Here is a 72,089-nt window from a genome sequence, read left to right on the forward strand (position 1 = left end):
TCCCTAGGAAAGTTTTAGGGATTTTCATGGTCATCCCAGTTTTCAAAGATAAACCTTTCAGGCCACCAGAAACTCACATGAACACTGCTTTGTACATCTCCTCTCCATATTTTCCACCTCCAAGATTAGATACTTTCTGCTGTGTTGCTCATTGTAGAGGTCAATGCCATCCAACTTCTCACTTAGGTCTCTATTTAGAGGTCTGTGTCGGCCATCTGGCTCTCAGCAGTGACGCAACTTTATCATAATAATGCATTTGAATTTATGGGCATCCATGCCTGAAGGATACTAGGCATCTTAACAAAAACAACTAGAAACTAAATGACAATAAACAAAGGCAAAAGGCCTATAAAAAGAGAGTTTAGAAGCCAAGAGCTTAAAATCCCTGCACAACAAAACAGGAAAGGAAATGAAGAGTAGGAAACCTTGCCTGCAAATGTGTTTTGGCGTATTCAGGAGACGGTGTTCTGAAGGCAAGGGAGGAGACCATCTCTTTTGACTTTACAAGTGGAATGGACAATGACCAACTCCATCAGCCTGAATTGCCAAGAAAAGATGCACAGCTGCTGGAAAGTGGCTTCCTTTTACCTCAGAACAAGGAACTTCATTGGAAAAGACACGCTATTCTTGAAGTTATGTTGTCTCTCTTCACTTCCCTTAAAACACTCACTGAAAAAGTATCTTTCTCTGTGAGTTTCCTTCCCTTTGTTTGAAGAGATGGCATCTGATCTCTTACATGGATGCCATGGCCATACAACATTTGAGCTTAAATGGGCTAATTTTGCAGAATAACAACTGTACTGTATATGCATACATATAACTAACTACACTATGCATATAGAGCTAACTACACTATATCTACTAACTACATCAGAACCCGAAGGATTAGTAGCTTTAAGAAAAATGCAGAAGTCATGTTAACTTAGCTCTGGCTTTGTCTCTTCAACAGCCTTTCTTTATCAATCATCTTATTTCTGTGCCTCAGGTGGCTGATCTGTGAAGTGAGGATACTGATATGGCCTGATGAAAATACCATAGACACGCTAAATCTCCTCGTTTGCTTACTTCTGCTTGCAGCAAATCCTAGTCTCAGCATGGATGTCTGCCTGTGGCACACTAACCACTTCTGATCTGCCAGGGTTCCCTCCAGCACCTCTTGGGGTATATTGTTTTTGCTTGGTCTATTAAAATCTGAACAAAGCCCTGGACTGGAGGTTCTGCCTCTGCTTTGGAGGAGCTAATAGCAATTTAAAAAAAAATCCATTGAAACAACTTTAAAAAATGGGGCTTTTGGTTTTTCAGTCTGTAATTACAGCATCAGTTCCCTTTTATGCTCCTAAATTACAGAGAAGCAAGCTGCCCTGTTTTCTGATGCTTTATTATTTTAAATTACCCAGTGGCTTTGTGGGGACAGAGTAACTGAATATTTTTGGTGGTGCTACATAGGCGACGCCTTCCCCATTAGCTCTTGTGATTCTTTCTCACTCCCTTAAGGTTTGCTTCAGCGGGAATGGAAATTAATTTGCGTCAAGAGAAATGGTAATAAAGAACATCCCTTTTTCATGGTTTAGTCAGCTTGAAACAAACTCTTAAAAATGTGCACATCATTTTTAACAGAGGCTTTGCATTAACCAGGATTAAGCAGGCTCCGTTCTTGCTTCAAAATATAATTTTCCGGGTAGTCTTGCAGCATGGCTGGTGTGGACCTTGGCACAAAAAATGAAATGGGGCCCTCCAGCCAGCCACAAATGTCACCCACACCTACCCCCACCACCTCGTCCCAGCTTGGCACCCACGTGCTCCTGCACATGGGCCTCAGTCCAGCTGCGTCACTCCTGCAGACACTGTGGACTCTGCTGGATCCAGCTGTAGCCTGAAGCAACACGTTGGGATGTTTTTAGAGGTTATAGGGATCACTGATCTGTCTTTCAACAAAGGTCGGCTGCGTTTCAACTTTCCCTGCAGCTCCTGCCTTCTGCTACTATTTTCCCTCCATCTCTGGTCTGAGACTCTGTCTTTCAGGTTTTTACCTTTACACTAAGGATGTGGAATTCAGCTGATTGCCTATAACAGTCAGTCTCACAGTTTGTACCAGACTTCATCCCTTCAAGTCATTGCACCACCACAGAAGTTGAGTCGGCAATGAGACAATGAAAAATATTCACAGTGCTTTTGTGTTTAAATGCTGAATCACTGCATCCAGAAAATGTCCCACCTGGGAATGTGCATGCTGCTGGTAGAGCACATGGCAGATTCCCTGAGCATCCTTCCCACTGGTGCACCCAACTGGGTGGAACAGTCTAGTGTAGCATAGTATAGCATAGAGTAGCATAGCACAGCATAGCATAGAAGAGAACACAACACATCAGAACGGAACAGAACAGGACTATTTCAGCTGGAAGGTACCTACAGTGATCATCTAGTCCAACTACTTGACAAATTCAAGGTTGCCCAAAAGTTAAAGCATGTTATTAAGAGGATTGGCCAAATGCCTCTTAAACACTGACAGGCTTGGGGCATAGACCACCTCTGTAGGAAACCTGTTCCAGTGTTTGACCACCCTCTCAGTAAAGAGATGGTTCCTAATGTCTTGTCTGAACTTCCCCTAGCACAGCTTTGAACTGCTCCTATGCATCCTCACTGGATGCATGGAGAAGAGCTCAGCACCTCCCTCTCTGCTTCCCCTTCTTGAGAAGCTGTAGAGAGCAATGAGGACACTCCTCAGCCTGCTTTTCTCCAAACTAGACAAGCCCAAAGTCCTTAGCTGCTCCCCAGAGAACATTCATTACACCCCTTTCATCACCTTTGTTGCCCTCGTCTCGGTACGTTGAAGGATTTCACATCCTTCTTAAATGGTGGGGCCCAGAACTCAAACAGTACCCAAGGTACCAACAGTGAATACAGTGGGATAATCACTTCTTTTGACCAGCTGGCTATGCTGAGTTTGATGAACCCCAGGATGCAGCTTGCCCTCTTGCCTTCCAGGGCATACTGCTGACCCATATCAAGCCTGTTGTCAATCAGCACCCCCAGATGCCTTCCTGCAGCGCTGCACTCACAGTATCACAGTATCACAGTATCACAGTATGCTAGAGATTGGAAGGGACCTCAAAAGATCACCTAGTCCAATCCCCCTGCCGGAGCAGGAATACCTAGATAAGGTTAGACAGGAATGTGTCCATGTGGGTTTTGAATGTCTCCAGAGAAGGAGACTCCACAACCCCCCTGGGCAGCCTGTTCCAGTGTTCCGTCACCCTCACTGAGAAGAAGTTTCTTCTCAAGTTTAAGTGGAACCTCTTGTGTTCCAGTTTGTACCCATTACCCCTTGTCCTATCATTGTTTGCCACTGAGAAGAGCCTGGCTCCATCCTCGTGACACTCCCCCTTTATATATTTATATACACTAATAAGGTCACCCCTCAGTCTCCTCCAAACTATAGAGACCCAGCTCCCTCAGCCTTTCCTCATAAGGGAGATGCTCCACTCCCTTAATCATCCACTCCTTTCCCACTTTATACTGGTGCCCATCATTACTCTGTCCTAGGTGCAGAGTCCAGCATTTGGGCTTTTAAATTTCATCCCATTAATGATAGCCCAGTGCTCCAGTCTATCTAGGTCCTTCTGCAAGGTATCTTGTCCCTTGGGAGAGTCAACAGCGCCTCACAGTTTGGTACCATCAGCAAATATTTCATAGAACTGGACATTTAACACAGTTCTACACAAAACATGTGCTTATGCTGTCTATCCATCTTACTGAACCACCATTCTCTGCCATACATTTCCCAATTTTTAAAGCCAGTTCTCTACAGGCCTTTGTAACCAACAGGTCGCATATGATGTTGCTCAAATGCAGTCATGGGCGCATAGCCATGAAATTGTGCCTATTAGTGATTTTTTTGCCAGCACGGGAAATGAGCAGCATAGACTTGTCAAGTAAGGAGTTGTCTCAATTTACTGCTTGGTTCAAAGAAAACATGAGGCATTTCAGAGTTTCTAATTTCTCTTCTGTTGTACCTGGAAGATGATCCAGCCAGACCACTGACTTTAATAAGGTCTAGGATTGTCTTTGGATCTCAGACTTGCCAGATGGCAAAAATGAACACTTTCCATCACTTTCAGATTTCGATTTTGTTGGGCTATTACACACATCTGAATTTACAAAACCTCCAAACTTGCTGATTTACCGTCAGGCCTCCTTATTCTGTTAATTTTCTTTTGATTCTAAATTTACTTTTGTGTAGTTTATTGTACTCCGTTTACAACAATAAGTGTAGATATAGAGACACATACTCTTAAGTAAGTCGTGCTTCCTCCTTGAACTTAATATTGTTTTGCTTCAAGCTCATAGAGACAATGCTGGATGAAAACTAATCCAATTGCTGTTACACACAGGTCAGGAAAATCTCATAGGCTGTGGAATTCCATTTTTTCTGGGATTATTAGAGTTGTATTATGAATGATATTGTACTGTGTTGACTCATATATTATTTGTAACGTGCTTTTTATTACTTTTGCATGACTAGATATGTGGTTGGGCTAGTTTCATATATTTTGTTGTTGTGAAGCAGAGCAATAAAATGTGAAAGAAGAAATCATTCTCTATGGAATCTTTAATAAAATTTGATTTTCCCTTTGAGATCCTCAAGGAAATATCACTATTCTCTGTCCATCTGGCTTGCTACGGAAAAAAAATCTAAATCCTGAACATCTTCAGGTCATTATGGTGCATTGTTCAATGGTGGAATGAATCTTGGCCCAAATAGCAATTGTTCAGTCCCTTGTAGAAAACAAGAAACGAGAGATGTTTCACAGCTGTAGGTAGGGGGAACATTTGAATTTTGGCCTACAGAGTCTGTAGAGGTGAGCTCCCTGCCATGGTGACCAAGTACCTCCATAATCACTGCTCTGGAGAAAGGGGTGATTTTGGCTATGCAGTCCAAATGTCCATTTGTGCTGGTCCTGTGTTCACCCTGACCCCATGTTCATGCACAACCCTAAGACGAGCATGGTGGGATGCTGCATGCTGGGGAGAACAGACACAAGCAAGGCCAAACAGCAGCCCTGTTCTGTGCCTTCTCCACCAAGCACGGTGTTCACTGAGCACCTCGGGGCTATTTAGGCTGAATTGAGAAGTGAATGTTGAAAAGGCTGTTTGCTTGGGGGTGTTTGACTACTTATTCTCATGTTGATCCCAGAGGAGGTCACATGGGTGGGCAGGGTATCCAGTGGCTATGCAGAGTGCAGAGTAAGGACCATTGATGGACAACAGAGGCACCTGAGAGATAACAAACGTGGAAAGACAAATTTCTGGGGGAAAACTGGGTTAGTTTATCTCATTTACCACTATTACCACAAACTCAGATTAGTTTATTCAGAACATTGGGCCTGGGGATCTGATTGACAAGTAGTGTGTTGGAAGGGGAAAAAGAAAGGTGAGAGTGGTGAGGTGTGGGGGCTTGAGGTCCAACTGCAAGTAAGTACCTGGCCTAGAGGCCAGGGAGGAAGAAAAAACCGTGTGCAGGTGGGACAGGGTGAATGGGGATGTGAAGGGAAAGGCCAAGGCACCAGCAACACAGAGCACCCTCAGGCTGGGCTTGGACACCCATTATTCTCACTGCTTGTGATGTCTTTAGCTGGGGTTAGCCAGGGCTGGCTGGCACCAGCCCAGCTGAGGCCAGGGCACAGCTTGGAGGCCACCAGTGCCAGAGACCATGCCTGTATGGGGCGTCCACCTTGAGGAAAGATGGGCTGTGGCTGGGCCACTAGCTGTGGCAATAGCAGGAGGGCTGAACCTGGCCCAGAAGGGCAGGCTATGGACTTTGGTGTTCAGGTGTATGTTCTTCATTGTTTTGGATGTTTTCATTGCTTCTGCTTTTCCTCTGGTCTTTTGCTCCTAAATTTGTGTCAAAGGGCCACAGGAGTGAAGGGGAAATGTGGCAGGCACTGGCAGACAAAAAGGCTTCCGAAGAGCAGTGAGGTTTCTTGTGTCTGATGTGGAGCCACATCCGCTTCTACTGCTGCCTGGAAATGTACATTATCTGGCAAAAAATAAGCATCTTTAGTGACCTTTTTTGAACTCACAGAAAAAGGAACTCTTCTGTTTTCTCATGGTGCCCTGGACAATGAATCCTCCTCCATTTAACAGGTGACATCCCCTTCTGTCCACACAACTATTTTAACTGTTTAGCTTTGTTAGACTTCAGTAGTTGCAGTTTTGATGCAGGGACTCTACACAATGGTTCTTCTTCCCTGTACATGGTGCTTCTACAGGGTGGTGACACTTGCATGAGTGTTGGTGGGGATGTGGATACTTGCCATTTTTCCCAGCTGAGTTAGGAACCAGATGATTCAAGTTTGACATCATGGTGGGAAACAGGGCAGAAATTATGAACTTCCTTTAGTTCACATCTCTACGGTTTTAATCTGGCTTGCTCAGGTCCAGGCTTGGCAGTTAGAGGCAGCAGCTGAGGTTTTACCTTTGATCTGGTTTCATAGGTTGAATTACCACCTGGATTATGAGATTCTTCAGGACTCCAGACACAGTTGGGCAGCGATTGCTTGACAAGGGAGGGTATGAAGGCACCACTTCCATAGAAGATAAAAGCTTTCGGATCTGATGAGAAATTGAATGGTATGTGGAAAGGCAAGAAACAGTATCTGAGAGGACATCTGTCTAATGGGAATTAACACAATCTGGTGGGAGCGGGGGGAAAGCCGACTGCTAAAGATGCTGGAGGATGGGAATGTAAAAAACATTGGTAGAAAATGTGTTTATCACCACTCTATTCTCCCAAATTAATTCTGGTTCCTTTCCATCCTCAAAAGCATTCCTTTTAATTACAGGTAGGTGTAGAGCTTGTGAGAGGGGAAGTATAGACTGGCATGGTGTCTGGGGAAAATATCTAATTTTCCCAGGTATCTGGGTGTAGGCTGAGGGTGTTTGTTAATTTTAACAGAAACCCCTTGGTATTTGCACCTGCCCATGGTTATTGGCAACGGACTCAACACATTAAGGTAATAAGAAATGTTCAGTCCCTCCAGTGTCTCTGGTAAAGAAAGGAAGCATGGAGCTGGGAACCATGCTACACTGGCACCTGGAACATGTTAAATGCTGCAACAAGTCTCTGTGCAGGCAGATGGTGCTTTGAGAACAGTCATCAGTACTTTACTGGGAGCTGTGCAATAGTAAAAGCTTGAAAATCTTATTGTACAGTGAAAGCATCATGGCCTCTGGATGGGTTGGTTGTTGGAAGACCTGGAAACATGCAGACACAACCAACTCAGACTGAGACAGGCACAATGAATTAATCCATGCTACATTTCTTGAGGGCATCTCAATAGAAACTAAATGAACATCACTACTAATTGGCAGCTATGCCTTTAAGTTGCATTAAATTTAAATCAGTTTTTTGTGAAACACACGGTTTAAGGACTTCCTACCTAAAAAGGCAATGTTAGTAACATCAAGGCTGACATAAATGTCATCACAAACACATCTAGCTCTTGGCTCTCAGTGTATGATGTTACTGAAATGTTGCCTTCTCAGGCAGGTGTAATCTCAACTGGTCTGTTTTGTTGCTCACTTGAGTTCTATTCTTATACAGAAAAGACATTAAATCGCAAAGTGCATGGTGGCCACTACCAAGGAATATTAGGAAAGGTTATACTGGTAGTGTAGAGGCATGTTAATGCCATAAGTTTGCACCACTGAGACATTATTTTGCATGCTAGTCATGACCATGGAGGTCAGTTAATCCAGAATTATTAGAGATGTTGAAGTTTTTAAAATGTTTTTAACTGAAATGGACTACCATAATTCAACAGCTTGGAGCCTAAGGAATGCACATTAGATGTGGCAGATTTCCGTGACGTCTGTATTTTTATTCAGACTATGGCCTTGAAGCTTGTTCTCCATTGTGAGTTTCTTCATGCCACATTCTTGTCTTTCTTCAGTTAGAAGACTCTTGGTCTGTACTTTCAGAGCTATTTTGCTTTACACCACCAGTGGTATCTTTCTTGGAGCCAAGAACTCAACTCTGGATCTCTCATACCCCAAGTATGTGCCTTGACAAACAGGCTGTTGTGAAGACTGAGCAGGCTGTTTTCAGTGGAAATTCCAGGTAGGCACTGCAAAACTCTTCCTGGGGAAGCTGGCATGTGTGCTCCACTGAAATGGGCTGGTTTTGACAAATACACACTTTCTAACAAAATGGAAAATTCCATGCTGGTTCTGTACTTGCTGAGATGATGTATAAGTGCAGTTTGCTTCAGTAGACAGTGCACTCATGCCCAGCAACTCAAGAAATTGAGAAGAAAAATAGCCCCAACCCCCAAAAAACAAAATGAAAGTGAAATGCAGACACAGCATTCATAACATGCAGAGCCAAGAGCACCGTTGCCAACCAGCAAGACAAGGTGACAAGTCACATTTCTGTCTGAATTTCATGCTCACTTCTGATGAACAAAATCACATACAGTGTTGATCTGTTCCCACCTTTATTTGTCAGGGTAACCAGATCCTTAGATTCTTCTGCTTCAGGCAGTCAGCAGATCTTTCTCCCCTCCCCAATTTTGCAAATCCTGATCCAGTTTTCTTTGCCTTGCTTCTCCACCTCCCTCACTAGAGGCTACCTGCTGCTCAGGTTAGGGGATATGCATGCACTGACACTTGGAAACAAATTTTATGTCAAAAGAACACACAGGGAAAAAAGAGTTTCAAGGGACAGTTGTAACCTTTCTCCTCCATACTCAGCTCTCTCCAGTCCATTTCCATCATCTTTTGTGTGACTCCACCACTTTAATCTTCAAATGATCTTCACGGGCTATGCAAAGCGCTACAGCATAAAAGCAAATAATCAGAGGACTGTTTAATTTGGAAACAAATAAGAACAGACAGTCAGGTAAAGGACACCTTATTTGCTTTCTTTCAAGAACAAGGAGATATTCAATCATTTTTAAAGCAGTGTAGTATAAATCTTACCAAAGGGAAATGATTTTATATTATGCAGAAGCACTAATGCACAACCACAGGATTTAAGTAAAGCCAAGGTCAATAGAAATAATGAGGGGAATTCAACATTTGTATAAGCAGTAAGGCCATAAAATTCTGTCTGATGGGAATTAGTGTTTTGTTAAAGAAACATTAAACCAGCATGTTTTTAAAAAACATCCAGGGGTGTTATTAAATGCAACTCATAAAGAGAGGTGGTGAGAAATGGAGGAAAGACTAACAAAGGGGAAGGGGGAAGTGATCTAATTCTCTTCCAATATCTAAACCTGTGGGCAGGACAGTCCAGAGCTCCAGACTCCCACATCCACCTGGTCTGTGGGTGCCAACCAAAGAGCTGGCACAAGCCAGCTGGCACAAGCCTTATGGTCATTCAGTGCTATTGAGAAGGGCTTCAGTCCAGTCAAAGTCGCACTTGCCGCAGATGGCTAAGTGGGAGAAATCTCTACCGCCAGATTGGGGACCTTGAGATTTGGGGTCATTTTTCCAGACAACAGGATTTGTCACATCTTAATAAACAGAAGTTTCAATGAAAGCTCCATGGCATTGCTTTCTGTAACATCTTACGGAGCTGTTTCACTTGAATTCTTAAACCATTTTAATTCTTATATTTCATTTGTTCTCTGTGTAAACAGATTGGCAAGACTTAGCCGCTTAATGAGGTAGAATCCCTTCATCTTAAATCTCTGGAAGCTTCTACTGTCTGGAAAAAAGGCTTTTGTGAGGAATTATTTAATTCGTAATTCATTTTTATCACTACTTTATCTTAATAAAATAAAAAAAACATGAAAGTAGTTTAAAGATATTTACTTAAGCTTGTCTTATGTAAGTAAATGAGGGATTTTCTTGTAAATCAAACTTACCGAAACTGAAAATTTGAGTATTATTTCATAGCAAAATCAAGACAAACAATAGCACAATTCTGAGTGTACCTAAGAGTATTTCTGAATGTTGAGCTGAACGCATTAGATCTACATTAGAATTGCAGCATTTGAACTGAGGAATTATGGACTGCAAACTTTAGCAATTACTTCAACTGAACTAAAATTTAACTTTAGTATAAAAGTGAAAAGCTTATAATAAAGCCGGGCTGTATTTGTCTGGCTGCTTTAAAGCAACTTTGGTGCATGTGTTAACGAAGTGGACAGTGCTGTCAGAATAACAATCCTTGTGAGTTCTGGGTGTGTAACAGGAAGGAAATACATGTATTTTCTTTTTTGTCCAATGGAGAAAATAGAAGATTTGCCCACCCTGATGCTAAAAATACAGAATAATTATCAGCTGAGGCAGGTGCACCTCTGACCTAAGCATGCATGCACACTGTCTATTTTCAAGTCCGCTTTGTTGTAATAAACAGATGAATTTTTCAAGTACGGACTTTAAAAGTGAATGCAAGTGGCTTTTCTGAGGACAGGAAAACCAGTCCCAGAAAGGCAGAGGAAAAGTGAATCCAGATGCCTTTAATGCCTTGTTATAGTGTTGCTTCCATGGCAGGACAAGAGCCTTCAACCATGTACCACAACCTCTCTGGAGATGGTCCCAGGTGATGTGGGCCTTGGTGACATAGCCCTACACCATTTACTGTCTCTGCTCCTCTGTCCAAGGTCCAACAGGTTTCATAGCATGAACATACCTTGTGGCATTCACAGAATCACAGATTCGCAGGATGGTTGAGGGTGGAAGGGACCTCTGGACATCACATGGTCCAACCCCCTCTACTCAAGCAGGGTCACTTACAGCCAGTTGCCCTGGACGGCATCCAGACATGTTTCATATGTTTCTAAGAACAGACTCTATAACCTCCCTGCGTAACCTGTCCTGGGGCACAGTCACTTTCACAGTAAAGAAAGGTGACTTTCCTGATGTTTGGAGGGAACCTCCTGGGTTTCACTTTGTGCCTGTTGGGACAGTCTGTCTGGTATTTTGCTGTTGTGAAGGCTTTGAGTAATCTCAGATGTTAATGGAAGGTGATTCCTGATTTTTGACACACTGAAGGGCAATAAACAGATTTTCCGACCTCCTAAGTGGATGCTAAACCTTCAGAAAACAGCAGTCATACCACAAATGAGTTAGGTATAAAGTCTGCATATTCATCTTGTGTATTTTTGGTGAAAGAAGGTGAAGTTTTTTGCTTTCTTCCTTCTGCTTGGATTCTGGTTCAGTTTGTCAGTATGTGTCACTTCTGATTTCTTCCAGGTTTTCCTTCTCAGGGTGCAGTTGCAGTCTTCACCCCTAAGCATGGAGGTCACCAACAGCCCCCTTAGGAACAGCTCTTTCACGACCGACATAAAAGAAGACATAGCAATGCAGGGTATTTAATGTGCCTGAGATGTGCCTTGTGAGAGCTACACCAAACCACTTCCTTAATGATGCTATCTTCTATTTTATCCTGCTCACTCCTTCACCATTCCTGTTTCTGAATCCGTTTTTGTGGTCCTACTCTCCCCCACTTACCTCAGACCTCTGTTGCTTCTCAGGCATTTTATTACGGGAGGTTATTTAGTCATGGAGCTGCTGCTCAACATGGGCAATAGCTGAACTACTTGCAGAAGACACATCTCATGGTGCTTCTCCCTATCCATTAATCCAATCAGAATTCACACTAGAAATACGGGTTTTGTTGTTTCCCCATGTTAAAGAGCAGGTGGATGGGAGAGAAAAGGTTTGGTGTATTTGGTCATAGGCAATGAGGTACAGCTGAAAGCCTGGGCCCTAATCACAGTTGTGCCAGAATCAAAAGGTGGCTCAGAGCTAGGATACAGGTCTGGACTCAACTCTCTTTAGTGTGTCAGCTCTCCTGAAGCCTTTCCTCATTGTATCATTCCTCACCATCTATTCCTGTGCCACAGGGAGAAGGACAAGTTACACTCCCCAAGTGTAAAGGCCCTTTTTGATTCAGGGCCATATGAATGCACATGGGCTGCTAAAGCAAGAACTTCAGCAATTACTAAGAAACGAAGAGCCTTCCTTCCAGAAAGGGCTAAATAACTGATTTCCTCCTGACATGCTCTTTCCAGAATTTCTGCAGAAGTCACAATTGTTCAGTTGTTCCATAAAATAAGCTACACTTCTGAGTAATAGACAATCTTATGCAATGTCAAATTAAACCCACTTTCATTGTTTGTTAAATACAAATCAAGTAATTTTTGTCTTAAATAAAGTAATGGATAACCCAGGTAAAAAAAAAAGCTGAATAAGCATGTCTGTCTTTCAGCTATTTTGAAGGTAATCGCTTCAACACCCCCTTGTTGCTCTCACTTGGTAAGAAAAGCTCCTTTTAATGCCTCCTGCCAACTCTCCTAAAAGTTTGGCTTCTCTTCTGAAAAGATGCAGGAGTGCAGGAAAAATCCTTCTTACTTTACATCTTTGGGCCCTATTTGTTTTGGATATGATGATTGGTGGGTTTGATGTACTAATCTGACTTCATTAAGGAGCTGTACACAGCTATCCCACAAAAAAACAGAGAAAGACAGGGACACGCCAGGGCAGAAAGTAGGATAGGGGACCTATAGAAGTTGAATGTACCATAATGTAACAAACTGGGGCCTCTTTAAAAAGGGGATCTAAGCCATGAGGAAACCCAAGATTTGTTTTGTTCCCCACCACCCTCTCAGTCAGGAGCTGGAGGCAGCAGCAGAAGAGATCTGCTCCAGTCAGGAAAGTAGAGAAGTTTTCAGTCCCTGTTTTCTCTAGTCCTTCTTCATAGAAGGCAGATTTAGGCCAGTACTTTTTGTCCTTTTTACACAGAGGAACTAAGTAGTTCTATCCCTGCCCCACAAATTGTTTGTGACAGTCCCTGCTGAAGGAAATGATTTCTGCATCTGATTAAACTCAGAAAAGATATCCATAATATATTTACACAGTTTAGGATAACACTTTAATTTCTGTCCTCTGGTCTTCTAAGCAATCAGATCTAACTATCCATCGTTTAACCATAAATGTGATTTAATTATTTCTGAAGGTTTAAATACTTCTCCCCTTCTCCCCACCCCCCTCTTGTGATTTTACAGGCATATACAGCTTTTGTGTGAACTGGAACCATTCCACTTGCTACAGTCAAGTGGGGTTGACATCCATGTTAGCTCAGCTTAGCTCAGCTCTTTTATGCTTAGAAAATAAAAGCAGGATTATGGAAAGGGTTTGGTTTTTTCTCCTTTGTTTTAATTTAAAATGCTTTAAGTTGAACATATTACATTTGCTTTTGTTTGGTTTGGGGGTGGGGGGAGACAGAATTGCCTGCATGTCTTCAAATAAATGAGTTTCTTCAGTAGGGTAAGCTTATTTTAACCCCTTGCTTTGAATTTGAGAGTGCTTTCAGATTTTCCCATGTGAATGATCTAAACCCTTTGACTTTCACAGCTGGGGTTCCCTCAGCCCTTCCTGACAGAGCAAGGGGAAAATTCACATTGGGTGAAGTGCTTGAACCCCTTTAGGCTCTGCCCGTCCATGGCTGCAGTGGGCTCTGTACGGTAGGTGGCTTTGTGGCTGTGGGATTGGAACAGAGCATCGTGCCAGACAGATGCAGCTGGCAGATAACCAAGCCAAAGCTCACTCTCTTGCCATATTCAAACAAACCTCAGTGAAAAATCTTCCTGAGCACAAAGGCATTGGACTGAGCAGCAAATTGTGAAGTGTTAACAGGAGCTGACAGAGACAATATGAAATACTTCGCTTCTCCACTTGTAGCATGTTGATACTATTTTAATCAAGCATTTGAAAGGAAACCGAACTGTTGACTCTTGGTAAGACTTGTGAAGTGACCCATGGATTTAGATAATTTGGGATTATTTTTTTCCCTGCTCTTGCCATCAGAAAGCAGACATTAACCATTTCCCTTGAGCTTTCTGCTGTTTCCAGTAATAATAATAATAATTATAATAATAATAGGAGTTCCCAGATTGCTGCTCCTAGTGGTAACCCCTGTTTTCTCATCTCCAGGAACTAGATAGCTCATTTGCTAGTATTTCGTATTGTCTGTGGCTCCTTTTCTCTGGTGGAGCAGTAGCAGCATCAAGACAGAGGTTGACCTTGGGTAGGCTGCTGAGCCTAGTCATTCTTTTAAGCTTTCAGTAAATACAACTCCAGATCAGGATGTACAGCTGTGCAACACCACTCCAAGCAAGACCAGAATCAGGCATCCACTGAAAGATTCAGTTTCTTTCTTCACAGAGAGATTCACAAGAAAAGAGGAACCAAAACAGAGTTCACGGAAAATCTACAGAGCCCAGAATGAAACCAGACGTTAGCATAACCCAGAAGGTCTCTGGGCAATCAGGTGCCTGTTTCTGCGGGCTCAAAATTCCCCTCAGGCACAACCAGCAAAAACTTGCTTGGGAGGGAGAAGTGAAAAGCCCAAGGATCTGAAATTTGAGCTTCCACAAGAATTTCTCTGGTTGGTGCTCAGTGTTGCCTTCAGGGCATTAGATGGCTGCAAGACAGGATGTTGGGTGGCTGGGTTGACTCCCAGCTGCTGCGGCTATAACTTGGGTAATCCCGCATGGTATGGCTGAACTAAAACTAAGTTCTATCCATTTCTCCTCAACCCATCTTTCCAGAAGCAAGATTTCCTTACTCTGAATAAACCCCAAATAAGTGTGCTTCCTTATAATTCTTTGTCTGAAGGCTGTAGCTGTCATACTGAAAGCATTTCCTTTCACAGCAGTGACTGACTATGCTGGCAATGACCATCTCTGCTGGCAGTGGTGCAGACTGACTCTATTTTGCTTGTCTGTGGCAATTTATTTTTTCAGTAGCTCTTTTCTTCAAAGCATTTACAAGTCCAAGAGCAACAAGTAAGCCTTGGACATACAAACAATACAAGGCACAAACCTTAAATCACAATTAAAAAGAAATGTGAAAAGTAAGACACATCTCTTCATGCCTGACATGGGAGTGAAGATTGCCTGATACTTCTGGGCATTAAGCTGTCCAACTGAAGTCATAAGTGACACCACACCATAAATCAGATGCACTCCCAAAAAAGGCAGTTCTAAAATGCCCATTTTAAATAAGTGGTTTCTCATCCATTTCAGGTTTTACCCAGAGAAAGGAGGATTAAATGGTTTGCAAACTCTGGTGGAGAGAAAGAAGAGGAAGACTTTCTTCATGGCTTGGGATAAGAATAGAGCTAAGATGCCCCACAATTTAAAATTGAATTTGTATTCCTTAGGCACAGAGAATAAAACAAATTCATGCAGATCAGCTAAACCGATGTATGACAAATGAATCTAAACTCACCCTTCATACAGTACATCTTCAATCATAAGGAAACATAACATTGTCTTTTCCTTCCTCTTACTTTCCCATGTTTATAGCTTTCTTCTTCTTGCTCGCATAATGCAACTGCCTACGTCTTTGCATTAGAGCTCAGTATTGAGCCATCAGTATCAGTGAGTCAGCATCCTTTCTCACAAGATTCAGTACCTGGGATTTTTCAGGGAAACACTGCCAGCTTGTTATGCCTCAATGGGAATTTTTTTGGAAAACACCTTACATTTGGAACATAAAAACCCCACTGCTGAACATTATGCGAATGACGGCCAAGGTCACATTATCTCCCCAAAGGATACCTTTACCAAGAAGGTAGTAAACTGCTCAGGAGGTAGGGAAATTACTCTAAGCCTCCCCCCAGTGCTGGCAAGAGGTTCCTTCCAGGCATCTCTGAATTGAACATTAACTTACTCAGGTGCAACAAGGAATAGTATCTCCAGGGCTGAATTTGAACTCCAGTGTTCTCCTACAAAAGAGGAACACAGGTGGCTATTAAAAAATGTAGAAATCTTTATTCTTATTATTGTAATTATTTTAATTTACTGTTTAATTAGCCAACTCTGGAAGTATACATTTATTTCTACAGTTAAATTGCCCATGGGAATGGTATCTCTGGGCAATGAGTGCAAACCCAGGAAACTTCCTGTGCTGAATGGGCTTGTAGGTATTTTAGCCTCAAGGAAGGCTAACCAGGCAACAGGACTGATGATTTTTTTGTGTGTGTCAGGTTTATTGTTGCTCCAGCAAAACTGAAGCGTGTGTCTTATAATACCTGCACCGTGGGAACAATGATGATTCTTCACTGGACTGTATTTTCCTAGCTTAAGGGTTTTCCTAGTCATTACCCTTCATATAACCCAGGCTTTTTGGTTGTCAGAGTCATTTTATTCTGTATTCTGTGGGTGTCTGAGTTTGTCCTATACCCTTCGGGATTACATTGCGGAATGTTAGTAACCACCCTCTTACCATGGGGTCAGAGGGAACAGGGAGATTTGTGTGGGAATAGGTGCAATTTCTGCACTTCCCAAGCAGTTTGTAAATACAGAGTAGCTCAGAGCAATAGCATGGTGCTTTGCCATCCTATTCACTGCTGATGGAGCCTCTGCAGTGACAAAATACTTTTCATAGGGTAAGTTATTTAAGGTGGGGTGGCTCTGGGGCTAATGCTGCTCCTTGCAGTCTCAGTTTGTGCCTTGCAGGTTTCCAGCATGGCTGGATGGGAGTGGGGTAAAATGCAGTGTAACAGCAGAGCCATTTACCCTGCCAGAGCAAAGGAAGGAATCACATCAGTAAACTATGAACAGCAAGAAAACAGAAACAGAGCTATTGTGTGATCAGAATGGGTTTAAGGGAACAAGGACTATGCGATGTGAACATTCAGACCTCTGTGTGTCTCATCCAATGTTGTTCTTTTCGAAATTCCTCTCTTTGTACGTGTCGAAACACTCTACAATTAGTTCAACTGAAGAGAACCCTAAATTAATGGTAGCTGACTTGGAGTTTGAATTCATAGTGCTCTGGAAAGGGGTTTTGATACTTCCTCCGGCAGAACTGCAATTAAACCTCAGGCCTCATTGCAGGCTCTCCCAGTGCTGCATGCTTAGCCTGTCAAACAACTCTCTGCACGTTGTGCTGTTAGGAGTTTGATGACGGCAGGGAAAGATTTGCTTCTTCTAAGAACTTTCTGGAGTTATTCTGAGGTTATTATGCTTAAAATAAAAGGGTTTCTTTCTTTATCTTTGAAAGAAAAAGGGCAAACTTATGGCCTTAAAATCCTTCAGATTTGTGCAGCTGGGTGAAATATAACATTTGCCTCTCTGCTAACACCTCTAAGTTAGGATATAAGAACTCCTCTGTGTGTTGAGTAACTCTTCACAGGCTCCCTTGAAAAGGATATGCTGTATGTCAGGGGATTATTAATAAAAATTGACTATGTGGGGTAGTTTCAGATTTATTGTTGTATTAGGGTTACAAAATTAGCTGAGATAATTATTGGCTGATAATGAAACCACCCTTCCTTGAGTGAGAGATAACTTCCCTGCCTCTGAAGAACTGTCCAGGCAGTCTGGGATGAGATTTCTGCTTCACATGCTTTTCTTTTCCCATTGACCTCTCTGGAGTCACTCCAGAATTGTGCAGACACAAACCACAGGGACACCAGGCCCACGGCCTCTGGAAGTACTCAGCAGTGAGCAGCGCTGTTCTGGAGATGCAAAGTGCTTTGGGTGAGCACATGTCGCCCCATGCAGCAACCCTGCACAGGCTCATTCTGCACCCACCAGCCCCACGACTTGAGTCCATCCTTGGGCTACAGCGATAGAAAGCTGCATCCCTCACCATGAGGTCATGGCCACAGCCCTTCAGCCCTCTATTTGGAGGCAGAGAGTACAGGCAGTAAATGATGGGTTCTGTAGGGAGGCACATCTCGTATCCTGCAGATGCGGTGGCTGTCCTCAGAGCCTGGGGAAGAAGAAGGAGAGCACTATGGGTCCTGGCCATCACTTTCTGTCTGTGCAGGTATCTTTTTCTATTCCTGTTCAATACAAACACAGCCTCTGCCTGCACTTCCTTCTATGCCTGTTTGATGCAAATGCAGTCCCTGCCAGCCCATTTCCTATGAGTGTTTAATACGTACTTGGCCGCTGGCATGGCCCCATTCCAGGCTGGAGGCTGGTGTGTCCTGTCCTGTCTCCAGGCTGAGCCAGGGCCCCTTCCTGGCAGTGGGTGCAATAGGAGCCCCTGAGGCTGGGGAGGAGGGAGTCTACCCCACTGCCTCCTCCCTGTCTGTGCTGTTGGGCAAGGAGAGGTGGGCACCAGCAGCTCCAGGTGTGCCGGGAAAGTGAAGCAATTGTCTGCACCCAAAGGGATTGTTTGGGTGGATCACACGAGGACAGCCAGGCTAAGAGACCATGTTTCACAGAGTCAGCAATGTGGTGGGGAGGGAGGGACCCAGTTTCAGCACACACAGGCCTTTGCAGCAATTTCCTTGGTGGGGTTGAGTATCCTTGTGCTGAGTTTAATGTGTCCAAGTCCTTGCAGGGTAGAGAGCGAGCCTGGAAGCATCAATGCATCACTACTTCTACAGCTGGGCAATGAATTGTTTTGCTGCTGCCATCACTTGCCTGTGAACATCCTCTGCCGACTCAAAATCACCCAAGTAGGGTCTTTCTCATTAGCTGCCAAAGGGTCTTTGTCATTAGCTGCTGGAGAAACCTCTTATTTTCTGATTACTTGGGTTTTGTGACTGTTTCAAGAGAGAAAGTCTGATTTTGAGGCACCAAGTGTAATTTTCCTATATCGTTCCTCTGGTTTCTTGAGGTTTCAGGATGTCAGTCTTCTTAGACTTCCAAAAACACGTTTCAACAGCAGTAACTACCCATTCCTTGTATGGCTGTGCTGATTCTCAACCCACGCGCCATAAAACCAAGCTCTCTACCTCCAGGAGACGGGAATAGCCCGGCTTCCCGCTGGCTTCACTGGCCTGCCAGCCACTCTCCGCTTATTTTGTTGCAATCCAAAACACACACCCTTCTTCAAGCATTGACACATCTCCTGAGTGTGGACACCCTTCCCGAAAACCTGGGTCTATGTTAGTCTTCCTTAACTGCGGCCAGAAGATTGCGGGTCCTGCAAGCCTCTTCATATTTAGGTACCTGCATCTCTGACGTCTCTGCTTCGAAGAGCACAAAGACCTGATCTGTCTCTTACTGGCAATGTTTTCATTGCATTAGGTGGGACTAATCATCCTTTAGGATGTATCATTTCACTCATCGTAAGTGCCATAGGCAGAGCTGAAGCACGACACAAATACCAAACCATCAATACCATCAATAGGCAGAAATCTCATTTTGTGTGCTGACGCAGTGCTGTACATCCAGCATGATGTATGCCCCAGTTGCCAGAAAGTTTATTTATTTCTTTAGAAGTGGATGAAGATTTCCCTTCTTAGATAAAGAAACAAAAAGGAGAAAAATACTCTCCAGAAAGCTCTGTCTTCACCATTATTGAACCACACCCTGTCCTCTTCATATAAGAAATATTGCCAAAGCCACAATCTCTCATCATGTGGTTCCTTTTAAACACCCTCCTAGGTACTAAAGGTCAGGGTGATTTAAAAAAAATAACCTGGTAGTATGAAAGGACTTTTTTTAAATGCGAAAAGACAAACAGAGGAATCCTACGCAAACTTGCCATAAATACAAGGGATGAAGATGAGGATGAGTGGAATAAACTAAGTCCACGTTATGTTCACCTGCTTTGCTCTGTCTTGAGTTTTGTTAAGTTCAAAACTCTAATATAAAAATAGAATTACTCAATTCAGTGCCATTTGGACTCCATTCTTATAGCCCTTTCCCATAGCTTTGTCCTTCACTTGCACGACGACTACAGGCTTAGCTTTGTAGATATTTTTACCCTTCCTCACTACTGATCTTATTGCCAATATTGGTTCTACCATCTTATCAAGGTGAAGGGGAAAAAAGTGCAAAAATGCAAAACTTTCTTTTTTTTCTTCTTTTTATTCTTTTGTCCAGTTTTTTTTTTTTTTTCTTCTCCAGATTATTTCAACAAAGAAATATTTTGGAGGGTAGATATTTCCTATATTTGACAATTGTCCAAAATGGAACCTTTTCTGACAATCTGCAGAAATTGCTGGTTCGTTTTTTCTACGGATATTTCCTTATTTCTGAGCCACGGTTTTAAATTACTTTAGGGCTGAAAATTTAGACACTTTGCAAATGATTTGCAAGCAAACCAGATAGCTCTGCTTTGGAGGTGACCTGTACCAGGATGAGCATGATGGGTGTCTGGGAACGATGAAGGGTCTGGTTGAAATTAATTCATCGCCACAGCCTATTGAAGCCTTCAGTCCAAGCTGTCCTCACAGTGTATGGTGTGTGTGAGTGTGTGCAACTGTGTGCATGTTCGGCTGCAGACATGAAGATTCCAATTCTTTAAACCTTTTATATCCAGCTCATTATGATAAGTTTTAAAATCAAATACCTGGCTTTGTTTTTAAAATGTTCAGTCTATAGCAGACCATACTATCGATGAGTAATTTACTATGAAAGCATCCATGAGTCAGTGTCAGGGACCAGGAATCTCTTGCGCTTGGTGATGTGCTCAACGTAAAAAAAAAGGATTATTAAAGAGCTTAATATCTAGTTCCTTCTTTAATTTCCTTCCTGCTCCAAAACCTGGTGTGTTTTCTGGGACCCAGGAGACTGCCTTGCTGAAGAACACGTGTATATAAAAAAGATCTAAAAAATAGGGTTGTTGCAGATTTTGAAATCATAGGTTCTGCTTTAAACCCATGTATTTTTTGTTAGCCGAGGGTTGTGTCCACCCCAAGAGCACAGCTGGACAGATGACAGCTGAAGAACTTGCCCTATATACCTTCTCACCATCTTGCTCAAGTATTCCTGAAGCTGCTTTTCCTTTTCCCAGTGCAGGTCAGGGTACTCAGAGCACAGCATCCCTCTTTGCATCACCCACAGGGCCCAGCTCTGACTGGTTTTCCCCAGCCCTCGCACCTCCCTCCGTTCCCCCATTTCTGCCTCCCCACAGCAGCATTTCCTCCGTCACGGACACGGGGACCCCTCTCCCACGTGCTGCCTGCCACGTATCTCCTCTTTCCTCCTGCAGCTTTCCCTGAAAAACAAACTACCACCCCCAAACCCACATTTTTTCCAAGCAACCCTCCCACTTTGTGTTTGCCTCACCCTCTCCCTTATTATCCTGGGTCTCGCTTTTGTTTGTCTTGGCTATTTTGGGCTGGAGGCTCTTTGGGGATGAGAATATAGTTTATGTGTTGCCTGCTCAGGATGTGAAGTGTTGGATTCCTTCCAGCTGAGTGAAGCCAGATTGATAAATGAGGCATAAATTGGCTGAGAAGTGTCTACCTGAGCATGGGCACCTGGTTAGCTGAGTCAGCTTTAACAGCTGTAATTCATTAAACAGGTGTAACTTTATGTTTAGGGGATTAAAAAAATCCAATTTTAAGAGGCACAGGTAATAGTTTAATACAAAAGTTTCCCAGGAAATTCAGTCAAGGCTATGCTCTACTGTAGTGAAGTAGAGCATGTTCTTATGGTGGCTGTAGCATAAGCTATACTACGTGGCTCTGAGCACCTTAGTATTGTCATTCCAGAAGCATCACAAACATTTAATGTTATTTATAATGAGAGTTACATATAATTAGTTGTGATATGGAAGTATAGATGTATAAATTAAAACCAGTACCATGTACTAAGAAGGAGCTGTGATTTTCTGTAGCCAATAGTGCTGCTAAAGTGATTCCACTGATGCATTTTTAACTATATTAATACTTAATACTATAGCTACACTATTATCAATTGCTAAAGTGTTGTATTAAACAGAGCTAATGTAGAAAGGATTAGGATGGAAATGTTTATAAGAGGTGTGTGGGATCCTCTTCATTTTGCTGGCAATAAGATGATTATTCTTGTTTTAATACCTACAACACCCCAAACCTCCACACCTGGCAGAGTCATGGAAACATCTGGTCTCTATTTTGCAAATTTGAGATTCTGTTGTTATAATCTTTTAATTATATGTAAAACCCATTTCTGTTATAAAAGTATGCAAATGATTTCAAATGAATCAACACAAAACTAGAATTTTTGTGTGTGTGTGTGTGTGTGTTCAGCACCATTTCTCAGCTACACTGATAAACGAGATGCTAATAATATGTGAAGTATAAAAGGGAGTTTATTCCTTTTGATACATAAAGTGATGTGAGAATTCAGTGAAAAATGAAACCCAAGTATTTTAAAGCAGTATGTCCCATATGTCCTCTCTGTAAGGAGAGCACTTCTGATGAGCACCCATCATAATTGCTAGGAATCTCTTTCTTATTCTTTGCTTAAGATCCTCTCATCTGTAATAAAAGGGATATTTGTCATACAAGGTTAAATGCTGATGGTTTTTGTTTCCTATACACAAGGGAAAAGAATGTATTGAATACTCAAGTTTGTTTGCATGGTTTAATGGAAAAAGCAAGAGTAAAGTCTGTCTGTGCAGCCACCAAAGCCTTTGGCTTGCACTGTGGATGATCGCTGGTCCTTGAAGTTATGTGAGCTTTTGATAAAGACACTCATACAGTTCCTGTTCCCTTTTTTGGGGGCCCATCTCTTTGCAGGTGCCTCTTTCTGTAGCTGAGGGCAATGGTAAATGGTATTTTTTTTCCTTATGTGACCTCTCTGTGCTCCCTTCCTTTATTCATAGCAGCAATATGTGAGGTTTTCCAAGCCCATAAGGACTCTGCATCATCTTTGCTCCATGAAATTACAAGCTGTGGTTAGGGCAAAGGTTGTGAGCTCTCCAAGAATGACACCAGGCCAAGAGTGATGCTGGGCCAAATGTGTCTATGGATTTGTAGTTGGTTGTATCAGAACTGCCTGAGCCCTCTAAACTAGAACCTTTAGTGCACTTTTCACCTTCTTTTACACCTGTACAGTGACCATGAAATGTCTGTGCTGGTCAATATTTACTTGGCTCACATATTAACTAAGAGACCAGACAGGGAGTAGCAGAGAGCCAAGCCCAAGATAAGGTGCGAAACCCACATGGTCTGTCTTTGTTGTTAGTTCCTACTTCAGAGCTAAGAGTAAAATACCAGTCGAAAAGTAAACTGAAAAATTTAATTGTTTTATAAAATAAGATTATGAAATTCTATATAAAAATCCAGCTTCTTAAATATGGTACATTCACTTCCTCACAGAATATTTAAATATTCAGGTCACTTATGCTATATTTTCACTGTATTTTAGTTAAAATCATTGGATAAATTAAAACATTCCTACCAAAAGATACCACAACTTATACAAATAAAACTAAGCAATAATACTTCTTTTAAATACAAAATGTAAAGAAATTAATAACTCTTAGAGCATGCTACAAAATTTTGCCAGAAAAATATATGGGATCATTTTTGTTTAGCTAGAAAATATACAATGTGCTTTGCATTTCTCTTCCTAAAATTCAGTCTCATACAATTTCCATTTAACTTAATAAATATGTACAACAAAAATGTTTCTTCCTCAAAGAATATAAACAGCAAATACTGGAGTAGAGCCTGGTCTGGCATTCTTCTCTCATCTAGTGACTGTAGTGGGGCTTTTCAACTCTGAATGTGCAAAAATGCAGAATCAGACTCTTAGTGTTACCAACAGGTTAATAGCTTTTACAAAAGTGATTTTGTTTAAAAGAAAAAAACCCTCCAAAAACACTGCAGAAGATTTAGAGCTATTCCAGTCAGGCATTTCTATAAATAGTAAGACATAACGTAGGGAAACAACGTTCCAGTTTAATTACTGCTGGCAGTAATTAGGGAAAAATAGTCAGTGGAGGATGAAAAGTATCTTGAATTAGACACATCTTACTTTCACTGATTTAACTTGGTTCCCTATCATTTCCAAAAAGAGTTTCTGGTATAATCTGTACATCGTAAATCTGTGCAGAAACTTAATCACCTTCTTCAGACTTTGGATGGTTCGTTTTGGAAAGTGGTATGTTTTCAAGTGCTTCAGTCCATACATTAAACCCTTAATAGTGTCTTGGTCACCATTCTTTATCCTCCACAGACTGAGAAGCTTCAGAACTTGCTCTGTAGGTGGACATAGTTTCATTGTGCGCTCGATATCTTCCTTTCCCACTTTCTTGCCTGGTAAGCTTGCCATCAGTGTGTTGAGATGTTCAAAGGTGAGGTTTGGGTGCCCAATATGCTTTAAGACAGTGTTTTCACAAAGATCAATATCTATAGAAAGTAAAAAGAAAAGAGATGTAAGTACAACACATTACAACTTGGCCATGGCCTGCCAAAAAGGTTCCATAATTTCAAGGTGAATATTCCTTTCCAATTTTTTTTTTTTTTTTTACTTTATTTCAAATAATTATGTCAGCAAGGCTTCTCTTTTTTTAGGGTCCAATTATGAAAAGCACTCAGAGATATAATTAACTTTGCAATACGAACAGCCCCAAATTGGAAACAAACTTCATAGTAAGTATTTATTGTTATATGCTAGTTCCATCTATCTTGTGAAATGGTTTATGTATGTGATAGGGCTCCTAATATTTGGTTCCAGTGAACGAAAATTTTGCTGTTATTCTTCAGAAGTCTACGCAAGCTTTGCTAAAATAGTCAGTTTGGGTTTTGAAGTATTTCAGACACTTCACAGTCCCACATGAGCATACATACTAAACAGGAGAGGGGAAGAAACCAAACAATTTCTGCAGCATTTTCCAGATCTATTCTGAATAGGCAAAAGGTCATTTGAATGTGGCAGTTTTTGATGGTGGCTTACATGAAAAGAATTGGCCTGACTGTCACGAAACCCCTGGTTTTTTACATTGCAGCACTATTTCACCTTTGACACCTGTCTTGGCAGATTCAGCACAAAGCAGGTGGTGAACTGGCATGACAAATAGGTACCAGCAGGGAAAAAGAAGGGGAAGTCTGTCCATGTGTTCCTCACTCCCATGCATTCCCCATTCCGTGAGTAGATGTCCTAGTCTGAGCTGTTGATCTCCACAGAAAACAAATTGCACTCTCAGTTGCAGGCATCCAGCTCCCTCTAACCTCAAGAGCCACTGCTCAGATATAACAGTGGGAAACATTTCCCTGCTTGATCAAAATTCTTCATACATTGTTCAGTCTCAAAAGGGGATCTTGGCTGTGGCACCACACATGCTCCCAGGGGGGCTACAAGTCTAGGGAGAATTCAGTCCTCGACTGATCAGGGGAAGCTGAATTCTCTTGCTGCTTCCCCTCGATTTCACTGCACCAATAAAGCTCAGCCAAGCCCTGCGGGTCCTCAGAACATAACACATCACCAGGAGGTATTTGATCCTAAGCGATCTTTAAAATGCCATTTAGAGGATTTCTTTCAATATGCATGCTATCAAAATAAGGTACCTTGAATGATCTTCTTGACCATATCCTGTTCTTTGTTTTGCTGCTTCCATAATTTCAAAAGCTGGAAGGTCTGCTCTTGAGAACTGTGCCTTTGTTTAATCCTTTCGATGTTTTCTGTGCTAACCTTTGTCCCGGGCAAACTCTCTGCTAATATGTTCAGCCAGTTAGGTGTGAGCTGAGTAGGAACAGCAAACCTGAACAAAGCCTCCTCACACAGGGTTACATCTGAAATGAGAAAAGGAAAAAGAATGCATGAATTGCTCTAGCCTGTTACCTTCCCTCTCTCAGAAAGAAGAGCAAGCAGCAAGGATGGTAAGGAAAAACATTTCAAAAGCAAACTAAGTGGTCTTTGTAGCACTGCTGCTCTCTGTGCTTGAGTTTGGTTCAGTCTGACCTACAATAATTAAAACTTTACTATGGCCATCACCATAGCAGGCAAATGGCAAACAAGATAGATATTTGTGTCGTAAATGCAGATAGATTCATTTTAACTAAAAGGCATGTTTTCAGAGCACTCTTCCTTAATGTGATACATACCTATTCCACATTTCTGAGGTGTCGTATCTGTATTTTCCTGACAGATGTTGTCACGAACTGCATTTCCCTTCAATGCTGTTTTTAAACCCAGTGCACTGCAGTTTGTGTGCTTTAGACAGGCTGCTTTGGATGATGTTTCATTTGAGAAAAATCCTTCTGGACATCTCTTACACACAGTGTCACTCTCCGGGGTACCTGTGGGAACAGGAAAACAATGCATCCAATTACATGTAACCTCAACTGTGGAAAAAAACCCCAAGAATACACAAATAAACCGAAATATTCGTCTCCAAGTTGTCATTCTTCTGTTTTTCACATTTCTGGTCTATGAAGGCATCACATTTAGAAAAGAAGAAACAAACCCCACTCTAATTTTTAAAGACAAAAAAGATTCTTTAAGAAAATGATGCTCTGCTGGTGTCACAGAGTAAATAGTACTTACATACACTTGATACCAACTTTAAAGTCAGTAATTACTGATTAAATCAATAAGTTAGTAAAGTGATACCTTTAAGTCAGTGATTCCGTGACTCTGTTCAGACATTATATGATGTCTGACCTTCATCCTTCAACTGTATAAATATTCTGTAAAATACTGGCATAGGAAACTGCTCTGAATTGTACTCCAGAGTATCTGCCCAGAACTTAACTCAAACAGGTTACTTTAGTTCTAGCTAAAAATATAACCCCATAATATATTAACTAAAGGCCCTCTGTAAACTAATTTCCCTTCTCAAATATTAAATAATACCAGAAAATGTAATTCTGGTTATATTTCTGAACTTTTTTCTGGGCTTGAATAAAATATTATTAAAAGCAAAGAAAGTAGATTGTCCAATAGATCAAAAATACTTAATAGACATATATATGTTTTGCTTGGAGTTTTGCTTTTATAATGCATAGTTTTACTCCAATACAACAACAGAATGACAACTGATGGTTCTATGACATTGACAAAGAGGAAGTAAATAAATGCATGACTTCTGAAACAATGCAGTCTAACCACCAGTGGCAGGAAAATAACAGCCCCAGTAATTGCTGTATATTCACTTTTAATTCATCATTATTGACCCAGCATTTAAGCAAATGCCTAAATTATAATATCTAATATTTCATTATTGAACATGAACTTAAGCATATGCTTAAATATTTTTTTTAATAATTGGAAACTATATTTGAATAAGAAAATGCCTCCATCTAGTGCATTTTGGAAGTATTTACATGTGGATGCTTATTTTAATGCTAACTTTTAAGTAAATTTTATTTTTTGGGGGCATTTTCTTTGAGAAAAAGGGTACAAATCTCAAGTGTTCAACCAGCTGTGAAATAAAGAATAATACTTGCATACACCTGACCTAGCACTGCTTCATCAGACAAGGGAAAACAAAGGAGCAGTTTTTAGTTGCTGGGTATCTGAAAAGTCAGAGACCCTGTAGCTTGCTACACCCTCACCCAAATCCTCTGCACTCTGCAGCAGTGTCCAACCTGCAGCACCAGTGTCTGCCCTTGCCCTTTGTTGCACAATGAGCACTTCTGCAGCTCTGGGCTGTACACAACTTCAGTCAACACCTACACCTGAGCCGGCAGCAATCAGCTTTTCTGGGACATTGGAATTTTTAGCATTTTTCCCTGCTGCAGACTCGCTGCTGTTGTGCCGTGGCAGAGAGGAATGGGAAGAAAGGAGAGTCCCTGCAAACAGTGCGTCGTTCTGCTCACAGCTTCCTCTATAACCTTTGTGGCACAAGGGGGAAATAAACCAGGTAATCCATCAGTGTTCTCAGGGTTGAGCATAAAGCCACCTCCCAGCTTTACCAGCTTCTTCTTTGCTGCTTATCCGGCTGCTCTTGTTAAGGATGCAAACTGCCGCAGCCCTTCCACCCATGCACCACTCCCACCAATTTGCCTGGAATCCCCCCTTCTCTCCAGGGAAACAGCATCTGGGGATGGAGCTGCCTCGTAGCAGTGCTGCTTCTCCAGCACATTGCTGCTAAAATCTGCCATGTGCCAGGCCAACCGCGGCACAAAAGAACAAAGCCTTAATCTGCACTCACAAAAGGGGACTACCGAAGTAAAGTGATCTGCCCAATGTAATTATGAGCAGTGGGGAAAGAGATTGCTAATGCTTTAAGCTTTGAATGAAACACTGAACCACACCATCTCCCTGTGTGGCAATGGAAGCATAATTTTATACAGTTAGGTTTTATTTCACCTGAAATTACATCATTGCAAAGTTCAAGGCTATCATATGGCCGAAAGAAAAATATGGTCCATGCTTATTAAATTCTCAGCCGATGCCTCACCTCAAAACTGATTATTGACACAGGGGGATGAAATTATTTTTACAATGTTTTCATTCCTCATTTGAGGTCTGCTTGGGTTTAGCTGGTTCATTCTGATGGTCTTTTGGAAACCAACTTTCCAATAAATTACACCATTCAACAATTTATCTTCTTTCAAAGTTTGTTTCATTTTGGACTGAGGGATTCATATTTGCCTGCCATGGTTTCACTGTGCTCACAGGGATGCAGCACGCTGGTTGCTCAGACAATTTATACTTCTTTGTTCATCTCCCAGTCTTTCTGGGAACTTTGCTTCTGGCCCCTTTTGACTTGCTGCCGAGGTGTGGTGGAACCTCATTAATCCAAGCCCCTGGGTATAATAATTTAGGTTATGAAGGTTTATAATACAGAAATGTGGTAGCTGCCAGTGGAAATGCTTAACAGTTGGCCAGGGCATCAGGGTAATGCTCAGTTAACGAACTTCTCAGGGACTAATGAGCAGCTACAGCAGTGATGTTACTCCTTACATCAAGTTGCTCTCCAATGAGATATTCATAACCCAAGAACCCAAAACTCCCAACCTGCCATTCTTCAGAGCTCTAAGAAAGATGTACGGGCCAGCCCTAGTGTTTCTCACTGTATAGATGTAATTCCTAGGGAAGTAATGCCATAGTATGGAGATTGGTTGCCTATGGGTTTGTGTCTGAGGCACTTTGATTTCCTATATTCCCTTCCTCAGTGCTCTTCTTCGAGCAGTTATCAATCTCTGGTACAATGACAGAATACAATTCTTTCAGGCTAAATTAAATACTGGAGCTAAACTGGAACATGACATTTACCAAATGATAAAGGACATGTTTTGTTTTGAGAGAAGAACTTATTATTGGTTCAACAATTTATGTTGTCTTAAGTGAAGAATACACTCCACCAAAAAGAGCCCCGCTAGACATACAGCACAATGCCAGCCTGCTCGACAATGAAACGGTTGTTTGTTTGATAATAGCAACAGTTTCCCTAAGAGTTCCACTTAGGATGCTGGTAATTAATTATTACCACATATTGCTGTGATGCTAGAGCTATATTAATATTGTTATAATTATACACTTGGTGTCAAACACATAGTGCTCCTGGTGTTTGTCAAGATATACAGTTGCTTGAAACAGATTTCAAAATGAAAAACATTATTATTCACACACACAAATACCACATTCCAGATAATGTTCCTTTAAAAAAGCAATCCATCATGTTTCTCATTAGAGTGCAATTTGCTACATTTGCTCCTGCCATTAAGTTATATATTACAGTAGAAGCAGGGTATTCCACTGAGAAATGTTCCATTGGCTACAGCCCAAATGATGCAGGCTAGGAACAGGTTCAATTGGCTTTACAATTTACTGTTCTGTAATTTCTTCTGGACAAGCCTCTTTCCTAATCTTATACCTACCACAAGTCATTGACATGTGGTCAAGCTCTAATTAAATCTGTGTATATTGACAAGCAGTACGTACCTGGCTGTGCAACGCCAAACCCGGGAGGACACTCTGTGTGCTTTAAACAAAACTCCAGCTCCAGGTATCTGCCTTCGATGCACTCGCAGACACGGTTCTGTGTGCTGGTGCACTCCTGCTTGATGTACTGCAGCTCTTTGCAAATGGTGTTGCAGTACTGGCATTCATCGTCGCTGTTCCACTCTTCGGTGTAGTACTGGTCCGGACACGGGGCACACTGAGTCGGGCTGGTGGCTGTGCAGTGCTGCTTCACATAGCTCCCGGGAGGGCACTGGTCACACAGCAGCTGGCGAGATGTCCCTGGGTCGTAATGGGAGTACTTGGGGGGAGAGTCATCCTGGATGGTCCACTTAACAGAAATGTCCAAGAGCTACCAACAGGAAAAGAAAACATTGCTCACTTTAGTGTTGGGGAACACCGTGACTCATAGAGAAACCCACACTTTAATGAGTTCATAAGTCTAATCATCCGCTATCTTCAAAAAAATGTTTGTGTTAGCTCTTTATAAAATATTAGCCAGCTTCCGGGCTCTCTCGAGTCTGTCTTAGAATGGGAAAATTGTAGGATCTTATCCAGCAAATCTTCCAGACCTAAGTACTTCCTTTTTCTCCTAGAGATCCAGATCCTATTCTTCTCCCATTTACACCCTTTTAATGTCACTAGGCAATGACTTTTTACCACCTGGCACCAGAGAATCTGGCCTGTTAGTTTCATTGGTAACATGCTTGGTGCACAGCAAGGCTGGGATAATGCACTCCGGTGTTCTTAGGCATCAGGTGCTTCAGATATAAAAGAAATGGTATCTGGCCATAGAAATCTGAGCAGTGTGCTGAACCATTACTGCAGGTATGTTTCAAGGTGATTCCTTACAATATTTCTTTCCACCAGCAATGAATGGCTATAACAATATAGATTACTTTTAATGCCTTCTGTTTAATCTTGTACTGAAATACAGCAGTTCTGGGGCAGCTAGGTCAACTATGAAGATGCAGCTTCAGGCAGAGGAAGAGAATTCTGCAGTTTATGAAGGATACATTAAAGTCTTAATCACAAGAGTTGGAAGAGGCCAGGCTAATGCTTTCAATTCCTATCCAACACCACAGCCTTGAGTCTGTTGTGAGGACCTTGTTTGGTATGGATACACATCATAACACTCCTGCTTCCTGCAACAGTCTGCTTTGCTGGTCCGATTTGGGATGACCTGCCCTTTTGCAAAGACACCCTTCACATCAGACCAGTTTGGACTTGTAACTGAAAACTTGGCTCTGTGATTCCATCAGCCTATAAAAAAACATTCTCTTGAGTTTACTCCTCATCTACTGTCCAGGCTCTTCTCAATGGCAAACAATGATAGGACAAGGGCTAATGGGTATAAACTGGAACACAAGAGGTTCCACTTAAACTTGAGAAGAAACTTCTTCCAGTGAGGGTGACAGAACACTGGAACAGGCTGCCCAGGGGGGTTGTGGAGTCTCCTTCTCTGGAGACATTCAAAACCCACCTGGACACATTCCTATGTAACCTTATCTAGGTGTTCCTGCTCTGGCAGGGGGATTGGACTAGATGATCTTTTGAGGTCCCTTCCAATCTCTAACATACTGTGATACTGTGATACTGTGTCCCTAGCCCCATGGGGGTCTGCTGGCAGCTCGCTCCCACCACTGAGAACCCGGCTTTGTCTCAGTGCTATGTGACCAGTGTGCCACTTCTCTTCTAAAACTTGTATGTTTTACAAAGATGAAGTAAACTGCCTCTGAATAAAGATTTTTTTCTGTGTATCCATTTGAACTGTAGATCCAACTGACTCGCCTTTGTTGCTATTTTAATTCCAGTGAGCTAATGCAGAGTTGCCAATTCAATTTCAGGAACGTATTTTCCTCTTTTCCAATGCAGATGTCCCCAAAGTGTAAGTGGAAAGAACTCTTTTTATTCATTCAGACTATATTTCCTAAAGAGGCTTCATCTAAGGGCCTCACTTATGCCACAGCATAGCACTTCTCAAGTGATAATCTTATTAATGTTGGAAAGTACAATTTTATCATTCCTCTCGGTGTTCACACAAAGTAATAGTGGATGCCTAAATTAGGAATTCTTACTGCTTAAGAAAATATTCTTAAATGTGTTCTCCTGTTGCCTGTCTGTGAATCCACTTACATATATCTATACTTAGATACATTGAAAAATGAAATGCAGATAGTATGGATATTCCCCACAACCTCTTCTAGTTACCCTTGACTAAACCCTGTAACTTGTCCAATCTGTGATTTCTACACATGAAGATCCCACTTTCCTTTGTGGTCTCAATGCACAATCCCTTCCATTGTGGGAAATTCCTTATTACTCACTGAAGTCTGATATACCACTCCATTTTTCTTAAATGACTACCTCTTTCATGTGATCTATTTAACAAGAGGGTGCAGCCCATTCTTAAATAGTGCATGGCTTTCTATTGATGCAAAATGCACCCACCCTTAGTAAATCTGCAGCTTTGACTCTAGTAATAAGGAAGTCCTGGTAATACCATTAATTATTGATGCGAACAGTCCAGTTTTCTGTAATGTTTTTAATTCAGTAATAGGTAAAGCAGCATCCCAGAGTCCAAGATTCTCATGGGCACACGCATTCCCTTCCTTCACAGAACATAACAGACCGTAACATGTGGAGCAGATGCTACAGAGACAATCATCAACCCACATTTCATGCAGATGTCTGTCAAAACCCAAGACAACACCCAACACTGATGTAAATCACTGATGTGAAAATGATTAGGGACAGCAACCAGACATGCAGGCAGCACATCCTCCTACAGAAATGCCAATTTTTCTGCTCTGCAATGCATGGCTCACAACAAATCCTAAGCTGTCACTGCAGACGAATCTGCTCCTCTAGGTCATGCCTCTGCCCTTAGTGACACGTTTTCAGATGGTGAACATTTAGGTGGACCACTTCATGGCTGTTCAGCTCCCCTCTACAACATGCAGGAGCAAAAACAAGAAGATTTTCTCTGTTTCTGTTGCTCAACAATTTACATTGGAAAACATACATGAGGCAAGTGAGAAGTTTTGCTGCAGGGGATGATTCAGCATTAAAAATAGCTCAGATTCAATAATGAGAGTGTGAGAATATGGGGTTTTGTTGACAAAAATGGAGGCATTCGCTTTCTGAAGAATCTACAGCTATGTGAAGCAAGCCAATAAAAACTGAAAACAATTCAACACAATTTGAGAGGAACTGATTCAAAAATTGAGCAAAAAAATATGTGAACAATACGTGTGTGAGACCATGTGAAGTTTTGCTTTTGAAAGTACCAAAGCTTGATCTTCACTGGCAAAGGCTCTGACCGCACCACACAAGTCTTGGAAGGCAGATGCAGGGACTGTGAGAATGAAGACCCTAGGTCCACTGTGGGAGAGGATCTGGTTCGAGACCATCTTAAAAACCTAAATGTACACAAGTCCATGGGACCTGATGAAATCCATCCACGGTCCTGAAGGAGCTGGCAAATGAAGTTGCTAAGACACTGGCCATCATATTTGAAAAATCATGGCAGTCAGGTGAAGTTCCCGACAACTGGAAGAAGGGAAATATAACCCCCATTTTCAAGAAGGGGAAAATGGATGACCCAGGGAATTACAGACCAGTCAGTCTCACCTCTGTGCCTGGCAAGATCTTGAAACAGATTCCCCTGCAAGGCATGCTAAGGCACATGAAAAACAAGGAGGTGGTTGGTGACAGCCAGCATGGCTTCACTAAGGGGAAATCCTGCCTGACCAATTTGGTGGCCTTCTATGATGGGGCTACGGAACTGATGGACAGGGGCAGAGCAGTTGATGTCATCTACCTGGACTTGTGCAAAGCGTTCGACACTATCCCACACGACATCCTTGTCTCTAAATTGGAGAGACATCAATTTGATGGGTGGACCACTCGGTGGATAAAGAACTGGCTGGGTGGCCGCACGCAAAGAGTTGTGGTCAATGGCTCGATGTCCAGCTGGAGACCGGTAACGAGTGGTGTCCCTCAGGGATCGGTGTTGGGACCGGTCTTGTTCAACATCTTTGTCGGTGACATGGACAGTGGGATTGAGTGCGCCCTCAGCAAGTTTGCTGATGACACCAAGCTGTGTGGTTCGGTTGATACGCCGGAGGGAAGGGATGCCATCCAGAGGGACCTTGACACGCTTGTGAGGTGGGCTGATGCCAGCCTTATGAAGTTTAACCATGCCAAGTGCAAGGTCCTACACCTGGGTTGGAGCAATCCCAGGCACAGCTACAGGTTGGGCAGAGAAGAGATTCAGAGCAGCCCTGCAGAGAAGGACTTGGGGGTGTTGGTTGATGAGAAAATGAACATGAGCCGGCTGCAGTGTGCGCTCGCAGCCCAGAAAGCCAACTGTATCCTGGGCTGCATCAAGAGGAGCGTGACCAGCAGGTCAAAGGAGGTGATCCTGCCCCTCTACTCTGCTCTCGTGAGACCTCACTTGGAGTACTGTGTGCAGTTCTGGTGTCCTCAACATAAAAAGGACATGGAACTGTTGGCACAAGTCCAGAGGAGGGCCACGAGGATGATCAGGGGACTGGAGCACCTCCCGTATGAAGACAGGCTGAGAAAGTTGGAACTGTTCAGCCTGGAGAAGAGAAGGCTGCGTGGAGACCTCCTAGCAGTCTTCCAGTATCTGAAGGGGGCCTACGAGAATGCTGGGGATGGACTCTTCATCAGGGACTGTAGTGACAGGACAAGGGGTAACGGGTTCAAACTTACACAGGGGAAGTTTAGATTGGATACAAGGAAGAAATTCTTTACTGTGAGGGTGGTGAGGCACTGGAATGGGTTGCCCAGGGAGGTTGTGAATGCTCCATCCTTGGCGGTGTTCAAGGCCAGGTTGGATGAGGCCTTGGGTGGCATGGTTTAGTGTGAGGTGTCCCTGCCCATGGCAGGGGGGTTGGAACTGGATGATCTTAAGGTCCTTTCCAACCCTAACTATTCTATGATTCTATGATTCTATGAACTATTAATGGCAACCAGAATACTATTAATCTAAATGAGCATAACCAATGACCATAATAATAGGATTAATAAATCAGCATCACTAAAAGGACAATCAGTCTTTGCATTTGATATTTTCATTGTGTTTTTAAAAGAAAAGCACATCACACCTGTCTTCTCTTCTTTCCCAAAACTACACCTTATGTAGCTGCTTTAATTAGTGAGATCGGTGCCTGAGCCATATGTATGCAGGATCCAAATCTTCTATTTAGTATACAATTATGACAAAAGTTTCTTCAGTCAAACTAAAGCTATAAATGCAAACAATAGCTCAGTATTTTAACAGCACATTTCATACACCCTTTTCAATATAGATTACCATTACTGTTACTGTTTTACTACTAGGATCCTCTTAGTACTGTGAGCTGTGCAACTCATTGCCACAGGACATTGTAAATGGTTGAGTCCAGAATGTTATTTGACATAGTAATGGAGGAAAATAATAAAGGGTTATTAAACATAAACATCACCTTTTGATCAGGAAATCCCAAACCACAACTTGCTTGAGTCTGGAGGAGTGTTTTGAAAAAATATCACTATTTTTCTGCCTTTTTATTCCATCTCCTCTACGCATCAGTCATAAACCCCTGCCATGGACAGCATATGGGGCTTTTTAGGGCACTTTTTTTAGATTCTTTTTTTCTTACACCCAGTACAGCCATTAATATGTTGTCAAGTACATCTCCAGACTCCAATCCCCAGTACCACACTTCATCATAACACTACTGTAGGTCCCTTAATAATCCTTAGGAGAATAGACCTGCAGGATAGTCTTCTGACAGTCTGACAAAGACTGAAAACACCTAGCACACATGGGTATTCTGAATATTAATATGCACCTGCAAATCATAAGTTATCCTTGAGCCTACATCAAGTGCCAAAGTAAAAGCAATCTATTTTTCAGAAGGTTTGCAAAAATGAAGGAAGAACGGTGGAAGGTAATGAAGTATAATTTTAATAGTTTTACTGCAGCACAAACAGAATGAAAAGACTGTTTTTGTTCCCCAGCTCACAGAATAAGCTAGACGGGAATGTCACTAAATTGTTCTTTCTCCTGGCCTAAGACATGTTGAATTTGTGCTTATATTAGCAAGTTGGATCACCTGCTACAGCAGATTTGTAGAGCAAAACAGATGGTGCCAAGCACCTGACATCCACATTATGCATGATTCAGAGGGGGTATTTTGGACTAACTTCAGTCTGCTCTCATTGACTGAGCATGCATTAGTGGTTACAGTGCATCTGGTGCCTCTCTGGAGTCTGTCTCTGGATTTACTTTCATCAACCCAGTTTATCTTTGTAAATCCTCTTTGTGCACTCAAAGTCTGCCCTGATGTGCAAACTAAAATATAGTAAATAAGGATGGTCAGGAGAAGCCTTCAAAATCACATTCTCAAATCAAATTAAAATGGTAATTAAATGCATTTTATGTCATTCCTGACTTTTTTATTTCCTAAACTATGCTATGACCAACTTGGTAGCATATTGTCAGCCACGTAAAACCTCTGATAGACCTGAATACTTGTGCTTAAAGTTAGGCTATGTACTAAACACCTGAATCTCTGGTGTAAGAAATAGCACTATTTGAGCACAGAAAATGCCTTGATAAGAACTTACTAGTTCCGAATATTGGCTGTCGCAAAAGCTTCGTAGAAAGAAGGCTTCCTCCTATAATCATGCTGGCACTGGCCTGTTTTGCTCTTTTGGAGAAGAAGGCATGTTCCAGTTTGAAAGGAGGAAGAAACTAGAAGTCTGGCTTCAGTTTACTGGAATCAGTAGGGGCAATGAGCATGTTCACCCTTTAACCCTTAAGAAACTGAAGCTGAAGTCTATCATTGCTACACCTGGCCAAAGTCATGGATTTGTCATTCAGAAGGTTGAGTAAAATCCCGTTTGTCCTGGTTTAGCAAAGGTTAATTCAGCCTGTAAGAGGTTCAGAGAATGTTTAGAAGGAAATAGAGAGCTTCATCTTGAAGAGGATCTTGCTCAATAGCTTGACGAGTTAAAACAGAACCTATAGAATCAGTACACATAGTGAACACACGGAGGGAGAAAAACTGTCTCCATTAAAGGATAATGTCGGCAAATGAGAAGGGGATTCTTTTAACAGAGGAAGTTTGGGAACAGCCTTGTGCTAAGAAGCAGGTGCAAGAAACCCAAGAAGTTTAAATATAGCTCTTAATGTACTTCTGAAGGCAAATACATCATTTGGTTTCCTGGAACAGCTGAGGAATGGACTGAAAAGATCTACACAGTTTCTTTCAGTTTAAAACCCTGAGCAAACCCTTTATAACCCAACACTGATGGAAGCCAGTGATACTCAGTAGCTTGGTCATCTCAACAATTTAACTGTTAGTCTCATTCAGAGTGCACTCAATTGCAAATGGTTTTCCTAGGGGTAGTGAAATGCAAGGCTCAATTAAAATAAAACAATCCCAAAGGTTGAGGTTTTTGTTCTATGAGTATGAAAAGCTATCAGTAACAAAAAACTCATGACAAAATAAAAACAAACCAAAATCTAGTATCATTAACTACATCTATCAACCTATTGGGTGGAATACAGTTCTAGTGTCATGGGTTCAGTTCTGAAAGGACTGAAAAACTCAGTTCTGATCCAACTCCCTGAGCCAAATCCCAGGTACCACTCCAAATGGCTGTCTTTGTGTAACTACTGAAATACAAATCTAGTATAAGTCAGTGTCATGCAAGTAAATGGTGAGAATTCACTCAAAATGAGTTACCCAAGGTTAAAAAGCAATTCTTTGATTGTGACACTCAACACATTAAGCCTGAAGCCATATTATTCCATACCATCTTTATGTCAGTATACACAGTGCTAACATAAAAGGCCTTCGAAATCTATTTGTTTGAGCCCTTAGAAGATGTGTTTGGAAGAGAAATAATGTGATTGTAAAATTTCCTTTCAGATCTTGGGCATGAAAAAGTACACGCCCTTTTCTTTCATGTTTAAATGTAAGGCAAAGAGCCACTTGCTTTTTCTTGTTGAATTAAAATGAACTGGAAGACAAAGCACATGAAGTAAAAATCCTTCAAGCATCATCCACTTAAATCACTGCTTTGTGAGAGAAAAGAAAGTGGCTTTTTAGCATATGAAAATATTATTATATAGCTTGGCTTTGTGGTCTTTGGTTGTAGACCAAAGGAGAATGTTTAATTTGCTGAGAAAGATAAATCTGTTTCTGTTTTGCACTCCACAAGTATTCCGAAGCATATTTTCCTGTGTGATAAATAATCATTCAAGGCATCTGTCAGATTGCTGCTTGTGTTTGCTTTGGGTTCAAAGTAAAACCTCACAACTCTCCTACTTTGCTTTCTACACAAAGTATTTGAACAAAGTTAAGGCAGGAGACCTTCACTTACCCTCAGCCCTTAGGCAGAATGCCTCACAGTAATCATGCGCAGACCTCAAAGGAATCCCAGTGACAAAATAAAGCACTTAATGATACTAATGATGGCATCCTAATCAATAGCTTGTCATATCAAAACAGTATCTCTAGATCCAGTGCATGACAGCATCATGCTGGATCAGATCCACAGCCGTCTACTGCAAATAAACACTGTAAAATATTTTTCAACTAGGGAGAAAAGATTCCCACCCATCTGGGAGATACTCAGCTCTCATCCTTCTCTTCCTCTCACTGTTCTGGGTCACCCCATGCAATCACAGAATTCAACCTCTTTGGGCCAACAGCCACGCAGCACTGCTTATCCCGTGAGTTGGTGCAGACTCACTTAGAGTACAGCCCAGACAAAGCACCTCCTGGCAGACCGCAGCTAAGCATCAGGAGCACAATGACAGCTGAAATGGAGCTGTTTTCACTGGTTTGAGTTTAGCTTATAAAGTTCCACCATTCTGCCAATTGCTTCAATGCAATCCACTCACTTGGGACATAACGGGACCTACTTTTGTATGGAAGATGCTTTATAAAGTGGAGGATGCTCTTTTACATAAGGAATATGACTAGCGACTCTTCTGACTGACCTCCTGAGCCTAAGAAGGTTGGACCAGATGATCTCTGAGGTCCCTTCCAACCCAGTTTTCTATGGTTCTATGCTTCTGTATTTGAAACTGAGGCTATCAACCACTGTCTTCATTTCTCTGTCAGCAAGGCAATATGTCAACAACTCAAACCTCACAGAGAATTTATGAGGCACAAAGTTGTCATTCACAAAACAATTCAGGAGTCTAAACTACTGCTTCATTTTCAGTGCTAGGAAAATTACATTCATCTGAGGAACAGTTTTACATCTTATCGAAGACGTACTAAACTGAAAGTCTTGATATATATATATATAAGTTACATTTGCCTTGAAACCTGTAGAGGAAGAAAGCAGAAAAGACATACCAGCTACTCACCAAAAGAGGTGTCTTATCCAGAAGTCATATTTTGGAACATTATTTGCCAGCGTGACAGCAAGATTTAGAGCTAACCCAAACCTGGGCTGTTACCAGCTGCTGTTACCACCTGCAAGGCAGGCTTACTACAGTTTGCCTTGCACTGAACAGAATTACTAATGAGTGACTATTTAGGTAGCAAAACAGTATGACCAGTATTGTGTGCAAACAGGTGTTTTTCTCCAAGAAGAGCTGGAGTAGGAAATCTGCTAGCATAAAAGTTCAATACAGAAGGAACAAAACTGAAGTTTCTGTGAGATTTGAAGAGTTGGTGTTCTTTAAATTGTGACAATAGCTCTTAAAAATCCTTCTGGTAACCCTGGTGCTTTATTTTTAACCAACACAAATGCAGACAGTCAGAAAGAAAGTCAGACAGAAAGATAACTCCTACCCTCGCGGGCTGCAAAGCCACTGCTGCCTACACACAGCAAACCCAACAGGCAGGCCAGAAAAAGCATGTCACATGCGCCCGGAGTTCCAAAATAGAGAAAGGTCAAGTTTAAGGGTCAAGATAGTTACGTGACAAGTAACAAGACTCAGCTCTGGGGAATTTCTTTCAATTCAGTCTGATTTCATAACACTTGTCTGTTTGTAAGCAGTTCCAGTGTTCCAGCAAACAACACGCACATGTGTGCACCACCACAGCAGGTCCCCTTTCCGGAACCTTAGCAAAGAGGCCAAGACTGAAAGTACATCATGTCCAAAAAGTCTTTTTAGCTATGGTGTCTCCAAACAAGGTTTAAGGTATGTGTGAGCCAAACGCATACAACTTCGAGTTGCTGTTGTGCATCCTACAAGTGTTCTTATACAAGAGGCACTAAAACTACTTTTCTGAGCTCTAGCACATCTGACAGTACTTAAACTTCACTCATACTACTTAAACTCCACCATAACTTTCAATAAATTGCTTTTAAATAATAATAAAAAAAGAACTTGAATGATGAACCTCTCTGGTATGTACTCTTGCGCTGTCATATTTCAGCTCCAAGACTCATCTGCCAGAGGATTATGCTGAACTTCACTTAACACTATTACTTTATGGGAGAATACGAACAGGCACATTACATTTAATCAAAATCAAAACCTGATGTGATTATTTTAGAACAGCCACAGAGAAGAAGCCAAGCTGATAACAGATTAACTTCCTGTGCTTTCAAACAGATGAAGAAGGCACAACATCATACATGAGATGAAAAAGTTCTCCTGTGTTTCAGTTTGCTGACCATGAGTCTGACAATTTTTGCTTTCCTTGCACCATTAATTACTTCGGGTTTGTTTCTCAAAAAGCTCTTTCAGAAAGTTGTGCAGAGAGTAATAAACCCGCATTACTCATCGGATCCTGGAAATCTTGTTGCATTTATAAAGAGCTTTCAAAATAACTGGATCTCAGTTCTAACGCTCTGCCACAACATTAATGCCACTGTACTCACCAGAACAACCCAGGAGCAAGCTACTGCGCAGGCATGCATAACAGACTGCTCTGAATATTCTTTTGAATGTTTTTCTTTGAATGTTTTCTCATCCAGAAGATGAATTGCTTCCCAATAGAAGTTGCACAGTATCTGTCTGTATGGAGGTTTTAATTAATCTGATATCATACACAATTCCATAAGGCTAAATGGATTAAATGACATTTTGAAAGATTTACTGCACTTCTAACATCTCTAAATTTGCATCTGGAAGTATCTTGCTAAATCACCAAGTAAACAAAAACTTACTAAAGCAGGGGCTTATACCGGATTTAATAACACAACTTTTTCTCTAATAGCTACTGACACAGCTACTAATTCATCACTTGCTTGCACATGGAGCTGAATTTTCTAAGCCAAAACAAGCACCACATGCCTGTGCTTTCTTTAATGGAGTTCACAGTAGTTTTCCCGGGTAAGAGAGCTAGCCCAGTGTTTGAGATACTGATCAGTGCCGCTTCAGCAGAGATTACGGAGACAGGCAGAGATGGAGATTTTGTAACAAACATCTCAGCCTACAGCTTCTAAATTCGTTCCTAGATTCAGTGTTTTGTGTCAGCCTGGTTTGATGAAGCCTCACAAAAAGAGAGAGGAATATAGGAAAAAAGGCGAAAGAAAAGCAAATCATTCCACTACCTTAAGAATGGGATGAAAATCCCTGCTGCCTCTCTGGAGCTGGACGTGTCCATCGCACTCCAAACCTCACCAGGAAAGCTTGGTGTGATGAGATGAAAAGGGTTTACCAAGAAAACGGAGAGGAGGCAAAAAATCCCCAACCGAACAAAAGAATCCCCCCCCCCCAAAAAAAAAAACCCAAAACAAAACCCCAGGAGAATGTCTTTACAGTCTGATCTCTGAAGCTGCAATGCATCTTAAAGCCTATCTACCTCTCTGAAGGGACTTACCACAAGCGTGCAGCACAGGAACTTGTTCATTGTGGTCAGTGGAAGAAACCTCAGCGAGCTGGGAAATCAGGCAGAGAGTCAGCTCCTGCTCCAGTCTCCTAGCAGCCTGCTTACATCGCCCAACATTAAAGACACGATATATATATAGTCCCGGTGTAACAGGAAGCTTGGCTCAGCTTTGATCACTCATTCCCTACCATGACCAAACTTTTCTCTCTTGCGCGCTGTCTCTCCCCCCCTTTTTTTTTTTAAGGAACCTGTAAAACTTGATGACTTAATGGAACCCTTTGAGTGCTGTAACCACAGACTGGAAAATGCAGGAGGGAGTGTCAGGGGCTGGCCAGGGGAGGGTTTAATTAGGCTCTGTCTGGCTGTCTGGCTGTGTGTCCCCCTCCTTCCCTGAGCAGCTGCCTTGAAGGGGAGACCCATGACCCAGGAGTGACAGCAGCTCCCTCGGAGTCCCAGGCTCATGGGAGGCAGGGTTAGAAATCACTGCTGGAGGCTGAGCCCCAGGGCACTGCCATTTCCCAGGAGGAAGAGAGCTCCTTTGGCTCTGCTCCCCAGGGGTTTCCAGGATTGGGGCTGGCTGGGAGCAAAGGCCAGGGAGGGGAGGGCTGAGGGGAAGGAGGATCCGTGCTCGTTTCCCTTCCCTGCTGAGGCAGGAATGCGAGGAATGGGCCCACTGGCCTTGCCGCTTGCCAAGGCAGGCCTATGCAACAGGATGGGTGTCCGGCTGCCTGGAACGGCCACCGGACATCACTGGCCCTGAGGGGCTTTGTAAGGAAGAGCGACCTGTGAGAATGATACAGGTCTTTTGCATGAGCAGTTGTGATTTTCCAGTGACATTCAGTGCCTTCAGCAAGCCCTTGGCCATGGGAGAAGACCCATCAGGGCTCTTTATCCCACTTTCAGCTAGAAAAGGGCAATCTCCTAAAGCCTGAAGGATCAAACCTTAGGGGAACCTGTGTGCACCATGTGTGAGGCTGGGCACAGCTTTCCAGGGTGCAGAGAAAGGATTTCTCCTCCCAACCTACTCATATTCAGAAAGTGATTATGGAAGGCTGTGGGATCCTGGGGTAGAGGCCAAACCCAGATGTGCCTCCAGTTTTTACAGATGGTTTTCTCTCCCTTTTCACAAGCCAGACCAAAACCTCAGGCCTGGATATTCCAGCTCTTGAGCATTTGAAATCTGGGGCCCACGCTGGCTCTGGGATGTGCAGTTTTGCCCCTTTAAGTCACAAGTCTGTGCGGGATTGGCAAAAGAGTGAGGTGGAAAAAGCCTGCATCTCATTTCACAGAAACTGAGCTATGCTAAGTCAGGAAACCATTGTCTTCAAGGAGGACAGCCTCACACATTCCTCCTTACACATCTGTAACTGTTTGAACACCCATTAAGCATAACCTAAGATCAAAACAGATGCTGATTACACTTGTGAGGATGATAAAAATTCAAGACACTTGAATTAATGATGAGTTCCTTGTGAGAGGTGATATGAAACTCATGGAAACCCTACCACCAATGCTAGCATCTGTTGGGTAGTAGGCACCCCTTGATTTGTATGGAACCTTGACAGGATGCTGTAACTGTTCCCGTAATCTTTTCAGAGCCTTTTAATACTTTACTGTCTATTCTTATATATATTTATGAACATACTGCCCAGATAAAGGTGCAGTAGTGCAAATAAACGAGATCTACCCCTACATTTCTACGTTTTTGTTGTGGGGTAGGGAGAAGGACTGGTTTTGAAATTACCATCATTGCCCATGTCAGGGTAGTTTTACATGAGTATGGTATTCTCCATATAGGGACCAACTTTAAATGTCAACCAGAATACTACAGCAAGTCCCTCAGCAGGACTTATTTAAACCAAACTAACCGCTTAGAGGCCAAGAGCTGGATATGGCGATGTGTCACTTCTCCTGATTGGGAACAGCAAGCTCCACTGTCAGCTCAGAGGTGCCCGGGAAATCGGTGAGGCTGATTGCTTCCTGCTCAGTTATAACACAGAGAAAAGCACCATGCTCATAGCAAGCTCCCCATGTTTAATTGAAGAGCTTGGATTGGGCTGGGTCTTCTCATTGCTGGTGCTGGTCATAAATACGCAACAGCTGATTCTGTAAAGTAATAAAAATGTGGCTCATAAGCCTGTGTTTAAACAGGTTAAAGTGACAATATTGTACATATCAGAATTTTCTAGAGATCAAAACATTTTATGCAATGAAACAGACCAGAAAACAAATTAAAAAGCCATGAAGATTCTTCAGCTGAAAATGTGGCTATGGTTAAGAGTGACATTCTCTTCAACGCATCTGTTTTGTGTATATTTGTGTTCAGAGTTAGGTTTGAAAAGATGCCTGAAAAGACATTTTACTCCCATAGCAGTGAAAAAACTGATATAGTTTAATGAGAAGAAAACAGATCCTCCTTGAGCTCATTCAGTTCAGTGGAAGGAGGCCAAGGTGTATCTGTTTCAGTGAAGACATCAGGTTTGGACAGATGCTAAGGAGACCGTCATCTTAATGACACATGAACATGAAAGTTTCAACTATCTAATCTCAATGGAGTCAGTGGAGCTGGCTGCGGATGTTAGGAAGGAACCATAGAGTTGTACTTAGCATGTTTGATCTGGAAATCACAAATAGACAATAAATACAGGATCCCACACTGCCATTTTTAGTGTCACTTTTCAGAGCAGAACTGTGCTTTAACAAGGTTTAAACTGCAGTTTGAATGTTTTCACAAGTGCTTTACAGCGTTGCCACTTTGCCTTTGGGAATTAGTTAAGATGTGCTTTCCAGATCATGGAATCATAGGACAAGGCAGTAAACCCTGTAATAAACACTTGTCCATGCTACAACCAAGCTGTTCTCAGCAGTGTTTAAAAGAACCACGTTTGTGACTATGTGCCATAACAGCGAACAGACACAGCCTGAAGTTATTTTGTTAAAGTTATGTTCCTTTGGTTATTCACTATCCATAATAGAGTTTACAAGATGTAATAGGAAAATAAAATAATAAAAAAAATCAGGATTTCTTCTTTTACTAACAAACTTAAAGTGGTGAATGTAGTCGTTAAGCCTGTTACGTGTTTCAGGAATATGACTAGCTTGTTTTAAAACTCAAAAGTGATGCAGAGACAGCCCCCTAGTTAACAGAAATGGTTCACTGCAACTCGTAACAGTACATAAAGCTGGAGAAAAAGGACCGCTTTCATTGGGCAGACTGAAAGTTACTGATACCACATTGCTTTCAATCTGTAATGACGTGCTTTTGGTAGGACATCAGCTTATTGATTCAGTTAGTGGTCATTTTTCCAGACAGGTATTTATCTTTCCCTGTTTTTTATCCTCACTATTTGTATTGCTGTCCTGGATGTTATGATTGTTATAAATCTATTTTTGTTCCCATGCATCATTATAATCACCAGGTCTATAAATGGCTTTGCTCTTTCAGCCTGTCTGCTATCTGGAAAAACTCACAAGTCCAGACCAGTGAGTTGGTGCTGGCAGGTGAATGCTGTGTAGCTGAGTCATCTCAATATATCAGTGTGATGTTTATTGAACCCAAGCAACAAACAGTGGGAAGACTGTGGCTTCAGGCTTGGGACTCAAAGTTCACCACACATTGCATTTAGAGAACATTCAGAGCTTCGTCATTAACAGATTTCTGTCAAACTAAGGGGAAGAGGGATCTCAAAAAGATCGATTACATCTGAAAGCAAACATATTAGTAGCTGCAAGAAGGCAGCAATCTGGCATTCTACCATGCTGTTACAGCAGTCTCTTAGAAATTAATCTCTCTCTTTAAATTGTAAGAGCTGATGATCTGAACTAGCCTGGGAAAACTTTGAAAATGGAGGTTTAAAGAAGCCTGATAATCTGCACAGGGTAGTGGTGCAGGTAGCAGGAAAGCATGTTTCAGATTTTGTCACAGGAGGTGAAAACCCCCTGCAGATATTTCCCCATCCCTTTTCTTTCATATAACTCCGAAACCCTGGGGAAAAGGTTTCATGCCAACATATACTGAAGGAAGAGAAAAGGTATTTAGCTAACAATGTTGTCAAAAGAATACTTGTAGCCAAGTGATTATCTTTGTTTTCACTGTGTGGCTTGTTTTCTCTTGTAAATGCTTTTGTGTCATTTCTTTTTTTGATTGAGACCTTGGCTCATTTTATAAATCTGATGCAGATACAAGGTGCTAATGTACCAAAAGGGAAACCTCACTTGTCAAACTGTGTATCCAGAGGAAGAAAAATGGAGCTTGTCCTACCAAAACAAAACTTGATTTGGATTATAGGATTTGAAGGTTGCAATGGAGGAACTGAAAAATTAAGAGTCACAGAATGTGTATAGAGTTACCAGCCATAAACAATGGAATACAAACATCTCCTCCAACATCAAAGTGAAGATGGCCATATGTTCGGGCTTGCCTACTTAGGGAATTAAGTCAGTTTGTGAATCTGAAAAGTGCTGGTTCTCTGTGTGGATACCCTTAGCTTGCAGATAACATTATCTTCTTTAGTTCCCTTTCAAAGTGGATTCATACCACATCACTCATCCGGATATGTGAATTTTTCAGGATGTGTAAGCAACCTGAACTATGTAGGATCAGACTCCTAACTCTTCTAATTTTCAGATGGCTGTAGTTGAGAATAAGCCCCGTACCTCAGTGTGGGTGCTACCAAACTGCTGCACTGTAAATTTAAATCCCAACCTGCTTCTCAGTCCAACCTACAGGCAACCAACCTGTAGGTTACAACCTGTAGGTTACAACAACCAACCAACTCCTTATGTGCTCTGTGTGTTCTGTGGCATCAGGGGGCTTCTTGCAATGATTGAGACACTTTGAGCACTCAAACAGCTTTAATGTCTTCTGAAAAACTCAGCTGTAAACCCCAACCATTTGATAAGGAGGAATTCATTGTTCCCAGAATCAACATTTCCAGTTAACACCAGTACTCTGAAAGAGACAGCACATACTTTACCGAAAGCTACGGAAACTGGAACTGAAACAAGACAAGGTTTAGCCAGTAAGATTTTCTGGCTAACAGGTTTTTCTTTTTTGTCTCTACTAATTTACTTGCTACTCTGTAATTGAAGGTCACTGGTTAAGGAAAATGGTCCTGTTAGCTCATGAGGAGCAGCCATAATTTCATTGCTTTCAGTCTGACTTCATTGTGTATATTTGGGTGGTATTAACATAGCACCAATTTTCCCTCCTTCTGGTTTTCCATATACACATGGACGTCAGGCCAGCAATGATGCCATGCTCAGCCTTCAATGAGTTTTGCATGGACATCTGAGGTGGTTTTGCTACATGCTCTGAATTTAAATCTCTCAGGCACTGAGTTCATTCAGCTGTGAACCAGCTATGGGCTTGTGCAGCTCAATGGACAGGGTGTGTAATTCACATCCAAATGGTTTCACCGCCTGTGGATTGCTAGGCTCTCCCCTTCCTACCAGGAAAGTAATTAAGGGCAGTTATTATCTATGAGAAGAAGCTGGCTGCTTCTTGGGACAGGACCTTGGCTGCTTCTTGTGACAGTAAACCTCTATGGTACAGAAGGGACTTGGAATGCTAAAGAATCTGAAACACAGGTGAAATGAGAGACTGGAACCTCAAATGTAGACTTTACTGAGGTTGGACAGAAAAAAACACTAAGAGAGATTGCAGTCTTTAAAGGAAACCAAGCAAAATAAAAATGTTGGGTAAAAAAAGCAGTATCCTCTAGCTCAAGCAATCTGCATGTCAGACGTATGAGGTATGTAGATAACATTACAAATAGAGTAATTTCAGACACACTTTCACCTTATTTATAAAAAGTGTCTGACCTTCCCCTCTGGCATATCAGTACCATGCTGCTTTGAATTTCTCCAACAGCATCTCGTTTTCCCACTGATTTGAGTTAAAGTGTCTTGTCCACACCTTTGAGAGACACATGGTCCTTTCCCTTCCTAATTGTCTTCAAGTTTCTTTTCATGTGGTTTCTGTTTCCTTCACCATGCCACCAAGCCTCAGCTCACCCATTTTCCCACCATCTTTATGTCTTCATCAGTACTGTCCTCTGATAGTAGGTCATCCTTGGCTGAAGTTGGAAGACCCTTTACTTTCTCGTCCCTCCACCATCTCTGGGAGCAACCCACTGCCTATGAGAGATGAGTGCCTGAGGGGCAGGCCAGGCTAGCCTACAGGAGGATTGTTTTAAACTGCATGTAATATACGTGTATAAACATATAATAAACACCAAATGTACTTCTCTCATCTACTTAATGTACTCTTAAAAACATTTTAAAGTTCCTTAAGAAAATGTGCTTTCTCCCTTGGATTTTGTGCAGCACCACCCACAAAAAGCCCCACTTATGACCGTACAAAGAATCAGTCACAATAAAGTAACAAAATCAGTAGTAAACACCCAATGTTTCCTCCCCAAAACAGCTATCAGAATTTATTTGGAATTCCTTGCACAATGCCAGCTTTGCAGCTTCTGGCTTCAAAGGAAGGGCAGTGGTGCAAGCCAAGTTAAAAAGGAGGGACCTTTGTGAAGTAACACAGAAGGAATATGCAATTTGTGGATGATGGCAAAAGTCACTCGGAAAGCTTGCCACGTCCCTGCAGAAATAGCACACGCTCATGTACTAAATGCTTTGAAGCACCTTTTAGGTACTTTTTCTTGTGGCCAAACTTCAGGCATAATAAAACTTTTGTCCTTTTCTTGGCAGAGAAGGTTGAAAACCAAAAAAAGGAGGGGGGAGAAGGTGGAAAGAATTTCAGCCTCCTCAGGAGATGCATTCCAGCCGGCATGGACTGAACTACATCCTCCTTGGATGCTCCAGCACATTCCTTCCCTCTGACCAGACATTTTCTCTTGTTTAGTCCATCAGTGCCCTGCAAAGTATGTTGTACCTCCTCTTCAATGTGGAATGCATCACACAATCCCTTTCTCCCAGCTCTGAATTTTCCCCAGATCTGGCATATTTATCAGATGCTGCTCTTTACTCACTGTGTTAAAGAACTATTAATTATTGTTATTAATTTCTCTTATTCAGCACTGAGAAGTGAGCTAAATTAAGCTTTGGTGGAAGCCAAACTAACTGTTGACTTCATGCATATTTATTCTCCATCAGCATATGCACAGCAGGGTGGCACCCTGAGAGCAACAGCACAAATTCCAGTGCTTTTTCCAGAAGGGACTAGGACTTTTAAAGAGATTGCCCAGAGACAAGTGAATGTTGTCCACAAGGGAATGCTGTCCATTTAAAGATTTTGCATCTATGATACTGTCACTCAGCGCTGTAGGATTGCTCTATTTCATGCAACAGGAATTTTAAACATTGGATGTTTGACTTCTCTGTGTGTATGGGATATATGGGATATGCCTATAGGGATGCTGGGGATGGACTATTCATTAGGGACTGTAGTGATAGGACAAAGGGTAACGGGTTCAAACTTAAACAGGGGAAGTTTAGATTGGATATAAGGAAGAAATTCTTTACTGAGAGGGTGGTGAGGCACTGGAATGGGTTGCCCAGGGAAGCTGTGAATGCTCCATCCTTGGCGGTGTTCAAGGCCAGGTTGGATGAGGCCTTGGGTGACATGGTTTAGTGTGGGGTGTCCCTGCCAGTGGCAGGGGGTTGGAACAAGATGATCTTAAGGTCCTTTCCAACCTTAACTATTCTATGATTCTATGATTCTATGTGTGCGTGCAAGATGCATTTTTTCCTGAATCCACCTTTATCCACCTTTTGAGAAAATTCAAAGCTTCCCTCTCAGCTTTTTTCTAAGCTTGTCTGCTCCCAGCATTTGTGAGATTTTGCTTTTCTTGCTTCTCAACTTTCTAGCCTCTGCTCTGTTTTTTGCATGGAGATCTCCATACACATTCACATTTCAAGAGATACAAAATTCTTCTGGCCTGCTATCTGAGTAAGCAATAGAGCTTTGTCCTGTAAGGCAAGTTCGCATAGTACCATGCTCCTTTTGAATTAGGGCTCAAGAATATCACTACTAGGATAAATATTAAGGACGGAGCCCAGTGTCAGTGGTGGTGGGCCATGATCCAGGCTTGTCTCAGTGGACAACAAATTAAAGGTTCCTCCCTCCAAGCTATTAAGAAGCAGATTCTTTTTTCAACAGGAGCAAAGCAGAACTTGCTTGATAAAGCCGTGAACTGCAGGTGATCCCTGATGTTCCATGGAATCCTGCATTAAGTGTTCCTGCAGCTATGATTTTAACTCAAGGAGATGAAAGCATAGCTCCCTGGCTAGGTCTGCTCTTGGACTGGCTTAGGACTCAAGAGTCTTGAGATGCGAAAAATAGAAGGAGAGGAAGTGAATGTTCACCCTATTAAAAAGGATTAACACCGAAGGGATGAACATACTTCTTCCTGTGTAAAAGCAGATATTGCCAACAAGAAAGAATAATAGTAATCTTAAGTGTCCTTTCAGTTAAATAATTCAGTGCTGCTGCTTTAAATTGTTGATGCTGACTGCACAAGGGAAAGCTAACAGTGCTCTGATTTGTTGCAAGAACTTCTGCTTAGAATGTAAACCCCTTTCTTAGGAGAGAAAGCCTTTCCCTTCGCAGCTTCTGCCATCTTTTTCATATTGCTATAAAAAGGCTAACACTAAATGTCAATGAAAATGAAGACGATGTGGAAATACACAGAAACTGCTGCTCTGGGTTTTGTTTTTTTTTCCCTGTGAATTCTTTTAAATAATTTTGATCTGCATCCAGAGCAGTTTATGAAGGCACAAAACAGTGCATGTGGAACAGCAGGCAAGAGCATGGAGTGAATACTAATGCACTCAAACGCCCTCCTGCAAGCTCTCTAAGCCTGAAAAATCTCTCTGCAGCATAACTACCAGATCCTGTAGGGCTTGCTTATATCTTCATGGAGAAAAGCCCTTCAGCATTTAAGAGAAATTTATTATCTTTTCATACACTTCTTGAGCTGTTAGAATTTAATACAGAATTATAACCTTTCTGTATAGTAGTTTGGGGAAAAAGCCCCACAAACCCCCTACAGACTATCATGTATAAATTCTAAAAGGTTTTAGGGCAGGTTTTGCAGGACAGTAATAGTTTTTCACAGGACCTGCCTGAACGCCTCTTGTTAAACACAATGTGATTTCTTCACAAAAGCAGAATCTAGAGCTAAATAGTTTTTTACAGATAAATGTACCAGGACAAATTTTATCCTTTTAGTGCAAGAGGAGAACAGAAAGGGGGCACCTGTGAAAAGCAGAAGAAAATTGAGAAAATTAAAAATTGACTTTTTTTTTCCAAAATGTAGTATCAGTTCTGGAAGCCGAAATACTGAAATTATTTAAACCTGTTCTGCACAAAATGTCACAAAAAGCCTTTTGTTTTCTTCTGACTTCAAAGGCCTAATTGCAGTCTGACATACAGCCCAGAGATGCCAGCTGAAGTCAGTGAGGTGCACAGGACACAGTTTGGGGCCAGGCTGGTATCACAAGATTCATTTTTTTCACTAAACCATTAGTTCTGTGAAAGGGACCGTGTGATGTGTGGCCTGTAATGGCAGGGACTGCAATCTGTGACACTCCCTTTTCTGCTCCCTCTGCCTCACATTTCCCGTAAATTGGGGGTTCATTTTTCCTCGTCTTCCACCAATAAAATTATTTCACATGTTCAGAGTGGAAACACTCTTAGGTAGCCACCCAGAAGGACAGATGTAAAGTTTCAGCATAAGTGAGCCCTGGATGCCTCTTTTCCATGTAGACTCAAGCAACTCTGAGGACAAAGTGGCTGCTGTTCCTGCTCACACGCAGTTTGAAGTTGTAAAGGGATGAAAAGCATCACAGTTCCGTAACTAAATGCAGCATGTTTATTATTTATAAACCTCACGTGGGTGGCATGGGCTGTTTGCAAAAGTTTACTTCCCCAAGGCCATTTCTCCACAAAAGGACAGGTGGCCCAGTGCAGGGCTCTTGAAAGAGCTGACTTCAGTTCTCTGCTCTGGCATCGCCTCCCCCCCACACTCCCAGCAAGACATCTGTAGTGATCTCCAAGTTATTTTGGCTCCACAAGCAGAGATGGGATCTTACTGTCTTGCAAGATGGAGCCTGTCATTTGTTTTTGACTTGCTTCTTTGTATTCTGTTTGGGTAAAAAGCCATAAACTGGGATTGCTAGCAGATTAATACCTCAAATTGGGATGCAGTTGGATTCTGCAGTGAGAAGAGCTATATATACCTTGGGTAGGTAACTAAGGAATGGTGCTGACAGGACTTGGCATTTAATTCACTGACTGTGACAATGGAAAGATTTATTCAAAACTACTGTGTCAATTAGAGTCTGTATTTCATTTCATTGCAATATGTTTCTTGGTGTTTTGCTTTGTAGCTTATTTAGCTAAATATAATAATATATATTTAGCAAAATAAGCTCCCTATTGAATATGTCAGCTGATTGTTAAAATGAGTCAAAATCCATGGCCTTCCACAAGAGCTCTGCACAAAAAAGAGAAAAGCAAACTAAAGCCAGCCATGAAGATGAGAAGGTTGGCTGAGGAGATTCATCAGCTAGTCTGGCAACAGCAAAAGCCAGACACTGGTGGTTATCTCTCCATCTCCCTTCTCTCTGCCACACAGTGGTAGGGGATGTATTCAACAAGTAAGGAAGAGTGAATCCGTCCATTCAGAGCAGAACACAGATCAAGGACCTCTGAGCACTCTGGAGTGGATTTCCATTGCACCACAGTCCTCATCTCCACATCTTCAAACAGCCTTGCTGCCTTCCGTCATCTCACTCCTCCCTTCCCAACCTTACCCCATCTTTCAACATAAAGGAAGATGCATCAAACTATGATGTTGCTTGCTGCTACTACCTTATTAATTTTCTTCGCATATTGTGACATTTCTCTTGGGATTATTTGCATGTTATACTTCCTTGTTTTACACTACTCACAGTGGGGCTGTGACCTCGAGTGTTACCTGAATAAATAAGATCAAGATAAGGTCAAGCATGAGGCAGTGGCATCCCACATGCCAATTAAGACTGGCAGGTTCTGTCTTAGACATCAAATCAAAACTTAGGTGTGTGTCAGTGTGCTTCTCCCCTGCCCTTTTTCTGCTTAAGCAATAGCCACTAGTGGTGGTTGTAATAGCTGCATCTGGCTGCAGTTGGACTCTGGGGAGACTGGTAACAACACTGTACCTAATCTTGCTCAACAGCTGAGTGCCAGTTGAGTATGCACCAACTGAAATATGGCTGGTATGCAAATGTGACTATAAGTCAGTCATAGAGTCATAGAATCAGAATGGTTTGTGCTGGAAGGGACCTTAAAGATCATCTAGTTCCAACCCCCCATTGAATCTTGCTAAACCACAGTTGCATTTAACACTGAACTTTGCTAACTGTCTGTCTTAAGTCAATAAAATATATTGTTGATCCTCTCTTAAGGGTGAAGTACGTGACTCCATCCTCCGTCTGTGACAAGGTGGGACTCAAATCATGAGCAGGTCTCATACACAGCAGCTAGTTTCAATGTATGCCAAGCCCTCCTTCCTGAGATATGTAAGCACATGTCCAACTCTAAGTGTGTTGGTAGCCCACTGCTTTGAATACACTTACTCACACTATGAGATACCTCCCTGAACTGAAACTTCAGTATTAAGTTTAACAACGGAGAAAAAGGCTTTTAAAATCCACAGAAAAAGTACTAATTCAAATGCTATGTAAAATGTGGGCTAATCTGAAACAGCCACTTTACTTCTCAGAAAAAATATACAGCCGTCTTGGCAAAGCTCGCTTGTTATTGAATTCATTTTTATACTGCAAGTTACGGGAAATTAAATAATACCTCACATTTTTCTTTGTTACTGAAACAATGTGAAAATATTTCAAGCTAACAAATGCTGAAACCCGTTAGCAGTCTTCAAAACATAACTCAGAAATTAACATTTTTCTTTATGATGGCTCTAATTAAAAATCTCAGATAGACAACTTCTTTCCCCCTGAAACAAAGGGAAACCTTTTTAAGTAGTTCATATCAATGAAAGAAAATGCAAGTAGATGTAGGTCAAATAACATTTTTGTTAGGTCTAGAGGTCCTTCGCTTTCTCACACACTGGATGGTTGCCTGGGGCATGTCATTATTTCTGAATGATGTACCTTTGCCACCATTGCATTTGTCCCAGTGGCTTTTCTGCAAAACCACAGTTTATGGTACCTCCTAAGGGTATTCACAGTGAAAACTTTGTGCATCATTTTAGGGGTGTTGAAATGACTGAAATGCAGTGAATAAGAGAAATACAGGAATTTCCGTCACCAGCAGGAGATGAAGTAAACACATAAGAAAATACAAGTTCACCACAAGCCCGCAGAGGTCGGAGTTGGGTCATCATGTCAAGCAATATAGAAAGAATAGCGTGGTTTCCATGTTTATTAAATGCCCCTCTGCTGAAACTGCAAGCAAGAATGCTAGTTAGCCCTTGCCACTCCGCTTTGGACTGACATTATGAGATGTCTCAAAACTAATCTGTCTAAAAACCTGTAGTTTCTTGTGACCTAAGTTAATTCTGAAGGGATTATTCGGAGGTAGACAATTCTGCTTCCCCTTTCCAAAACCTCTCTCTCCATCTTAAGCTATTTCAATTTTGCAGAAAAAGCACAGTTAATTCTTCTAAACCCCCAATCGTTTGTTGTTATAATGCTGTGTTTCACACTGCTCAAAGGATCATGACAGCTCTAAAATTTTGCTCTCAATCATAGAATAGTTTGGGTTGGAAGGGACCTTCAATGAAACTATTGCATTGGCTATATTGATCATACTGGCCAGATGAATGGACTCCAGAGCCAGAGATTGTTTTGCCTAGCAAACCTGACTACTTGTGTAATACAGAAGATGCAAATGCTCTGAACTGATCATGTGGAAATACATCCCATTTTGATTGTAAAATCTCTCCCTGAAACTTTGAAGTGTTGCTCCATCAAGTAATTGCCAACAGCATAAAAAAAATTTGTGGCTTATCTTGTCTGTATACATACAGCATCAGCTATTATGCCATGCAGTTCTCAGAACACCATTCTGGTGCCTCAGTATTGAACCCAGCAGCTTCTACGTCCTTTTTCCTAAGGCACATTTAGTCTGTATTCAAAGACACAAAGTGGGGAACACACCAGTATTCTTGGTATTTTGTTCCAATGGTTAACCACCACCAAAAGTATTTCCTGACTGTTTATTTTCAGTATCTCCTGATTCAAATTGTGCAGAGAGTTCTTCCTGATGTCATTTTGAACAACTGAAGTTTCAGTCCAACACCTATTTAAATCAAGGGAAACATTCCTATTGATTACGAAGAATATTGAACCAAGCTCTGAATTATATATAACACTTCTCTGTGGTTTATGAGATGAATGTTAAAGAAAGTCACTTAATTTTCCAGCAGAAAGAGAATCTGAATGATAGAGAGAATGCTGCCCTCTCATGGTTTTATGGATGACTGTGTCCTCATAATCTATTAAAAAACCAAAAATGGTATTTTTAGGCTGCTACCTGCTGATCTGTTCTCTTTTATGTATTGCACTCAGAGGCCAACTTGGAACAGGCATCACTCCTGCCATGATAAGTGATACAACAGCTCTAAAACACAGCCCATTAATGGCAGACATGGAGGTAATGAAGCACAAGGAGAAAGGGCAATGCAACAGCCAAGTCTAGGATCACTGTTTTCCATCCAGCTTTGTTGAAACTGGCTGGGATGCAGGTGGGTACTCATTTTATTCCCTCTGCCTGAAACCATGGAGCCTCGCATGTCCCCAGGACAAAGACTCTTCCGTTCTCCAGGTGAAGTGTTTCACAAACCATACTTTTCCTGCTGGAGAAGTTGTGGCTGCCACTGAGCAAGAGGTACAGGAAAACCTTTTCTAGCTTAAGAACAAGTCAGTTCAGCAGTGTGCACCCAAGTTACTGGAACTGTTTTCCCCTCCAAGTGAGTAATATCCTGTACATGCATAAAGGAATAGAAATAGGTGCAAATTGACTGAAAGCAAATCAGGGCTTCCTACATGTTCTTGGTAGCTGTAGAGCAGTACAGAATGTGTCCAGCGTACCCAACATACCCAGTGTATGCAGGGCTCAGGGCAACTACAGAACTAACCACAAGGACAGAGCTGCCATTGGCCTCCTGTGCCCTCCATGCACACTCTTTGTTCAGTCGATAATTTGACCTTTATTGTCTTTATGACCAGTTGAAATTTCACAATGAAAAACACAACATCAAAGGAGAAGACCCTATGTGATGATCTCCCTGGAAAAGGATTCCTGCATCCTATTCAAAGAAGCCTTCTATTTTTTAGTAAGAACTGGATACCATACCGTATAACCTCAGACCATGAGCTCAGTCATGTCCCACATTCTGCGGAGTCCTTCATGTGCAAAACCATGAAAGAAACCACATCAAGATGTGTAGACCATTGCAATCTTCAAGTAAACATTACCCACATTTATCTATCACTTTCTTACTAGGAATAACCAAATTCTATCTTGCCTAACTGCTAAACTATGTTGAATTGGGAAAAAAAAAGAAAGGCATAAAATAACTAGTTATATTTGAACAACTCATAGGCCAGAATAGACCATTAGGCCATGTAGCCTTGTCTCCTACATAACATAAGTAATTGAATTTCACCTAATTACTGCTGATAAGTACTGATTATAGCATAATCCTCCAGAAAAACACTGGTATAAGTCAAGAAAGATAATTTCTCTCTTCCTTTGGCAGTTTCTGAAGGTTAAATCTCTCTTATCCTAAACGTCTTAGTATTTCTCCCTCACTTCTCACTGGAAAATACCTGTCTGTCTTTCAGTCACCATTCTATAGCCTCATTGATAAAGTATATCTTAAATTTACAGGTGGATTTTCCCTACAGGTTTTACTCAAAGAAGTATTTTCTTAATGAAGACTTTCTAAAAAAAACAACAGTTTCATCGCCACAAGGGTATTTCTTAATAGTTATGGGTGTAGTCATTAAAACAATGTAAAATAAGCTTCTGTTCCCATGTGGGGTGGTACACTCCTGAAGTTGTTGCACTGAAAGGGGAAATTTGCCCTTAACACATTGAGAATGGTATGACTTACCTACCCATTTTCTCAAAATAGAACTGGGAAGTTTCAGTCTGGCCATATTAAAGCTAAAAAGCATCGTGGATACCGAACTCAACATATTGCAAAGTACTCTATTTTGGGGCAGATTATAATGCTGTAATGGGGTGAATGGCAGTAGAACAATTCTGGTTTCCAGTTGGTCTTAGGGAGGAAAATCTATCAATCACTTCTACGCCAGTCAGCCAGATATACCCCTCTGATCTTAATACTCATGAGTGTCCTAGAGAAAGTGAGAGTGCTTGCTTCCCCAGTTACTCATATCTGGCTGTCTCTGGTGCCAGCATTGTATGTTATGCCGAGCAATTATAAAATGTCAGAATAGAGGTAGAATAAAAATGCTATAAATACTTTTTTTCCTCCATTTCTCTGTAACAGTTTTCTGGGCTTCAAAAGCCAACTCACACACAAAACCATTCTCAAAAGATCACTGAACATATCCCTGTGTCCCTTCCCAAATCAACTGCATCAGTAAAAAACCAAAACAACCAGGGCAAGAAAAGCTTATGACTGCATAGACCAGAACAGGGTATATATCTGCTTGGTACTTGTCTACACAAGAAGGTTTAGGCTGGCTAAGCAAGCCTACCTCTTTAATCCCTCTCAAAAGACTCAAGTGGAATAGGTATCTGGCAAAGTTACAGGTAAGGCCCACTTTGGGAAGATGACAGACCTCAAATTTCCCTTCCATGAAGAGATGTGATGGTGGCAAACAGAAGGAGATGCACCTGTAGAAAATCCACAGATCTGAGGGGAAACCTTCACTGATCTGCATTGTCTCTGATCCATATGATGGTGTAAGAGGCTTGTGACTCATTCAGACACACAGCTTGCTAACAAGACCATCTTGTTACCCATGTACTCTCGGTTGAAATTAGTTCCCTAACAGAGGGTTACACTGAAATATGACCAGTTTTCATTTCTCATACTACACAGAAAATGCATATAAGCAATGATCCAAGTTAAATAATGTTTGTCAAAAACTACCCTGGCACTTTGATTCACCCAGTCTGCTTGTAAACGTTCTTTCTTCCTCTCAGCAGCTATGGTAAATACAGCATGGCATATTTTATATATTTGGGCTTGGAAATCATTTAATTCTTTACATCATGCATCTTCAGAGTCTTAACCAGAAATATATGTTGCCAAATATCTATATTTATACCAGTGGCTAAACCTAATGCTACAGGGAAGAGCTTCAGAAGACCGTGCAATCCCAGCAAATAATACACAAGCTCTGTAGCAGGAGGCGTTAGGGAAGTGGTTTACGGGTGCTATTATACACTCTCCAACTACCAGCATTACATGTACCCAGGTGTGACTGCTACTACAAAAACCCAAGCTGATCAAGGGAATAAATGATGTTTAAACATAGTTTCAGTCACTATTGTCACAGGGCAATAAAGTTGTGTGTCTATTGCTCTAGAGGACACAGAGCCCCCTGAAGGGGCCAGCAGGTAGATACCATAGAGCTATCCACCACTGTACGCAAATGTAAGCTTTGAGCTAGAAGGAATGAAGAATGGGAAATGGCATTTACTCATAATTATCTTTGGGTGCACTGAGCCCCACCTTTCCCTCACTCTTGAGCATGGTGAGGTGCCAGAGAGCATGCAGTGAAGATTCCATGCCAGTTGTACTAGACTCAGGTCTCCCACTGTATTTCAGAGTTGCTGCCCTTCTCTGTGGAAATCTGTTTAGTAAAATAGCTGCACAGCTGAAACAGCTCCAGAGCTACAAAATAGAGATTTACCATCTCCTGTACACATGTTTTATATCATTTCTGCCTTGTGCTTGTTTTTCTGCCCATATCTTATCTTGCCTTATTAGTATGGATAAAGGACATGATGACTACAGAGATTACAAGATTTTTACTCAGAATCCCTCAAGGGTCATTTTGAGGATTTTTGTACCTCTTTATCTACTCAAAACAGAAACCAAATGGACACATGAAAGAGACGAATGAAGCATTATGCAAAGAAAGGACTGAAAGAACTGGGATGATTTAGTTCGGAGAAGGGACAAGTCTTCTAGAAAAGTTAAAAGTAACAGCAAAATTAGCAATTCTTTACCCATATTGAGCACAGAAGAGGAAGAAATCAAGTTAAAAGGCAGCAAAAGAGAGGTAGGTAGCACTCTGGAGAGATACTTTCTGCTTGGAAAACATAAATATTGGAAGAGATTGTGTGAAGAAGCTGTGGCTTCAGTGTCATTAGGGCTGTATAAGGAGAGGTTGGATAAACCTTTGTCAGCTACAGTTGATTTTATTTGGAGATAGTAGGTCTCCACTGACTTCTCAATGTCTTTTGTATGGATACAAAGGTTGTGGACACAGCCAGAGTCCTGAACAAACTCTGCCAGTTTCTGCTCCCCCTCAGCTGACACTGAAATCACAAGAGCTGCAGTAGGCTTGAAAGCCTCAGGAAAGAACCAGACAACATTTACGAAAGCTTTCCAAATGCACCTAAAGACTTTGAGCCTATTATTACCCACTGTCACCACACAGGGAGAGTGGGTTAGCAGAGGTGGATGGGTGAAGATGTGTGGTTAGAGGACATTTGCTATTGGGTGTTTACACCAGCAGACAGGAAAACAAATTAATGAACTCTTGGCAGAGTTACCAGGAGAGATCTTTTTATTCGTCATTCATATAGACATTTTGCTGGTTTATCCCACTACGCCTGTGTGCCTTTTCCAAATTATAGCAACTTCCTGTAAATTCTTGTACTTGGTGGCAAAGATGTGTTGTGTATTAGGGGCACATCAGGAGGGTACACAGTCTGCAAAAGAGCTTAAGTTAGGGATGTTGGTTTCAAAAGGAGATCCACCCAGGAGCTATTTAAACCTGTCCCTGTTTTTGCCAGCAACACCAGGAAGAAGGCTGACACACAGAAAATCACTTTCTCCTAATACTGGCCAAAGGCCTTTTTCAGGAAACAGAGAGGAAAAATCTTTCCCAGTAGAGCTTCTTTTCCTGTCTCCCTGATGGTGCTCGCTGACCAGGACTGAGAAGCTGCAAGGAGGTGCAGAATGGGTTTGAAACATTTTATTAGATATGAGGAGAGTAGCAAAGCTCAAATGTTCAAGGAGCTTAAAGTGCAGGGCTGAGTTTGAGGTCTATTCTTTACAAGAAAGCAAGGGAAGTATTCATGTCAACCAGCTGAGGAATCGCACTGGAATACACCTATGGGCTGGGCTCTTACCTCTACAGAATTAATGTGTTTATATCATCTGAGCAGCTTTGCAATAAGAGGGGAGCATCTTCTAATAGACCCTTTGTTCAGGGGAGGCCTTGAGAGGCTGAAGGAAATCCAGATGCACATCTGGAACAACAATCTTTCCCCTGGCTACACCAATCCCTTCTGGTGAATCAGGAAACAAGTTCAAGGGTGGTTGAGGCTCTTAAATACACCACAGTGCTTTTATCAAAGCAAGGCACATCCTGTGCCCATCCCACAGGCAGCATCACGTACTAAATTTCCCAGCAAACAGGTAGCCTCTGTCATTCTTAGCACCCAGTTAATTCTTCTAGTGGTCCTTTTTATCCATTCTGAGCACTTTAAAGTAAGGGTCAGCCTTCTGTTGCAGTCAGACATCCCTTCCAACCATTTCTAGGATTTATCTTGTGTGTGCTGCAGACGTGCGCAGGCTCTGCTCCAAATCATGTTTCAAGGACCATTTGTTTTAGTAATTTCTGGGTTAAGCTGTACCTCCCATCACAGCTTAGTCCAGGCACTCGCTCTCCCAACACAAAAGCGACTCACTGTGCCAAGACACTGTCTTCTCCACCCCTTCTCTCCTGGGTGAACTCACTGTCCCCAAATTATTTAATCTTCCCACTTGGCTGTAGCATAGCAGCTGTCTCTTCCAATGAAACTAAAGCCACTGGCAACCAAACCTTCATTCCTGGGAGAAACACCAAGAGCAGTCCATCCGTCTGTTTCTTGATCTTTTGAGGCTGTTTCTACCATCCAGAGACAGGAGATGGAAGGAAATGTGTTCTTCAGTCACGGGGAATTCTCGGGGCAGGCTTGAGGAGAGGGGAAGTAACTCAGGGAGGGAAGTAATAAAACATAAAATTGAAATGAAATAAAACAATTAAAATAAAATAAAATCAGTTGTTCAATGCCAGAATCTGAGTGGCATTTATGACTGTACCAGAAAATACTAGTGTCCATGTGATCTCATTGTTTTGTGAGTGCAATAAAGCTAATATGGATTCAGTCTGATCTCTACAATTCTGCCACAGCATGTTCCTGCTAATTCTTGAAGACTAAAGCAGCCTCTGGCTCTCCCTCAGTGACCCAGTATGCATTGCAGGCTGCCAGAAAATAAACAAGCAGTATTAATTGCCCTCTGTGATGGTGTTTCTTCCAAGAATGGCTGGCAGTATCGCTGTAGCCATTGCGGGTTCTTGCCAATGGCCACAACTAAGAAGTGGATGGGTAATTGAGGCCCTTAGTTTTTGGGTTTCTACTAAGAAGTGGATGGGAAATTGAGGCTCTTTTTTTCTGGTTTTCTACATTTGCCACAGGTATATTGCACCACAGTGCATTTGGTATTAAAGATATTAAGACTGCACCACAGCAAATGTTTCTCTTCAGGCACTCATCATCTACAAGTATGGAACAAGATATCCCAAGGTTAAACTTCACCAGTCACTGGCGGGGATTGAAATTCATTAAACAATGGAATTCACCCTGGAATCTTAACAGCCTTCTCCTTTCCTGGGCAAAATTTTGACTAATGACAGGGGTTTCCAGTAAAGAAACTCAATAGAACTTCAGACTTTCCAGTTGAAGACTCTTAATTGTGAATCAATTTAGAGCTGCATTCCATAGAACTGGAGAGAGACAAATAAACACAAACGATGCATTCCTCTCCACTCCAAGAGGTTTGGTGGCTTTTTCCTTTGTTGGTTTTTACTTCTTTTGTTTTCTTTATCTTTTCTTTGGTTTGTTTTAAATCAGTGCAGATATCAGCTCAGATACAAGTTCTCAGTTTTTCCAGAGTTCTCCATGGTACATTCCTTACAAGAAAACCCTAAGTGGGATCTTGGATTTGGACTTCTTTATATTTGTTCTCTTTGCTACACTCAGGGGAAACAACACATTTCCAAAGCTCCTTCAATATTTCTATTTTAGAGGAATAGCTAATGCGTGAGATCATTGCGCACCCCCAGCTTGTCACATTGAGGCTATTCATGTAAGACACAATGAAGACAACATGTTTGCAAAATGTATTGTTTCCAGGCCCAACAGTTACAACTGTTCACACTTTGGTTAGGACTTTACATGTTTTCTCTGATGTTCAGATAACGTGGCAAGAGGATGCATCAGGTGGTGTGGAATATTGACATAATTTTCTGATGACAGAAGAAGGGAGGCTTGCGAATGAAATCTGACAGCTCTGAGAAATTATGTGGGTAGAAGGGAGAATACAGATCAGAGTATGGAATTTCCATGGCATTTTATCAACAATGTAAGGAAGAAAACAGAAACTGCTGAGACACGTAAGCTGTTTATCATTGCCAATTACAGCACATGCAAAAATATGAAAACACTGCTTTACATTACATTAAAAAGGTGCAGCGTTTCTCCAATGTAACCAATAAAGTTGAGTAGAGTTGAGTACAGTGTACTCAGGAAGGTAGTGTTCAGTAGATTGTGTGAGAATGAACACCATTACATTATTATGTTCCACCGGCATGATACCTGGATATTTGGAAAAAGTTTAATCAGGCCCTGTCCCTGGAAATTTCAACCTAATGATATTTAATAGTTGCCTGAGGGGGACAACAGGGGACAACAGACACTGCAGATCTGATCAGCTCCGTTTCCTGGTCCTTAGACTCTGGCTTTGTCTGGCCTAGTTTCTTGTCATTACCACTGGAGAGAGGATTTGAGCCGAAGGAATTTCTGGAATTCAGTGTTGATGAGTTACGTACACTTTCTCTTTGCTTTTCGGTAGCATGTCCTTTTTGTTGATTCATGGCTGAAGATCAGTGGTCTGAGTAGAGAGAGGAAAAAAAGGAGGGTCTCTTTCCAGCTTCAGCAGGAGCTGCTGCCTTGTACAAACACAGCAAGGCAGCTGCTCCCAGCTCTGTATTCATCTCCCAGCTGAGCTTGTTCTGGCTTTGGAGAAAGCGATGGAGATCCAGCCCACTGGGCGTCACTGGCAGCACCACAGAGGCACCGCTTTGGTTTGCCATTCCCTTCTTCCATGCAGAGCAGCCCATCTGGCTGAGGCCACGCAGGTGGTGGGAGCACATGCCTGGAAGCCTTTGATGGCTATGCCATCCATCCAGACAGCTGCAGTGTGCCATGCTCCTATGGGCTTGGAGCACTGCTTGGGAAGATTATTCACTGCGGGAATGGCATGAGGGTATTTGCAGCAGCAACTTCTTTAAGCATTTGTATTTTAGAATAAGAAAACTGCAGGAGGACAGCAACAGACTTCCTTGATGCTGGAGTTTTCTCCAATAAGATAAATAAATCTCCTAATCAGAGGAAATGGTGTCTGGTTTCTGTTAGTCCAATTCTCAGACTCACTTAAGATTTCAAAGAGAGTTACCTGAATTTGCCTGCTGTGAAGAGTCAGGTTCTCATGCAGATGTTCACCCTTTCCCTTTCCCCACTAATTTTTGTAGCTGAAGCTTTGCTTAGAAGAGAGGGCAACCAGGAGGTACATTGCAAGTCCCCTCTTGTCTACATTGTTTATCATAATGGAGTCAATGGATATTGGCTGATCCTCACATGCCCCAAGGCTCTTCTTCTGTTAGAAGAATTAAGTTTTTTCGTTTTTCCCTCCCAGTGATACAATGCTTATATTATGGGACTAGGACTCAAAGGTTTGTTGCTGCAACATTTCCTCTATTTGAGCTTAAAGAACGTAAATAAGCACTGAGTCACCAAATATCTCTTTAATTACTATTGGGGAAAAAGTAAAGACAAATCCAAACCTTTCTTTTCCCAGATTTAATGAAATTAGGCAAAGGAGTTGCTTATTCAGGTTCTTACCAGGTCAAGAACGACTTTTGGTTGGTCTGGTTTGGGAACGGAGTTAAAGGAATTAAAGAATGTGATTGTGGGGAATTTTTAAAGATTAAAATTGCAATATATTTATTTTAAAATCATAAAGGTATACACAGGCTCACACACACAGTGTCTAGCAAGAAATTCTTATGGTTTAAAAAGTAAAGCCTTTGAACTGAACCCAAATCTCTTGCAGCAAAAGTGAGAAGAATTTTTGTGTTCAGCAAAGGAAATTCTTTGTGCGTTTTTCCTTAGTGGAAGCAGCACAAAGAACAATTCGTACTGAGCTAAAGTTTTGTGGTGTCTCAACTTTGTTTAAAACACTTTGGAGAGTCCAACTTTACAGTGTCTGGTAAAAAGATCTATTTTTTCAATCATTTTGCTGACACAGTGTGGTCTCCTTTGAAGGATGCAGAGCAGCCAGAGCAGTCAAAGAGCAATTGCCTTTAAGACAAGAACAGGTCTGATTCTTTCTTGAAAGGCCTTATCCCTTGTTGACCAAAATACAGGACATTCTTCCTCACCTTGATGAACTCTGAGCCTCAGAAGTCCTGTAAATAGCTTTGTGTCTTAATATCTAATCAAGTTGAATGATTACAACAATTCACACATTTGGTGACAAACCTCCTTTGCAATGACTGAGACTCCTATAATGCAATTAAATGCATTATTTTCACCCCAAGTGATTCAGGAAAGCTGCATTTAATCCATAATGTCCACCTGTGGCTGGATGGGCACATCCACTCGCCACTTCTGCTCTGTACAACCACTGCCTTGGCTGAGCTCAGCATTCAGAAGCCGTTCTGCTGCCTAGGCTTGTTTGGGATTCATACAAAAGGAAACTGCAGCTGTAAATTGCTCGATTCACTGGGTGTGCTCACAAGACAAGCAGAGCTCACCGAGTCCTGCAGCTACAGCCACCTGCATTTAAAGACAGTGGGAAGAGGAGAGCTACACAATAACCTGGAGGCTATGGTACATGCTCAAGTAGGAAAGTTGGCTTGTGGACCTTCTAGAATGAGCCTGAGACCACTGCTCTTACTTTACAGGAGAGAGCCTAACCATCAAATCATAGGACACTGAGTAAGGAGTCCACTATCCCTTCTGATTGAGGTTGGGACAGACTGCAACATGAATTTGAGATCCATGAATCCAGAGAGATAGCAATGAGGAGACTACAGTTGATAACTCAGGAGTGAGGGAACTCCAAAGCAGATTTAGCTTTCAGGTGTTCAGTATCAAAACACTCAAACTGGTTTTGTGTTTTGACCCTTTTACTTCATGAAGAGAGTGAATCTTCCAGGGGAAAGATTGTTCATAGAATCATAGAATCACAGAATCATAGAAGAGTTAAGGTTGGAAAGGACCTTAAGATCATCCAGTTCCAACCCACCTGCCATGGGCAGGGACACCTCACACTAAACCAAGGCTCTGTCCAACCTGGCCTTGAAAACCGCCAGGATGGAGCATTCACAGCTTCTCTGAGCAACCCATTCCAGTGCCTCACCACCCTTACAGTAAAGAACTTCCTCCTTATATCCAATCTAAACTTCCCGTGTTTAAGTTTGAACCCATTGCCCCTTGTCCTATCACTACAGTCCCTAATGAAGAGCTCCATCTTTTCTTCATAACAGAGACCCCAAGTGTGCACTGAGTGGTGGTGGATTGAAGTGAAGAGTCATTGCAAAGCTTTAAATGAAACAGGCTCATAAAATTATCCTTTATCCCCCAAAAGTTTCCTTTCCACCTTCCCCCACAAAAAGATTTACATTTCCCTTCACTCTTGTTGGGGGTACTTACAAAAGTCTTAGTGACAGCTGCAGACCACTTATGTAATTTTCCTGCACTGGTTAGTTTAAAACTAGCCACATATCTAAGTCCTCGTGAAGTATCTAAGAATATAAACATATAAAATTTATGGCTGCATTGTTCACTTATCATACAACATAGCCAAGAATTCCTCCCTGTTATTGCAACCTTATTATTGGGAAAATGCCCAATCCTGCTCATTCTTACAACTCAGCAGATTCTTTTAAGCCAAAGGAGTGTTTCGATGAGAGATGAATGAGCTGGAATATTAACATCTAAGTTTTTGTTACCTAATTTCATGTGACCCTGGCAACAAAATGCCTGTTAAATAATTTCATATGACTGTGGTGATCAGTGCAGAACAGAGATTTGCAGACAGTGATCTGGTAGAAAATGCTGGACCTAAGGTTGAAACAAAGACATTCATTCTTCTAGGGGAAAAAAAATAGAGATACTACTTTGCCATCCCTCTGGTTTTGCAATAAACTTTTCCATTTGCGCTGTGCTGTTTGTGTCTTCTGCACTGGTGATGAGTTAAATTCAACAGACAACAACAACATCCTGAACATTTCAAGCAATATTCTATTTTGGTTTAAGTCTATTGAAGTAGATAGTATTAAAGGTGAATGGGTGGAAATGAGTGTAATGCGCTGAAGAATCAGCTCCTTTGAAAGCAGTGAAGAAGCAGAAATTGCCGTTAGAAGTACTTTAGTAGCAGGCTGTAAGGAGCATTACAGGGATGCACACAACAAATGGAGAGCTCATTAGAGACTGACTGCAGTGAGCCAAGCAGATAGGCTGGTTGGCTCTTTCCAGCTCCTGAACTTTGGCCATTCAGGCTCCAAGTAGAGTGACTTTTCTGAAGTTGTGTCTGTTGTGCTAAAAGATCAGCAAGCTGAGCCACATTAGCAGATTTTAGTAGGAAGAAATTCCACAAGCAAATAAATCCCTATTACACTCGCTCAGCCAATGAAACACTGAATGCAAACTGCCTTCATGTAGAAGTGACATGACTTCTGCTGTGGAGCTTCAGCCAGAATTATTGACTACTTAATTCGACTTTGCATCAGTAGATTCTCATTGTGCCTAGGTTCACAGCCACCCACACATTGATACTTCCAAGACAGTAGCAACAGAGCAGCTCTTTCTAGTCTTGGGGCTGTTTCAAAGGCTGGAGTAGCAAGGAAATGATCTGCACTGCCTAGACAGAATCTGGCTTAGGATCTTGGCAATGAGAAATATCATGAAGCCACAATACAGGTTTGGGTGATCTATAAGTAAAAAGTTTGCATGTTGGCATCTAATTTATTGACTTTACTGGTCATTCGAGAAAGGGTATGGATTAGAATCACTAACTCATTCGTCAGTTCCTCTTAACAGAAGCTGTTGTTTCTCAGCTAATGTATAAAGGAAGCTTTCAGGCTAGAACTGATATGTTCTGTTTCAGTTTCACCCTGTTACATTTCTCAGAGCTAAGCTAGGGACTGCAGGGAGTCCAGCAATAGCTCTCCTTCAGCGGTGAGAACAAGAGAAACCTTAGCACCAAAACATCCATCAAAACATAATTTAGTGATGACAAACATAAAGGGATCCATTATCTGCTTTCCTGTATATATTACAGACCTTGGACCTCCCTGGTTTGCAAGATCAGAGAGACTAAAATGTGTGGCAGGATATGAGGCCATAAGTACTACTCAGATTCTCCATGTAGCACTGAAGTAGGGCTGAGGCAGTACTGAATTCCATGCCAGCTTCCTGGGCAGGTGTGCTTTTCACCCTGGCTAAAGGACATAACATTTGCTTACGTCCTGACAATTGTGGAATGCATTGCTAACCTCACCACAGCCTGCCACAAATGTGAACACCAACCTACGAGAGCATGACAAACCTTCCTCCGTGTCTAGCTTGGAGCCTTCTCCCCTTTCCAGCCACATGCAGCCTGGCAATCATTCAGTCCCTTACTGTCCCTCACCTGCTTTTTTTGTGAAAACAATATAATTTCCATTACTGGCATCCAAAACCCAACATTATAAATATAAAAATCAGACGGCTATTCCCTCTTTCTTCATGGGATTTTCCAAGATTGCCTTGGATATATTTAGTATTCATGTGCAATGAGTCAGAGTGTCCACCTGTGGTCTCCATAAACCGATTTTGTAAATAGCATTGACTGATGTGACTCAAAAAAAAAGAAAAAAAAGAAAAAAAAAAGGCCAGTTTCTGTTTTCCAGTTTTAGTCTGAATTCAAACACTGTCTGCAGTTCCAAGAACTCTGTGGGTTTCATGCTCTGGGTCAGTGGGTGGGGAATACTGGAAAAGGCACACTCCATCCTGTCCCCTCGTTCCGGTGGGCTGTAGGTCTGCAGAAAGATGACTTTATTTTATAGCAGAGCAAACAAGCTTTTCCTTTAGAAACTGTTTAATATGCAACCTGTAGACGAGGCCCTGGCATACATCCTTTCCTGTGTCCATCCCTCACTTGGAGGTTGCTATTGAAGAAATTGAATTTTGATCAAGCACAACATGAGCTGTGGTCTGGTTTTTATAAGTGCCAAGAAGCGTGGAAGGATGTAAGTCTCTCTGACTTTTCAGTAACACTTTGAAGAATACGGGAGAACAACTTGACTTCATTGTTTCATTATCTAAGCTCAATTTAGTTGTATGCTACTAGAGATGGCCACACTGTGAAGTTTGCCCATGGCAGGAGGGCTGGAACTAGAAGATCTTAAGGTCCTTTCCCACCCAAACAATTCTATGATTCTAAGTGACACCTGAACAACATAGTTTGGACTGGAATCACCTATGTGTGGAGTGAAGCCCTTTGGGGCTGCAGTACTTGTCCTTGGTCTTTGGAGAACTGAACTGTGGCTCTGAAATGCGCCTGTGTGAACTGAGAGGGAACTTCCAGGCCTTTTTAGTGGAAGTGAGAAGTTTTGGGAAGACAGTAAAACACTGCTTGCAAAGAAGAGAAGGCACCTTGTGACCTGAAGAGTTGTGTTAGCTGTGTATCAAGAGGACCAGTAAGACTCACAGAGCTTTTGAACCTGCTCTGTGTTGCAACCTTAGTAACACCTTCATTTTCCTTCACTAACACTTTATGAAATTTAAGGTTTGCATATTTCCATTGTGAAAGTCAGGAAACGTGATACCTTGAAGGATTTTTACATTAATGCTTCAGAAACACTTGAATCTGGAGCTCAAAGCAAACTTCAAGGCTTGCAAAACCACTTAGGTTGGAATGTACAATACAATAAAAGGTAATAGTCTGCCTGTCTCTTTGCCAACTGAAACCAGCAAGTACCACACAGATCGATTGGGACGTGATTCTGCCAGGTACCAACGTGTCTTGTGAATCACTGTGTACTCTCAGCTCTTTGAAATCAACAGAACCAAGTCAAAAGACACTCAGGATTTAATGAGATCAAGTTTCTAAGAAATCAGTAAAAGAGTGTTTCTGCTATATGCTTTGAATAGAAGAAACTCAAAACATCCACTCTCAGACATCAAAATTAATAAAATTACCAAGGAACCATCATTTCTCATATGGTAATGAATGCCAAGCAAGCAGCTGAGTTAGCAGATAACATGAGGCGTGTTAATTTGGAATTACAGCAGCATTTGATAGCAAGGCGATGGCTAAAGTTCTATCAGCTTTTCCATGATAAGCCACCATAAAAATCTACTGAAAGCAGATATTTGGTGTTTCTAAGCCTCAGAGTCATTCTGAAATTTGCATTTGATTGAGTAGTTTCTGCTGGAAATAAATCAAATCAGTTATTATTATGGCATTATAGATAAAAATTCAACTGAAGTTCAGGAGAATTAAGTTTATTTGTACTTCTAATACCTAGCAAACTTTGGTCCTTAACATTAATTGCAATGCTTGCTATTTCATAACTGTAAGAAAGAGCTTCCTCGTTTTAAAAATAACTTGCAAAGGAGTAGAGTAATTGCTCATTCTTTATGAGCATGTATTAAGTGCTCCTGATGTAGGTACCTGTGGCTGACAATTTGCTGGAAGTGCTAAAATATGCACTAGAAATAAAATACAATAACTGACAAGTGAAGTACGTCTTCTATGTAGGAATGGTGCCTACTGCCTATTGTACTTGGTGCTTTTTTTGGTGCCTACTGCCTATTGTACTTGGTGCTGTTTGGTGCCTGTGATGCTATGTAAAGATTATTTTTATTTACTGGCACAAATTCCCAGTGTTCCTCAGGCTAGCAGTATTCTTATTTGTATATGAACCCTAGTCGGTTGGGCACTTTCCAAACAGGAAAGGCAGTTCAGCTTTTGTTTCAAGAGTGTCATAAGCTAAAAAGGCATGACACAGAAGCAACAACTCAGAAACCACTGAAATCTAGCCAGGTCTCCCTGAGCATCAGTCAAAGAAAGACAGTCACCCCTAGAAACACAGCAGTAGTTATAACAGTGCCAGCAACATGACACAGAGCAAAGGGAAGGAAGTATAGAAGAAAGAACCATAGGCAATTAAAGCAACCAGAACTGTAAGGTAATTACCCAGTTTGTACCCAAAGCCAGGAGAGATGCTGCTATTCTTGTGACAAGTGTCAGGCAATATTTTATGGCACAGAGTGGTCAGAACTCAGAGCCTCAGTGCTGGGATTTACCTGCAGGAGAGCACCCCAGCAGCACATGAGTGATTCAGGGTGAAGAATGTCACCTTTGAATCACAGTACCACTTCCTGTGGCACTTCCTTTTCCTTCCAGGATTCCCCTGGCTGCCTGATACTAAGTAGATTATAAGATCTTCAGGAAGCTGAATATACCTAAGGTCTCAAAACAAGTTTGTGCCCAGTGCAATACAGCAACAGCATTGCTGCATTTGCCTCCAAGTTGAAGCTGAAACATTTAACTTCCTGTAGACCTTATAACCATAGGAACAGTAGGTCTAATTTTAAAACATGCCCTTGTTTTTGTGAAGTGTTGCCTAGTCTTCCGATTCCATAGTCATTTAGGGAGTAGTCACTGTTTCCATTACAAACTCCTCTTTCAGGGATTGATCGTTGCAATAAACACATATTTTTATGGCAGAAATATATTCTTTGCACAATTTCTCTGGTGGAGGAAGGTGAGTTTAAGTGTCAAATCTGCTATGCCAGTGCAGGACACAAAGAAAAGGACTAAGGACTTGATTCTGAAAACAGTGTCAAATGCTTGAGTTTAAGCTCCTGAGAAATTTAATCGAATTCCAGAGCTTTGTTTACATTTTTAATAAGCAAGCACAGGCACCAGAGTAATTAATAGCTGTTAAAAACAATTAATAAATAAAATAAATAAATAAATACAGGGATAAACAGATACTTTACATAGGCCTAACATTCATGCATGTAAGAGCCACATCTGCCTGTAGAAGAAAGGACAAAGATCACAATCATAATACAGAAAATAATGCCATCTCAGTTCTGTAATGAATTCAGGTGTGCTTTGTACCCTCAGCTTTTGTTCAATTTAACTATGAGAAACTCAAGCTGTTAAGAAAAAGGATTAGGTTCGATAATGCAGTAAGTCTTATGCACCTTCCTTCTACCTTCTGATATCTGTCTTACATACATACAATAGAAAAATTAATAGACATTGCAGTTATTGGAAGAAGACTAATGTGTGACAGAGAGAAACTGCATGGTGCTTCTGTTGATAACCAGTTTTGCTAAGGCTAGAACTCTAATCCAGCAATTCAGCAGCAGAAATTGTTCTTTCTCTCATTAACACACTCACAAAATCAATCATGGAATCATAGAATGCCAGGTTGGAAGTGACATCAGAGATCATCTGGTCCACACCTGCATGATCCTGTGATGCAGGTAGAGGCAGAATTAGAATAAAACCTGAAACTGTTGTTCTCTAATGCATAGAGCTACTTAGGAGCACAAATTTTACTGTGTATATAGTATGTTAAAAGAAGAGCTTGTTCAGAAGACAGCTGCAATCCTAATCATGCATCTTATGGCTATAATTTCATTTTGTCTACTGTAGCTAGAAAAATTGTACAAGACTTACTACAAAAATTTAAGCATAGCAGATGCACCATCTTACTTCAGGGTGGAACTAAGAGATGGAATACAGATAGTGAAAAAATATTCCCCGAATTTTTCTATCAGAACTAGAGACCTTGGCAAAAGTAGAGATCACGAGAAACTGACAGAAAAACAATGGAAGCCAATGAATAAAGGAAGATCCATAGACATTTTGAACATATTTGTTCAGTTTATGTCTCTTAATTAAATTCTCTACCACAGTATACCACAAACCCACATCAAATATTCAAAGAAACTGCCATGCCCAGCGGATTTAGTGAGCTGTAGGCCAAGAGCATATGCCTGTGGAAATCAAAAGAAGAGGCTTTTTGATGAGCAAGTGTACCAACATTTTATCTTTTCCTCTACTATTGAATTGAGTTGTAAGCACTGATAAACAATAGCAAGTATATCTAAAACAAAAATCCCACTTTCAACAGCATCCATTAAACCACATTTTGACAATGGTTTTATTTCTGTCTGCAGTACATCTTATCTGTAAAAGTATCAGAGTAAGAACACCCCTAGCATATTAAAATACCACAGCACATTTTAATTACCCATTCAAGTGTTTTAATATTTGCTTCCTGAATTAAATGAGGTGAAGTGACTTGCAGACAGACCTGCGTCTTTCAGCCCTCCTCATAATGCTGCATCATCTATCAGCTCTCTTGCTTCAATCTCATGCCAGGAATTGTTTTTAAAAGTGCTCAT

General features: G+C 41.6%; 1 protein-coding gene across 1 annotated transcript; it reads right to left on the reverse strand.

Moving 5' to 3' along the window:
- Positions 1 to 23,663: 23,663 nt before the first annotated feature.
- On the reverse strand, positions 23,664 to 41,422 carry TNFRSF11B (TNF receptor superfamily member 11b; the record flags this gene model as incomplete). Its single annotated transcript, XM_080639638.1, has 5 exons — positions 41,369 to 41,422; positions 29,535 to 29,904; positions 25,748 to 25,942; positions 25,211 to 25,435; positions 23,664 to 24,052 (listed from the first exon to the last, which is right to left on the reverse strand). Exons 1-5 carry the CDS (start codon positions 41,396 to 41,398, stop codon positions 23,664 to 23,666), a joined length of 1,209 nt encoding a protein of 402 aa, XP_080495764.1. The 5' UTR covers positions 41,399 to 41,422.
- Positions 41,423 to 72,089: the final 30,667 nt, after the last annotated feature.

The sequence above is a fragment of the Psittacula echo genome (assembly GCF_963264785.1).
Source record: "Psittacula echo genome assembly, chromosome: 2".
NCBI classification, from domain to species: domain Eukaryota; kingdom Metazoa; phylum Chordata; class Aves; order Psittaciformes; family Psittacidae; genus Psittacula; species Psittacula echo.